The sequence below is a fragment of the Lathyrus oleraceus genome, chromosome 5, assembly GCF_024323335.1.
Source record: "Lathyrus oleraceus cultivar Zhongwan6 chromosome 5, CAAS_Psat_ZW6_1.0, whole genome shotgun sequence".
In the NCBI taxonomy this organism is placed as follows: domain Eukaryota; kingdom Viridiplantae; phylum Streptophyta; class Magnoliopsida; order Fabales; family Fabaceae; genus Lathyrus; species Lathyrus oleraceus.
Genome location: NC_066583.1, coordinates 377,768,179 through 377,840,267, shown reverse-complemented (window position 1 = coordinate 377,840,267; position 72,089 = coordinate 377,768,179). Strand labels below are relative to the sequence as shown.

At 39.1% G+C, this 72,089-nt stretch overlaps 1 protein-coding gene across 2 annotated transcripts; it reads right to left on the bottom strand.

Moving 5' to 3' along the window:
* Positions 1-61,079: 61,079 nt before the first annotated feature.
* Positions 61,080-66,788, bottom strand: LOC127084899 (uncharacterized). Of its 2 annotated transcripts, none has more exons than XM_051025420.1 (9): positions 66,174-66,788; positions 65,724-65,775; positions 65,481-65,559; positions 65,292-65,337; positions 65,104-65,202; positions 63,757-63,825; positions 63,344-63,662; positions 63,094-63,239; positions 61,080-62,994 (listed from the first exon to the last, which is right to left on the bottom strand). In XM_051025420.1, the coding sequence occupies exons 1-9, from the start codon at positions 66,525-66,527 to the stop codon at positions 61,624-61,626; spliced, it is 2,535 nt and encodes an 844-aa protein (XP_050881377.1). In that variant the 5' UTR covers positions 66,528-66,788; the 3' UTR covers positions 61,080-61,623. The 2 variants fall into 2 exon arrangements, with proteins under 2 accessions (XP_050881377.1, XP_050881379.1); XM_051025422.1 differs by having other exon boundaries at positions 65,481-65,550.
* Between the last annotated feature and the right edge of the window lie 5,301 nt (positions 66,789-72,089).

Sequence of the window (72,089 nt, the reverse complement as noted above, 5' to 3'; positions counted from 1 at the left end):
CTCTTTTCACCGGTTGTTTTTTGCAGTTGCGACACAGATCATGTCGAAAAGATTGTCAGAAGTCTACCAAAGAACTAGAGACTTATGGTCACTGAATTGAAACTATCAGAGGATCTGAACAACATAAGCCTGGAAGAACTCGTCAGCTCCCTCAGAAGTCACGAAATAGAACTTGAGGAAGATGAGCCCCAAAAGAAAAGCAAATCTATAGATTTGAAGTCTAGATCTGAGAGACACAAACTAGAAAGGAACAAAGCCCTCCAAGCTGAAGAAGAAGATAATGACGACTCTGACGATGAGGAAGAATTATCCCTTCTAACCAGAAGAGTAAAACAACTCTGGAGAAAAATGAATAACAACTTCAGAAGACCAAGACCCAAGGGAGATCGCTCAAAATCAACTTCCAGAGGCAAATCAAACAAAGAGGTAACATGCTATGAATGTAAAGAACCAGGTCACTACAGAAACGAATGCCCAAAGCTTAAGAAAGAAAGCTCCATAAGAGAAGGATTCAAGAAGAATTCCTTCAAAAATAAGAAGGGACTCATGGCCACCTGGGACGACTCTGAATCTAACGCCTCAGAATCAGACTCTGAAGAAGAACAGGCAAATATGGCATTCATGGCTACCACATCTGGAAACTCATCAGAGAGAGAATCTGATCCTGAAGAGGTATTTTCTGATCTTTCTCGCTCTGACCTTGAATCTTGCCTATCTGAATCACTAAACTCATATCAGAAACTTAAACAAAAATTTAAAGCATTAAAAAGGGTCCTTGAAGGAACCATTGAAGAATGTGATAAGCTTGAGATAACAGTTTCTGAATTAAAGGATGACATTCTAATTTTGAAAACAGAAAAAGAATCTACAAATAAACAATTTTTAAAACTTGAAGAAGCATTATCTCAAGCCCCACAAACTTCTAACACAATTATATACGAATATGAAAAGGCTTTTCAAAAGTTTATGAAAAATGGGATAGAAAGAAGCAGAATGGCCTATATGATTTATGGAGTCAGTCAGAATAAGAAAAAAGGAATAGGATATGATTCTAATGAAGACAAACACATATCTTATGCAGATGACAAACCTAAATCCCCATTTTCTTATCACTACACACATGCACAAACACAAAATTTTACTAATGCTAGAAAACCCAAAGTTTCAAGAAACTCTAGGAGAACTAATCACAAAGGATCCAAAAGATTCTGGGTACCAAAGGATAAGATAGTTTATGTTGCAAATATCCTATGCAGCAGAGTTAAGACACCAACCATGGTACCTAGACTCTGGGTGCTCGCGACACATGACAGGAAGAAAGCATATGTTCCAAAGCCTGGAACTTAAAGATGCTGGCTTTGTAGGATTCCGAGGAAATCGGAAAGGAAGAATCAGAGGATCCAGAACTATTGGTAATGGATCTCTTCCCTCTATATTTGATGTTCTCTATGTAGAAGGATTAATGCATAACCTGTTATCAATAAGCCAATTAAGTGATAACGGTTATGATATAATCTTCAATCAAAAAACATGTAAAGCAATTAATCAGAACAATGGAACAGTTCTATTCACTGACAAGAGGAAAAATAAAATTTACAAAATAAATCTAAAAGATCTAAAAGATCAAAATGTAAAATGTTTAATGTCTGTAAACAAAGAGCAATGGGTATGTCATAGACGCTTGGGCCACATTAGCATGAGGAGAATTTCTCAGCTAAATGAACTCGAGTTAGTCAGAGGTCTACCTAAACTAAAGTTTTCTTCAGATGCTCTGTATGAGGTATGTCAGAAAGGAAAATTTTCAAAAACATCTTTTAAAAAGAAAATTGTTGTTTCTACCTCTAAGCCTCTGGAACTTCTTCACGTTGACCTGTTTCGACCTGTTAAGACAACTTCAGTTAATGGAAAGAAGTATGGACTGGTCATTGTTGATGATTTTAGTCGCTGAACATGGGTAAAATTTCTAAAGCACAAGAATGAGTCTCACTTTGTATTCACTAGCTTCTGTTCTAAAGTGCAAAACGAATTTGACTCTAAAATCATCAGAGTCAGAAGTGATCATGGTGGCGAATTCGAAAATAAGTTCTTTGAGGAACTTTTTTATATGAATGGAATATCTCATGATTTCTCATGTCCTAGAACTCCACAACAAAATGGGGTTGTAGAAAGGAAGAATAGGACACTCCAAGAAATACCCAGAACCATGATTAACGAAACAAATGTGGCTAAGCACTTTTGGGCTGAAGCAGTATATACAGCGTGTTATATCCAGAATAGAATCTTTATAAGAGCCATTCTGGAGAAGACTCCTTATGAATTGTGTAAGGGAAGAAAACCCAACATTTCTTACTTCCATCCCTTTGGATGCTCCTGTTTTATTCTTAATACTAAAGAACATCTGAACAAGTTTGATTTGAAAGAACAAAAAGGTATTATGTTAAGATACTCAAAACACTCTAAAGGCTACAGAGTATACAACACAGAAACCAAAATTGTGGAAGAATCAATACATGTCAGATTTGATGATAAGCTTAACTCTGAAAAGTCAAAGCTAGTTGGAAAACTTGCAGATCTAGAGATAACTCCTGCAGGTTCTAACAAAAAGACTAAAGGATCAGAGGAAGCTGAAAAGCAAAATCCAGAAATAACTGAAATCTCAACTATCCAGAAAAGATCAAGAAATCGTCCAAAAATATCTGAAGAATAGATTCTGGGAAACAAGGATGAACTTGTCAGAACAAGGTCTACATTCAAAGTATCTGAAGAAACTCCTCTAGGATTAGTATCTTTGATTGATCCTACTTCCTGTGATGAGGCACTTCAAGACAATGATTGGATTCTGGCAATGAAAGAAGAACTTGATCAATTCACAAAGAATGACGTCTAGGATCTTGTCCCAAAGCTAAAAGGAACTCATATTATTGGAACAAGATGGGTATTCAGAAACAAACTAAACGAAAAGGGAGAAGTAGTCAGAAACAAAGCACGACTGGTAGCACAAGGTTACAGTCAACAAGAAGGCATTGACTACAACGAAACATTTGCTCCAGTCGCCAGGTTAGAATCTATTTGCTTACTTGTATCATTCGATGTAAATCATTCCATCAAATTATATCAGATGGATGTCAAGAGCGCATTTCTTAATGGTTATATCTCAGAAGAAGTGTATGTTCATCAACCTCCAGGTTTTGAAAACTCTAAATGTCCAGAACATGTTTTTAAACTGAAAAAATCCCTGTATGTTCTAAAACAAGCTCCTAGAGCTTGGTATGAAAGACTAAGCAACTTTCTTCTGGAACATGATTTTACTATAGGAAAGGTTGACTCTACACTTTTCTGTAAAAACATTAGAAATGATCTCATGATATGTCAGATATACGTTGATGATATAATTTTTGGTTCAGCTAACCCCTTTGTTTGTCAAGAATTCTCTGAGTTAATGCAGGCAGAATTTGAAATGAGTTTGATGCAAGAACTAAAATTCTTTCTGCGAATTCAAATTAATCAAGCTTCAGAAGCTACATATGTATATCAAAGTAAATACATAAAAGACATTATGAAGAAATTTGAAATGTCAAAATGCAAACCGGCAAAGACACCCATGCATCCAACCTGCATTCTGGAGAAAGAAGAAGTAAGTCAAAAGGTTTGTTAGAAGTTCTATCTTGGTATGATAGACTCTCTTCTCTATCTGACGGCTACACAGCCATATATTATTTTTAGTGTATGTCTCTGTTCCAGATTCCAATCAGATCCAAAGGAATCTAATTTAATAGCAGTTAAAAGAATCCTAAGGTATCTGAAAGGAACACCTAACCTTGGCCTGATGTATGAGAAAACATCAGAGTATAGGCTCTCTGGATATTGTGATGCAGATTATGCAGGAGATAGAATGGAACATAAAAGCACATTTGGAAACTGTCAGTTCTTGGGAAACAATCTTATATCCTGGGCCAGCAAAAGATAGTCAACCATTGCACTTTCTGCTGCAGAAGCATAATATATATCAGCTTTTTTATGCACTACTCAGATGCTCTGGATGAAGAATCAACTAGAAAATCTTCAGATATATGAGAGTAACGTTCCTATCTTCTGTGATAATACCGATGCCATTTGTTTAAGTAAGAACCCTATTCTGTATTCCAGAGCAAAGCACATAGAAATAAAATATCACTTTATCAGAGACTATGTTCAGAAAGGGGTAATCTCTTTAAAATTTATAGATACAGATCATCAATGGGCTGATATCTTCACAAAACCCCTCGCTGAAGATAGATTCTCATTCATTCTGAAACACTTGAAAATTGAAAATTGCCCAGAATGAATCAAACGTGATTCTCTGAAATGGAAAAATAAGGCTCTGAACGTAACATCTGGTATCTGGATCTGACTCTGATACTTCTACCAGTTATGAGTCATCTGAATCAGAAATCCTTAGGATCCAATCCCTTGGTATTCCTGAAGATCCGATAGATCAACATGTTGTTTCTCTTGCGTTTGACTTTGGATCTTCTAGACACCTGTCTAGTAGAAATCAAGAGACAGCCCCTTGAGATCTCCTCGAGCAGTATGCTGATTTTTTGATTAGACATCCATCATTAGCTGTAATCAATGTATCCCCTAGCGTGTCCACTCCTTTTGTGTGCCTTCATTAAATTTAACTATTCATTTTCCATTTAACGCTGTCGTTTTGCATGCCCCTTGTTTGTACTTATAGTTTTCACACTTCACACTTTCACACTTTTCACTCATATCCTACACAAACCTCTCTCTCTCTCTCTCTCTCAAGCATCCTCAAAGTTCTTCAATGTTCTTCAACAACTTCACCTTCTTCATGGATTCCCAGCAGCAATCTGTGTACAACTACTCTCAACAAATGGAATCAACGGAACATCCTCAAAGTTCTTCCCAACAAACCACTGCAACAACTGGTGTTATCTCCACTCCCATATACAAAGAACCCCACATTTTGGATCGTGAACCCCACATTAATCTTTCCACTCTGTTTGACTAGCTTGAAGTCTTGTGTGAATCCTTGGTTGATGTCGAAAACATGAAAAGAAATGGAATAGATATCACTGAAGAACTCATAAAGCAAGGGTGGGAAACTTACTTTCAAAGGCTTTATGGTCCCGTAAACACATATCTGGTCAATGAATTCTGGCGTTTTGCAGATTCAGATGGTCACTATATTGTATCCTACGTTCTGGGGACGAAGATCGTCATCACCGAGAAATCAATTCCTTCCCTTCTGAACATGGAGAAGACATGGGGAAGACGTATTTACAACATCAACCCTAGGGAAAAATACATGTCCCAGGAAATTGGCCCAATAATTTTCAAACAGAATGCTAAGGGTAACTCATCTAAAAATAAGGAACTTCATCAGAACCTCAGAGTCTGACTGAAGATCATTTTGGGGATAATTCATCATCGTCCAGCGTCCAACTCTTCAGTCTATATCAACACTGATCAGAAGTGTATACTCTAATGCCTCCACAAAGGGCTCAAGTTGAATCTACCAGCCTTGTTGTTCAAGTACTTGAGGGACTTTGTACGAGACACCAGGAACAACATGAAGCCCAAAACCTACATCCCTCTGGGAAGGATGATATATGAAGTTCTGATAGAGAGCGGCTTGGTGGATCATCTGATCCATCACAATCTGATGGAGGATGTAACTATTGACACTGGGAAGCCTCTAACTACACAAAATCTGAAGAGTATGGGGGTAATTGAGCAGATTCGGGTAAAGCCCTCGTTGGACACCTCCTGGGAAGCCCTGAAAGACCAGAGGAAAATTCCCAATAGCCTCTACCTCTTCTCAAAAATTGATCCTCTAGAGGTTGTTACGCATTATCTACAGGATCTGGCCAACCAAGGAGTTGATATCTCAGATTTCTCTGTGGACTGGTTTCCTGAGCATCCACCGGATTTCATGAAGAGGATGCGAGAACCTTATGAGAAGTCGAAGAAGGCTAAGAAAGAAAAGTTGGGGGAACCTTCTGTCTCAAGACCTCTTATCCCTCTGATCTCCTCCTCTGAATCTCCAAGTAAGTCTCTGCCTCCTAACTCTCAATCTCTTCATTTAAAGCAACTTGCTTCTTCCCTTCCTCAAACCTCACCTATCTACACACACTCTGAACCTTCACCTTCCACTACCAAACCCTCTGAAACACCTACCTCTAACCCACCATCACCCCCTCTTCGAAAATTCAACCTCACCACCACAACCTTACCCATCTCTGAAGCTGAAATGTTCAATGAACAAATATCACCACCCTCTTCAACACCTTCATCCCCATCTTACTACACCATCTCCGATGACTCGGAGCCCTCTGACCCCCAATCTCCCACCTTGGCTCAGCTTCAGGCTCGTGCGCTTTCCACACACCACCAATCTGAACCAGAAGCCAACATTCCATCACCATCTGAACAACCAACAACACCACCATCTGAACCTCCCATCGAAACACCCTCTGAAAACCTTATCATCCATAACTCTGAACCTCCCGTTGAAACCACCCCCACACCACCAGCATCTCCATCTCCTACCCCTGAATCAGAACTTACCTTCCCCACCCTGGAAGAAGCAATTACTTTATTTGCTAAGTCTTTAATGGAGAAGATTATATCATTATTTGAGAACTCTGGTATCAGTGATGATCCCTCTGCAGTAAGGATTCACTAGAACAGAGTGATCAGATGGATGACCTCTAAGGCTTTCAAGCTGAAAGGCCTCTCTGAACAAGTCTGAAAGGAATTTATCAGAGAAGTTGGAGAGAGGCTGCAGGCACGTCTGGTTAGAGAGGCAGAAGAGAAGGCCAAAAGAGAAGCAGAAGAGAAGGCTCATCTGGAAGAAGAGCAAAGGGACAGAGAAGGCTGCTGCTAAGGCTGCTACTGCTACAGAAGAGCTACAGAAGGAGCAAAAGATAGTGAGAGCAAGACTGGACCAACAGGACTCCGTCAACAACAACATTCAGAACATGCTGACTCAGTTGCTCCAAAGTATGCCTCCGCCTCCGAACCCTTAGGCACTTAGGCTTTGCTTGCTGCTTTCCTTACTTATCTGGTATGTATTTTGTGTTTTCTCTCTATTTTGAATAGCTGTTTATTTGTACTTCTCTTTCTCATATATGAATCCTATTTTGACTACTCTCTTTTGTGCTAAGTCTTTTTTAGTCTGACAAAAAGGGGGAGAATAAAAACAGCTCTGATGAAATAATATCTAAGCCCCCTGCTGCACTGCGCACATTTAAAAACGCCTATGATAATTCTAAGATATGCAGGAAATAACTAAGGTAAAAACTAGCTGATATGCAAGGATGATCTGGTAAGAACGTCTGAAATTTTCTTTATCTATCTCAGGGGGAGTCGTCACTTATCTGACTCTGGGATATTTCTTTAAATACTGGTTAAAGTATCACTATTTCATCATCTCTCTGAGTGTTTTTATCTTCATCAAAAAGGGGGAGATTGTAAGAACAAGACTTTGTATCTACAATTCATCTCTAAGGTTTTGATGATAACAAAGGATGAAACAAATTGGTACCCTAACATAATTTATCTAAGTGTGTAGAGCTCCAATCCAAAAAGGGTCAGATAGACATATATCTGATATACACGCAAGTCCAAGATGATCACTTAGAAGCAATTAAATCAGAAGTTATGACTCTGAATATAGGAAGCGTATAAAGCCCAACAAAGAAAGAGGTATCAGACGCTCTGAATCTGAAGAGCACACTCTAGGGTCTGATGCTTTTACCCTCTGATGTAATCACTATCAGTAAGACATCAAGAACCTCTGAAGTCAATCAGCTTTCAGCAACTATCTGAAGATGCACACATTGAACAGAAAATCTAATCTCTGCACACTCTGAATTAGAAACTGTCATACCCCAAAATTTGCCCGTTAATCTTGCAAGCCATTTTTCAAGGCACTCCAACTCATTTTTCAAGACATTGATCTTAAAAGAACAAAGACCCAGCACACAGGTGGCCAAATCCAGTAAATGACTTAAAATGGCTTTCTCGCTAGGCGAGCAAAATCCTTCGCCTAGCGAACTCTTCGCTGCACCACTCGCCTAGCGAAGCTTGCGAATACCAGAAATTTTGGGCTTCATTCTGAGCCCATCAGGTCACAAAAAAAACTATTATAAATACCAAGACCTCATTCAGAAAAGAGAAAAAAAAGGAGGTAAACAGAGGACAGACGGACAGAAACCCTAGCAAGAAAATACAAACACAGACAGAAAACCCTAGAGGCTAACCAAGAGAATTCAGAGCAACCCTAAAGGAAACCCTGAAGGAAACTCATCTGCACAAAGGTTACCTCCGCCCAACTCAACCCGACACCAACCCTAAGAGTGATCTGCCAGTTCAACGTTGCAATTCAATTGCAAACAGGTTTGCACTACCACTACCGCTTTATGCTCCCAATTTACATGTGACATTATGGTTGAATTTATAAATATATCTTAGGTTTTGCATGTGGATTTAAGTATGCATGGATGTCTTGAATGTTTAACCACGTAATTTCTGTAATGGATGCCATAGGTTTTGGAGCTTGCTGAAATCGTACTGTTATTAGACTCAAAACCCGCAGCCGTTCGCTAGCACATCGCTAAGCGAACATGTAGCGAGTGTTCGCCAAGCCTTCGCCAGGCGAGGCAGTAGCGAACATGACAGTCGCTGATTTTTGTTCTGTTCTGTTCTGTGCTTATCTGACATGTTCTATCATAGTTGTGTATTATTTGCCTGACATTATTACTGCTGCGATTCCTTTGTTCGGGGCAACTATTGATCGCACCCCATTTAGTTTTCTGACCTGTTTGCTGAATTTTGTGAGGGTTCACATACTCCCGAAGAACCTAGCTTGCTAGGTATTCCACTTTATTTGTGGGATACCCTTGTGGAGATTCATCCTAATTACCTAACTGATTATAAATTGTTGCCTTTGAATATATGATCTTGGCCCTCTCTTTGTTGCCTTACGGTATTACGGTCATGTCCCGCGAATGTGGGGATACACTTAGCAAAGACCCTTCGGTTAAATCATCATGTCCCTATAAGATAAATCATAGTCCCTCGGATGTCGCCTGCAAATATATGATTTTGTCCCTCGATGACCCTTCGTTGTAGCCTACGAGTTAATGATGATTGTCCCTTTGAATGCTAAGGTATCCTTACAAATGTTGCCTCCAATGACCAATCGATGACCCTACGATGCCCCTTTACATCCAAAGGATAAGACTACTTATTTCTCAATAGTAAGGACAGTCTTACCCTCCTAAGGATAGGAAATACCTATAAAGACCTTGGTTAGGTATAACTCTTAAATGCTGACTCACCACTTACAATACTTTTCACACCTCACACTTTACAAAACATCTATTAGAAAATCACCATTTGGTATACATTCGTACTAGAATCATTGCCAAGTTATATTTTTCTAAACAGCTTTCAAAATTAAACGAGATAAATACTTTGTATACATTCGTACAAGAATCATTACAAAGTTAAACTCTTTTTTCAAAACATTTTCTAAACAGCTCTCAAACACTTTTTCAGATAAGAAAAACATAAGTGATCAAGCAATTAAGAGTACATGGATAACCATGGATACAAAGGGTGCTAACACCTTCCCTTTGTATAATGTACCTCCCGAACCCAAAATCTAATCAAGGTCTTTCCTGTTCTTTTCCGACTTTCCTTATGGGATAAAAGAAAAGTCGGTGGCGACTCTTGCTATCCGTGACATTTGCTTTCCAAAGCAAAAACACACAAAGTCAGTTCACCGTATGACAGAACTGGCGACTCTGCTGGGGACTAACTTAAAAAGAGAGGTTGCCTTAAAAAAAAAAAAAAAAAACAAGATCACTTATTTGAATTGTCTGATTTACTTTTAAGGGATTGCTTGGGTATTTTATGCTTGAGTGAAAGATCCTACACCCGGATCTAGTGTACCTTAGGTAAGTAGCAAGAGATCATCGCGACTATCCGGCGTATACTGGAATGGTTAAAATGATGGCTACGGTTAATGTGACACTTTGGATGTCCTGATGTTCCTCATGTTTACTTGAGGAGAAATTTGGCGTCTGCGTGGTGTCATCAAAGCATTAACCAGACCTTTAGAACCCTAATTGACTCATCCTAGCCATTAGAAAGTAGTGAGATAACTGACTTCGGTTCCGACTGGGGTTGGTTGAGACTCGATACTACACTCTTTGAGATTGGACTTTAGGGAAGCTTTGGTCAACCACTTGGTGTTGCACTGAAGTGGACTTAAGGGAAGGTCAATGATTGGAGATCCTTTTAGAACCCGGTTACTATTCTAAGACAGGTTGAACCAACCAAACTTCAGTGGGGAGGGTACTTACCTATGGAACTCATGCAAGCCTTAAAACTTAGGAATGATTGTTGTGTGACTTGCTTGTGCTTGTTATTTACATAACATCATAACATCATAACATCATAACATCATGGCATTGTACTAACCATTTCAAGGACTTAGGGATTTAACTTTGCTCTGTTACAAGGCTATGGCTTCCAGGAAGACTATCCGGATCAATTTCGTAGCGACCTCTCCTCAACTCAAGGATTTAGTGTCAGAACTTCCCGATCATGCTCAGTTCATCAAGAAACATGGTTCTCTCCTCAATTTAGTTACCACTGGTTTCAAAGAAGATATGATGAGAGTTCTATTCCAGTTCTTCGATCCTAAACATCATTCACCTTCCCAGATTATCAGTTGGTACCCACATTAGAAGAATTCTCCAGGATGCTTGGGATACCTATCCTTGATCAAACACCTTTCAGCGGTTTAGAAAAGAGTCCAAAGTCCGAAAAAGTTGCCGCAGCTTTACACATGACAAAGTCCGACATTGAAACCAATTGGGTAACAAGAAGTGGAATTAAGGGTTTACTTGCCAAATTTCTGATAAATAAGGCCCGAGAATTCTTAAAGGTTATGGATGTCCATGCTTTCGAAGATGTCCTAGCATTACTAATCTATGGTTTGGTGTTATTTCCTAATCCAGACCAATTCATAGACATGAATACTATTAAGATATTTCTCACTCATAACCTTGTGCCTACCTTGCTTGGAGACATTTTGCATTCCCTTCACACCCGTACTGTGAAAAGGCAAGGGACTCTCATGTGCTGCATACCTTTATTATCTAGGTGGTTTATTTCGCACCTTCCTCGATCAGTCTTGAAGAATGAGCAAAATTTGAAATGGTCTCAAAGGATAATGTCGCTCTCCCATTCAGACATCCATTGGTGTCCTCAACCCAAAGAAAATGTTATCATCATTGACCGTTGTGGAGAATTCTCTAACGTACGACTCCTGGGGATAAGAGGAGGTATTACTTATAATCCTGCTTTAGCCCTACGTCAGTTCGGTTGTGCTCGAAGAGATGGTCCACATGAAATAATTATCCAAGGAACTGTGTTTGACTATGACAACGATTCCCAAGGTCTCCGTCAAAGATTTGTACGAGCTTGGGGCATGGTGAAAAGAAGCACTTTAGGACAGAAAAACTCTATTCCTATGGAACCTTATCTCAGATGGGTACGCGCAAGAGCTCGTGAACTTGTCATGCCATATCTTGCAGTCGGACCGCTGATTGTTGAACCAGAAGTTGAAGGAGGTGCCCCTCAGATCATTCCTTATCCAGATATGCCTACCAATGTTGAAGAATTGAAGAAATCCTGGATCCAGTTGAGAGAGGAAAGGGATACTTTTGAAACTTAGTTCGGTGCTGAAAGGAAGAAAGTGTTAGAGCTCACCAGCCAGCTTAATGAGGAACGAAGACTCAATGCATATCTCCGCCCAAAAAGAGGCCGTCCCTGGGAGACTTAATCTTTCATTGTATTTTTTTTATTTATTTTTTGTAATAAACATTGATTAAAGAAATTATTAATAAAAGTTCCCCTTTTTGGTGGTTTACGCAAAGTTAAATTCCAAAAGTCCTTGAAAACATTTCATACATTGCATAGCATAACATAACATTGCATAACAGGTATTCTAAAGGATCAATGTTCTCACGGTCTTCCTTCTAAACAGAACAGATGGCTCTCGAACAAACTGTCAAAGATCTCCAGGCTCAGAATGCTCAATTCCAGGAGATGATCTTGAACTTATCCAAGGGGCAGGATGAGCTGAAGGCTCTCTTGCTCGAGAAGAAGAAAGACAAGAAAGCTGTGAGTTACATCAACCCGGGAAGAAGACTTAAAGGACAAGCCGCAGGAGTCAAGATTAGAATTCCGAAAGATCAAGAAGAGGAGACAAAAAATGATTCGGAAGAGGAAAATGGTGACCCCTTCAGCCCTGAGGACGACGATGAAGATTATGAAAATGAACAGTACTCTCCAAAAGATGATAAATATAAGTTGCTGGAAGAACGCATGCTAGCTATGGAGGGTCAGAAGGCGCTCGGTCTGGATTTCGAAGGCTTAGGTCTGGTCTCTGATGTGGTCATTCCCCGCAAATTCAAGGTCCCCGCTTTCAATAAGTATGATGGTGCGTCTTTTCCTCAGATGCATCTGAGAGCTTATGTGAGAAAGATTCAGCCGTATACCACTGATAGAAAGCTATGGATCCATTTCTTCCAAGAGAGTCTGTCTGGCACACAGTTAGAGTGGTATTATCAGCTCGAGAGCTCTAACATCCGCACCTGGACTGATTTAGTGACAGCTTTCTACAAGCACTACCAGTATAATTCCGAATTAGCGCCTACTCGGCTACAATTGCAGAATATGACTGTGGGCTCTAAAGAAGGCTTCAAAGAATATGCTCAAAAGTGGAGAGATTTGGTTGGCCGAGTCAAACCCCCTATGACTGATCGAGAATTAGTGGACATGTTCATGAGTACACTGACTGGCCCATTCTACAGCTATCTATTGGGGAGTTCCTCATCGGGTTTCACTGAACTTATATTGACGGGCGAACGTGTTGAAAGCGGCATTCGAAGTGGAAAGATACAGGTGGCTACCTCTGCAAGCACCAAAAAGTCCTACCAGGGGAGGAACGAGTCAAATGCTGTGTACGGTCAAAGGGGTTATAACAAGAAAAATCGTGACCATACTATTGGAGCAGTTACGATTGCAGCACCGCCATCTCAAAACTTCCAGCACAGACAAGACAGGCCAAGAAGGCAGTTTACCAAGATCAATATGACTTTAGCACAAGCACTGCAGGGTATGCTAAAAGCAAATTTGATCACCCTCAGAGATCCTCCTGCAAATCCCAACACTACTTCTCCTCGTTATAATCCCAATGCCAGGTGTGCATATCACTCCGATAGCCCCGGGCATGATACAAACGATTGTAGGTTGTTGAAGAATAAGATTCAGGATATGATCGACGCTGGAGAAATTGAATTTGATCCTCCAGAGACTCCTAATGTCATCACTGCTCCTATGCCTAATCATGACAAGACTATTAATGCTGTGAATGACAATTCTCACATTTCTAATGTAGCTGACTTAGCATCTCCTCTCCTGACCATCAAGAAGAAGTTGTTGCAGGCTGGTTTATTTCCAGGTTGTGCTGAAAATTGCGATCTTTGTATACTCCAACCGAATGATTGCTTGAAGTTGAGGAAGGGTATTCAACGGCTGATGGATGATCGTATAATTCTCTTCGAAAAGATTCCTAAGGTGGAAAACCCTATTGAAGAAATATCTGTGATTGCTAGGTCCAAAGTTCCAGTGAAGATTACCGCTACTAGAGTGCCCGTGAAGATTACTGCTGAGCCCAAGGTAGCTCCCCTAATTATTACTGCACCTGGCCCAATACCGTATTCCTCAAGCAAAGCCATTCCATGGAATTATGGAGGTGATGTTTACATCCACGGCATAAAGCAAGTTGATAATTCTGCTAATCCTAATGACATTGTTGGGACTAGTAAAATTACTCGAAGTGGAAGGATCTTCTCTCCATAAATCTCACCTCCCGCCCCTGAAACTCGAGGAAAGGAACCAGTAACCAATCCTTCTCAGTCAAGGACACCGGTCGAAGTTACTACCGAAGATGTTGCCAAACGGGAAATGGAAGAAATGTTGAAAATCATCCGCAAGAGTGATTTTGATGTGGTAGAACAGTTGGGGCATACTCCGTCTAAAATTTCGATGTTATCCTTGTTGTTATCTTCTGAATCTCATGCCAATGCATTGATAAAATTCCTGAAGACCGCTCATGTACCTCAGGAGACATCTGTCGATCAGTTCGAAAACTATGTTGCTAACCTGACTGTTGACAATGGCCTAGGCTTTTCCGATGCTGACCTGACACCAGCAGGAAAGAGTCATAACAAAGCTCTGCACATCTCCATTGAGTGTAAGGGGATTACCTTGGCTCATGTGTTGATCGATAATGGCTCTTCTTTGAATGTGCTACCGAAAGCTGTACTCGATAAGCTTGACTGTAAAAGCATTGAACTGAAGCCTAGTGACGTTGTGGTGCGTGCTTACGATGGTGCGAAGAGTGTTGTCCATGGTGAAGTGGTTCTCTCTATCAAGATAGGACCTCAGGTTTTCAACACTCTCTTTCACGTAATGAACATTCGTCCTGCCTATTCCTGCTTGCTGGGACGCCCTTGGATTCACGGGGCAAGTGCTGTAGCTTCGTCTCTCCATCAAAAGCTGAGATATCCAATAGAGGGTAAGATCGTCACTGTGTGTGGGGAAGAAGAGTATATTGTCAGTAGTGTGCATACCTTCAGATACGTCGAGATGGATGGTGAGTTCTTTGAGACTCCTTCTCAGTCATTCGAAGTAGTTCCTCCGACTAGTCCTGTCCTTAAGCCAACTTCCCGTGTGCCCAAGGTTATTCGTGCTCCTCCTGCTATGATTTCTCTGAAAGATGCTCAAGCCGTGGTTGAAGATGGTGGTCGTATTGGCTGGGGTCAACTGATCAATGTACCGTACAAGTCTGATAGATTTGGCCTGGGGTTTAGCTCTGAAAACATAGTCAAAGATCAGATTAATGCTGTAGAAGATGTTGATAGCGATTGCGACCTGGATAGCTGGATTTTCCCAACAATTGGTGACGGACTCAATAATTGGAAGGCTGAAGACACTATCCCGATTTCCTTTAGTCAGGAGTAATTGTTATTGTCTATTTTAGTGTTGAAATTTTTTTAATTTTTACGATTGAACTTCTTCAAGCATTGTGTCTATGCCCGGGGCACAATAGCTAATTTGTTAAGGGTTTTGTCATTTTCATAAGCATATTCACATTCAATGAATCAATAGACTTTTTGCATTCAAATATTGCGCTCTTTATCTTTCCTGTCATATTTTAAACAAGCTATGCTTTCTTACACACACTCACGTAACAAATTGCAGATCCATATCCACTCTGGATCCTGTTGATAATAATTCTGCTACTGTTCATTATGACTTTGAAAATCCGATCTACCAAGCCGAGGATGGAAGTGAGGAAGATTGTGAAGTACCTGGAGAGCTTGCCAGACTGTTACTGCAAGAGGAAAAGACTATACAGCCGCATGAGGAATCAATTGAAACTGTAAATCTGGGTACTGAAGTAGACAAGAAAGAGGTCAAAATAGGAGCAGGCTTGGGAAACAGTGTCAAAGAAAGATTGATTCAGATGTTACATGACTATATAGAGATTTTTGCTTGGTCTTATGAAGACATGCCAGGACTGGGTACTGACATAGTAGTGCATCGTTTGCCAATGAAGGAAGGTTGTCGTCCTGTTAAGCAAAAGGTTCGTCGCATGCGTCCTGAAATGTCTGAGAAAATCAAAGTCGAGGTTATGAAACAATTTGATGCAGGTTTTCTGGCTGTTACTTCTTATCCTCAATGGGTTGCTAATGTGGTACCAGTGCCAAAGAAGGATGGTAAGGTGTGAATTACAGAGATTTGAATAAAGCGAGTCCCAAAGATGACTTTCCACTTCCGCACATTGATGTTCTGGTAGATAACACCGCTCAACACAAGGTATTCTCATTCATGGATGGATTCTCAGGTTATAACCAGATTAAGATGGCACCTGAGGACATGGAGAAAACTACGTTTGTGACGCAATGGGGCACTTTCTGTTACCAAGTAATGCCCTTCGGTTTAAAGAATGCAGGGGCAACGTACCAGCGTGCTATGGTGGTTTTGTTCCATGATATGATCCATCATGAAATAGAGGTATATGTGGATGACATGATAGCCAGATCTCATACTGAAGAAGAACATCTCGATCATTTATACAAACTGTTTGAGAGGTTGAAGAAATACAAGTTGAGATTGAACCCGAACAAATGCACCTTTGGAGTAAGATCCGGTAAACTCTTGGGCTTTATTGTCAGTGGTAAAGGAATTGAGGTTGACTCGGCTAAGGTGAGAGCTATTCAAGAAATGCCAGTTCCCCGTACAGATAAAGAAGTCAGAGGTTTCTTGGGACGCTTGAATTACATTGCCCGATTTATCTCCCATTTGACTGCTACCTGCAAACCCATCTTCAAATTACTGAGGAAAAATCAAGAGATGATATGGAATGATGAATGTCAAGAAGCTTTTGATAAAATCAAGAAGTATCTCCAAGAACCTCCAATTCTGATACCACCAGTTGAAGGAAGACCTTTAATCATGTATTTGACCGTGTTAGAAAATTCAATGGGGTGTGTGTTGGGGCAACATGACGAGTCTGGTCGAAAAGAGCATGCCATATATTACCTTAGCAAAAAGTTTACCGACTGTGAAACAAGATACTCATTGCTCGAGAAAACTTGATGTGCTTTGGCTTGGGCTGCTCGCCGACTAAGACAGTATATGTTGAATCATACCACTTTATTGATTTCTAAGATGGATCCTATCAAATATATGTTTGAGAAACCTGCCCTCTCCGGAAGAATAGCAAGATGGCAGATGATTTTAACAGAGTATGATATCCAATATACTACTCAGAAAGCAATCAAAGGAAGTGTGTTAGCTGATCATTTGGCTCATCAAGCAGTTGATGATTACCAATCTATGAATTTTGAGTTCCCAGATGAGGATGTCATGCTTGTTACTGATTATGAAGAACCTGGACCGGATGAAGGACCCGAACTGGGATCCCGATGGACTATGGTTTTTGACGGATCTTCTAATGCATTGGGCAATGGTGTTGGTGTTGTAATCATTTACCCCGAGGGTTTCCATACGCCTTTCACTGCTAGACTATGTTTTGATTGTACCAATAATATGGCTGAGTATGAAGCATGTATTTTGGGACTCAGAGCTGCTATAGACCTAAGAATCAAGTTTTTGAGTGTGTACGGAGACTCAGCCTTAGTAATCAGTCAGATCAAAGGAGAATGGGATACTAAACATCTGAATCTCATCCCTTATCGAGAGCGGGTGTTGACGTTAACCCCATACTTTGAAAAGATTACATTCGAACATATTCCACGAGAAGAGAATCAGTTGGCAGACGCATTGGCTACCATGTCATCTATGTTCAGGGTCAGATGGGATAATGAAGCTCCCATGATCACCATTGAGCGATTAGATGAACCAGCATATTGTTATGAACTTAACGCTGATGAAGTAGAAGAGAAACCTTGGTTCCACGAAGTAAAAAGATATTTAAAAACTCAGGAATACCCTGAAGGGGCATCCATTAATGACAGAAAATTTCTGAGGAAGTTCTCCGCTAAATTCTTTTTGAGTAATGGAGTATTATACAAACGTAATCATGATTCGACCTTGCTTCGCTGTGTGGATAAAAAGGAAGCGGAAAAGATTATGGAAGACATACATGATGGTATTTTTGGGACTCATTCTAGTGGACATACGATGGCCAAGACGATTCTGAGATCAGGGTATTATTGGTCTACTATGGAAGTTGATTGCCACCATCACTCCAGAACCTGTCACAAGTGCTAGATCTATGCGGATAAAGTAAGTGTGCCTCCTGCTCCATTAAACGTGTTGACAGCCCCTTGGCCCTTTGCAATGTGGGGCATTGATATGATTGGAGAGATTAAACCTAATGCTTCTAATGGACATCGTTTCATTCTTGTTGCTATTGATTATTTTATGAAGTGGATAGAGGCAGCCTCATTCGCTTCTGTCACCAAGAATGTGGTGGCACGGTTCATCAAGAATAGTCTTATTTGTCGATATGGCATCCCCGAAAGAGTTATCACTGATAATGGTACTAATTTGAACAACAAGATGATTACTGAACTCTGCACGCAGTTCAAAATAAAACACCATAACTCTTCTCCGTACCGGCCAAAGATGAATGGCGCCGTGGAAGCTGCTAATAAGAATATTAAGAAGATCATACAAAAAATGACAGTAACATACAAAGACTGGCATGAGATGTTACCATTTGCTTTTCATGGTTATCGCACTTCAGTACGAACCTCGACAGGGGAAACTCCTTTCTCTTTAGTCTACGGAATGGAAGTCGTCTTACCGGTGGAAGTTCAGATTCCCTCTCTAAGAATCATGAAAGAGGCAGGTTTAGACGAGGATGAATGGGTTCAGACTCGACTCGATCAGATAAATTTGATTGATGAAAAGAGACTTGTGGCTGTTTATCATGGGCAGATATATCAGAAGCGCATGACCCGGGCATTTAGCAAAAAGGTCAAGAGATAGGTGTATCAAATTGGCGACTTGGTGATCAAGCGTATCATTCTACTGTCGCATCACGCGAAAAACCGGCGGGAAAACAAGAACAACAGAGCCGCCACCGTGCGTTATTTATCCCAAAAGAGGGAAAGGAAATGCTCAGAGTAAACCTGGAAAAGACATGGTCTCGCGACCAAAGAGAATGGGTTCGGGAGTCGGTTATGCGAAGGGAAGGTATTAGCACCCCTACGCATCCGTCATACTCGACGGGATCCACGCACAATAGAAAGGAAAATGGTTGCTAAAATGCTGCTCAAACACACACACACTGGCTGAAAGAGACACAAGAAAACAGACAAGGCTGACTCGGCAGGACATCGTATCCTGGGCCTACTTAGTCTATCAGGCATAGACATCAGAGTCGAAGTAGTTCGGACTGGGGAAACGACACATGCTCGCTAGGATATCGCATCCTATGCATACGTATCTCCTTGGACGAAGGAGAATCAGAGCATTCGTAGCTCGGCTGACACGCACACAAACAAACACAGGCAAAGGCAAACATGGAGCCTGAATGCCAATCACTGGACTTACATCAGCATCCGAACCAGAACACACACAAGAAGGCAAACATAGAGCCCAAATGCCAATCACTGGACTTACATCAGCATCCGAACCAAACACACGCACACTGGAACCTAACTGCCACTCGATGGACTTACATCAGCTTCCAAGCACACAACAAGACAAAACAAAGACACAGGCGCCCGGAGAGATCAGCTCATCTCCTGCCTACGTACCTCATCTGGTATGAGGATCAGGGCGACGTAGTTCCCCTACGGAGGGATACAGGACTAGCCTAACCAGATAACAGAGGGAGACACAACTAGGGAGACTACGACTCGAGCCTAGATGTTGTCATGCAAACTCATCCCTAAGTTAAGGTTTCTAGCTAACTGGCACAGGGAGCCAGCCTATCCTAATCATGACTTGCACAGGAAGCAAGCCACACACACACTTAACTTGCACAGGAAGCAAGCCAAGCAAAACCTAACTTGCACAGGAAGCAAGTCTAAACTAACCCTAACTTGCACAGGAAGCAAGTCAAACAAACATACAAGTACAGGTAGCACACACTATACACAAGCAAGGGGCTCACACAAGGGTTAGGTTTTAGTCGAGGGGTCATGTCAACCTCAACAAACAAACCTCTGGAACTGGGTAGGGTTAGCTCTTAACCTTGCCATTGAGGGGCTAAGGTGAAGCAGATGATAGGTGAGTGAAGATAAGACTTCACAGCTCTTATCCCTGGCCTGGGAGAGCATTTGACAAGAATGTGTGGGTTCAGAAAGTGGGAACCCTTCTACACATTTGAAACTGACTCAACTGTACAATCGTACAAGATCTTGGGTTTGTATCTGCAATGCATCAACACAGTGGTGTGAGCAAAGCAGATGACACACAGAATAGCAGGGGATAGGTTGCTTATCCCTTGGGTTCTGCCAATTGCCTCTTCACTTAGGAGGACTTTGGATATGTACAGGGACAAATGTAAACAGTCACAAACATTGCCTCTTAAGGAGGACTTCAGACAGTTGCCTGGCCAAGTAACAGGCCAGGTCTTCCAGACTACATGAAGAAAAAGGAATTATACCTCAAGCAAGTTGCTAAATAGCAAAGCAAAGCAAGTTCAAAGAACTTAAGCAACTAATGGTACCTGAAATGGTCAAACAGATCAGTACACAGTTCAACAGTCAAAGCAAAAGGAATTGGGAAACAACAGTCAACACAGAGGGACCAATGTGCAAAGCACAAGACTCAAACCATATGAGTCAAGCCACCTACAAAACCAAGAGGTTAGACAATGATATTCAAACAAGCTTAATCAAAAGAAATTGATCTCATTGGTCATTTGGTATTCAACCTGAAAACATAAGCTCAACAGTAAGTAACTGGACCACTAGGACAAGCCTAGGGTCAAAAAGGAATGAGAAAGTCAAAACAGCAAATGAAAGTCAACCAAAACCAAGTTCAAACATTTAAGAAGCAAGCTCAATTGGTCTCAAGTTTATATCATGCATCATCATCAATTCACAAGCAAAAGAAGTCAAAGCATGGCAAGGGAGGGCTCAAAGAAGTCAACAGAATGACTTGCATCAAAAGTCAACTCAAACATTTCCAAAAATCAGCAAATAAATTATGATCAATCCTAACACCTAGCATGGTAAGCATGTAAAATTTCATCACATTTGGACAAGTGGAAGGCAGTCAATGAAAATCATAAAGTCAAAGCAAATTTGAACATGCTTAATGAAGTCAACAGCAAGACTTAGCTCAAAACCAAACATAATCCATTCCAAAAATCACCAAATAATTCATGCTCAATCAAAAACCATAACATGACATGCATATAAAATTTCAGCTCAATTGGATCATGGGAAGGTGGTCAATTAAAATCAGAAAGTCAAAACAATTTCAATCATGCTCAAAGAAGTCAAACAAACATGTATCAACTTCAAAATATCATAACTCAATGACAACAGATGAGAAATGAATGGGATCAACACCATGGCAAAGCTTAAGATGTCTAGTATGCACATGTAAAAATTCATGATCATCCAATAAAGTATGAGAATTTCCCAAATGGAATGGCAACATGTATCACACAAAGTCAATATTTGACTAGACAGGGGAGAAAAATCTCAAACAAATAGGAAATGGCACAATTAATTCTAAGAAAATTCACATGTGAACTAGACACATAAGAGAAGGTTCAGGCAAAATTTCACATCAATTGGAGGTCAGGAAGCATGTCATCAAAATTCATGAAATTGCATATCAATGGTGTGACACAAGTTGTCACACCCTACTTCAAAAATTCACAACTCTCAAACCACATAAGATAAAATCAGGATCTTTACACCAAAATAAACATGAATGAGTGTAGATTGAGCACAAAAAATTCAGGGTCATTGGATATATCCTCATCATTTCACAATGGTTTTGGCAAGATGTACAATATTTGGTCACATTCTACAAACCCTAATGCCATTTAAAATTCACTGATCAAAAAAATCTGGAAAAATAATGACAAAAAACTAGACAATCATATGAACATGATGCAAAAATTCCCACTGGATTTGGATTTGAAATGAATACAATATGAATTTTGCAAGATTGATGATCAAATGAAATAATTATTGAAAATTAAATGGATTAAATTGAATTAAGTGGACCGAGAATGGCATTTGTGTAAATTTGGACTTCACTAAATGGGACGGCGTCGTTATGGGGCAGCCAGGGAAATGTTTTCATTGGCCAGTTCCCATGGGACAGTAAAATGCACATGCATGTACGTTGAAATGAAAATCTGGAAAACATATTTTAGGGTTTATGGCTACAGTGGTTCATCATCTTCCTCCCCAAATCGTGCCAAAAACAAATCACCCAGAAAATGAAATTAATCACACCAATCAACTCAGCAAACCAAACACAAACCAAATCTAACCTTAATTTCCATGGAATCAAGCTAACAAGAAAAATCAGAGCACAAACATGTTCATATGTCAAACTTTAAGACAACATAACTTTTGAAATACTCGATCATTTTTCATGGTTTAAAGTTCAGAACAATCAGCATAACAAGATCTATTTAAAACATGGCATGGTTTAGAAAAACAAGTGAATCGAAAACTGACCAACTTGGAAGTGAAGTGATGAAATGGATGTTGTTTGGTCGTTTTGGGATGAAACAGTTGAAGCTTCAGCTGTGCTTTGATGAATGGCTAAAAGAGTTCGACCCAAGAAGGCTCAGAATGGCTTTAGACAACATCTTCCATGGAAGGATTCTTTGAAAACAGTGCTAGAAAGTGAGCTCCCAGTTGGTGAATGGTGCTGCAAATAACCTCCAAATGATGGCCAGATGATAGAACAACAAAGGAATCCTCGAGTTCTTTGGAAGTTTTTGGTAAAAAAGCAAAGTGAGAAAAATGAGATTTGAGAGAAAGTGAAGAATTCTGTGATGCACACTGACTGCTACTAGGGTTTTTCTCAGCAGAAAAAGAGATGAATATATATGTTGTTTACTGGTGCTGATGAATGCTAATCATGGTTCATGAAAATGTGGAGTAGAGTTGGTAAAAGTGTACTTTCTTTCCAATTTTCAAGCAAGTTGGCATGGGTGTATGTACTGCACGAATTTGGGCTTTCAAACATGACACAAACCACATTTCTGAACTATTTCAATTGGCCAAATGGTTTAAAAAAGATTATTTTGAAAAGTCAAAATTCAACTCACTTGAAATTAATTAAGGCAAGTTCAAAAAGGCCATTTTGCATGGTGATGTTTTGGTGCATGAGGATGACATATTTGGAAAGATGAGGTCAAATGTGACTTGTTGGAAAAAACCCCACCAAATTTGGCCAAATGGTTTGAGAGATATGGCCTTTTGAAGTTCAAGAATTTTTGAAAATGAATTGATCATAACTTGCCAACCATACATGGGAATTGAGTGTTCTTGGACTTTTTGGAAATGGGAGAACAAGATCTTCAACTTTTATGTTGGGAAAAAATTCATTTGAAGCTTGTATCATGATGTAAGTTTGAGGATCAAGACTTTCCATTTTGGGCAAGTTTCAATTACAGGTCCAGTTTCCATTTTTGGAAATTTCTGATCTGGCTTCAAATTCTTCCATGATGGTGTTTGACATGATATATGAAGACTATATGGACATGAATGAGACCTCTCAAACCAAATCCAACCATCAAAACCATAAAATCAGACACAGTTGACCAAGTTTGACTTTTTAGGGTTTCTGACTGACTGTGCATTGACTGATGACTTCTGAACATCCAATCTTTGACCTAAACACTTCAAATGGATCCCCCAAGTCATGTGAACATGTTGGACCAACCCTAGGGCCTTAGCTCCTTGAGAAATGCACTTGCTTGCTTGATTGACTGATCTCCTGATCAATTTGACCTAATTCTCTTGACTGGCTTGCACTTGAGGCAAAAGGGACAATGAAATGCTATGCAGTGGACCATGTTATGTTATGACCTAATATGAGAATGTATGTACAATGATAGGTGCAAATTTGAGGTGCTACAGCTGCCCCTATTCAATCAGCTGGGAACCCGAACGGATGATAGCAATGGCTGTCAGACTTTCAGGGTAAACAGGGATTGAATACCAAAGAACCGTAGAAATTTGCACTCTGCCGGATATGATACAAGAAGAACCACGTCATTTACCGATGACGCCTGCAATTGACAACTTCAGAAAAGCGAAACCATTCACCGATGGTTAGAAACTGGTAACTTGATATTTACCGATATCAACTTCAGCAAGACCATTTACCGATGGCTGTTGGGAAACAACTTCTGATGTAAAAGGAAGCAAAACCATTTACCGATGGTGGCTTCAAAGAAACTTGACATTTACCGATATCAACTTCAACTCGACCATTTACCGATAGCTACTGCAACTGGGGATCCGATATTTACCGATATCGAAGCATACGGGGCCATTTACCGATGGCGGATAAAACTGGGCATTCAATATTTACCGATATCGAAGCATACAGGGCCATTTACCGATGGCGTCTCCACTTGGGGAGGAACAAAATCTTTGTGGTGTAATCAGACAAGACGTTTACCGACGACTTCTGGGGATCTTGATTTTATCAACAAGGAAACAAAGCATGACCAGACATTTACCGATGACTGGGATGAGACTCGACGTTTACCGACATCGAAAGATGATGTTTACCGACATCAAAACAAACGACCAGACATTTACCGATGACCGGGGAACACTTCACTAAGGGAAAAAACAAATGTTTGCAACTGGAAACCAGATAGGACATTTACCGATGACTCTACTGGGGATCTCTAGCTGGGGATTATCAGACATTTTACCGATGTCTGCAGAAAAGACTCGATGTTTACCGACATTGAAAGATGATGTTTACCGACATCAAAAAATGACCAGACATTTACCGATGACTGGGGAGAAAACCCGATGTTTACAGACACCGAAACAATGGTGTTTACCGACACCAAAAATGATGACCAGACATTTACTGATGACTGGGGAGAATACCCGATGTTTACAGACACCGAAACAATGGTGTTTACCGACACCAAAAATGATGACCAGACACTTACCGATGACTGGGGAGAATACCCGATGTTTACAGACACCGAAACAATGGTGTTTACTGACACCAAAAATGATGACCAGACATTTACTGATGACTGGGGAGAAAACCCGATGTTCTCAGACACCGAAACAATGGTGTTTACCGACACCAAAAAGAAACACACGCGGGTGCTGGTATGACACTTACCGGTATCACAAGAACGACTTTTTAGATATGTCAAGGCAAGGTTGACCACTTGCTGGGGATCTCACTGGGGAGAAACAAACTTTCTGTCACCAACGGGTGAGGTAATAAACTTCTGTGGGGATATCAATCCTGAATGCTGTCAAGAGCAACTGTAGCAGACTTGCTGTGCTGATGTTGAATGAAATGATCCGCCTCTGCCGGGGATACGGTCTGGTTGGGTTAACACATGAATGCATATGTTTGAATTTTTCTATGGCGTAATGCTCCATATTGAATGGGAATGCTACGCAGTTTGAGGATGCAATGATCACTAAAAATGCAAAAAAATGCAAAAATGATGAAAAACTCCGGCTGGGGAGCCAAAACTGATCAGGTACTCCAACTATGCGGGGAGACTCTGCAGGGAGAGCAACGACTTCTCACTCATGTTGGAGGATAGCACTGCTGCTGGGGGAAGGTAAACTCCGCTGGGGATATCCTTCAGTCCATAGCTAGGATAAATGTTGGAGATAAATTTCAATGAACCTGCCTCACTCGGGGAGGAAATCGGCAAATACAGGCCTGCTGGGGATAGGCAATCCTTAGATCTGTTGGGGAATAGAAGGCACTATCCACAGACGTCTCCGCAGGGGAACATAGCTCTGATAGCTTCCAAACTTGCTTGGGGAAAATATCTGTTGAGGAAACGTCCTCACAGATGCCAACCTGAAAAACAGCACAACAAAATGCCCCCAGGGGATACATGGACAAGATACGCTCAAGTGTCCTCAACATTCAAAATGATTTTCAAATGTTTCATCTTTTTGCACGTTATTGTGTAGCCTTCATGTTCTTATATGCAATGCTTATCAAAAATTCGGACATTTTGCAAACAAAACAGTAAAAATAAAAACAAAAGAGCCATTTATCTGAATAACGACTTTTATTGATTGAAAATGTGCCTGAAGAGGCAAATACATTGGGGAGCAATTCCTAGGAAGAGGTAATTGCGCACAAAAGGAAAAAATCTATCCTAATGGCAATGTGAACACGGCATCCACTATTTCCCAATTCTGTTATAACTCACAGATCATCAGTTTTCCTCCCAACTCCTTGCTTTCTGAGAAGAATGACTGGACGGATCACATCTTTCGAGATGGCAGATGACAAAGCTTGATGAAGTACAGACAACTCAGACTGTAGTCTTCGCTTTAATCCCTCTTTTGGCTGGATCGCCCTTTCGGGTTTTCAATCCACCGGGATACCCATTTTTGCCTAAGTCGCCCTTGCGGGTTTTCGACTTACCGGGTGTACAAATTCTTTTCATTTTTATCCCTAATTTTTGCCCGAACCTTTCTTTCTGTTTTTTGGTTCGCCGGGATGCCCATTTTTTGCCTGGACTCTTTTTTTCTTTTTGTCCAGCGGGTCAATTTATGCGAAGTATTTTTTTACTACATCTGAGTTAACAGGAGACGGAAAGTCTTCACCATCCATAGTTGTAAGCATCAAGGCTCCACCGGAGAATACCTTTTTCACAACATATGGACCTTCATAATTAGGAGTCCACTTGCCCCTGTTATCTGCGCCGGGAGGGAGGATCCTCTTCAAAACTAGATCACCGATCTGATAGCTTCGAGGACGCACTTTCTGATCAAAGGCTCGCTTCATCCTTCTCTGATACAACTGTCCATGGCATACAGTTGCTAGCCGTCTCTCCTCGATAAGGCTCAACTCGTTAAACCTTGTTCGAATCCACTCGGCTTCGTCCAACTTGACATCCAATAAAACTCTCAGAGAAGGAATCTCCACTTCAACAGGTAGGACAGCTTCCATACCATACACAAGGGAGTAAGGGGTTTCCCCGGTCGACGTACGTACTGAGGTACGGTACCCATGCAAAGCGAAAGGCAACATCTCATGCCAATCCTTGTACGTAACGACCATCTTCTGTACAATCTTCTTGATATTCTTGTTTGCCGCTTCTACAGCACCATTCATCTTCGGTCTGTAAGGAGAAGAATTGTGATGTTCAATCTTGAAATCTTTACACAGCTCTTTCATCATCTTGTTATTGAGATTCGAACCATTGTCAGTGATGATTCTCTCAGGAACTCCATAACGACATATGATTTCTTTCTTGATGAACCGGGTAACCACTTGTTTGGTAACGTTAGCATAGGAAGCTGCTTCCACCCATTTGGTGAAATAGTCAATCGCAACCAAGATGAAGCGATGTCCATTCGAAGCAGTAGGCTCAATCTTCCCAATCATATCAATGCCCCACATGGCAAACGGCCAAGGCGAATTCATGACATTCAGAGGGTTTGGTGGTACATGCACCTTATCAGCATAAATCTGACACTTATGGCACTTCCGAGCATACTTGAAACAATCGGATTCCATAGTCATCCAGTAATAACCCGCTCTCAACAACTTCTTAGCCATTGCATGTCCGCCGGCATGAGTACCGAAGGAACCTTCATGAACTTCTTGCATTAACATGTCCGCCTCGGGTCTGTCCACGCATCTGAGCAAGACCATGTCAAAGTTTCTCTTATATAACACATCATCCTGATTCAAATAGAAGCTTCCAGCTAGCCTTCTCAGGGTTTTCTTGTCATTCTTCGATGCACCTTCAGGATACTCCTGAGTCTTGAGGAAGTTCTTGATGTCATAATACCACGGCTTCTCATCACCCACAACAGACTCGGCTGCAAACACATACGCAGGCCTCTCGAGCCGATTCACCGCAACATGTGGCACATGATTCCACCAATGAACTTTGATCATAGACGACAAAGTAGCCAAGGCATCAGCCATTTGATTCTCATCCCGGGGGACATGGTACAACTTCACCTTCTTGAAGAACGTCAGTATTCTTCTGGTGTAATCTCTATACGGAATCAAATGTGGCTGATTCGTATTCCAATCTCCATTGACTTGATTGACCACTAGAGCGGAATCTCCAAATATATCAAGCATTTTGATCCTCAGATCAATGGCTTCTTCTATCCCCATGATACAAGCCTCATACTCAACTTCGTTGTTGGTGACGTCAAACGTCAATCTGGCAGAAAAAGGTATATGAGCACCTTTAGGATTGATCAGCACCGCACCCACACCGTTACCGTTCATATTCACAGCCCCATCAAACATCAGTGTCCATTTGTCATCCGGATCCGGTCCTTCCTCGACAAGAGGCTCTTCGCAATCTTTCATCTTAAGATACATGATGTCTTCGTCAGGGAATTCAAACATCATAGGCTGATAATCTTCAATCGGTTGCTCGGCGAGGTAGTCTGACAGAATACTACCTTTGATGGCCTTTTGTGACGTGTACTGAATATCATATTCTGTTAGAATCATCTGCCAACGAGCAACGCGCCCGGTGAGAGCCGGTTTCTCAAAGATGTACTTCACTGGATCCATCTTAGAAATCAATAAGGTAGTATGGTTCAACATATACTGCCTCAGTCGGCGAGCAGCCCAGGCCAAAGCACAGCAAGTTTTCTCGAGCAGTGAATATCTTGTTTCACAGTCGGTAAACTTTTTGCTAAGGTAGTATATGGCATGCTCTTTTCGACCAGACTCGTCATGTTGTCCCAATACACACCCCATCGAGTTCTCAGTCACTGACAGGTACATTATCAGAGGTCTCCCTGGAACTGGAGGTATAAGGATTGGAGGTTTCTGTAAATACTCTTTAATCTTGTCAAAAGCCTTCTGACAATCATCATTCCACTTGATCGCCTGATTCTTTCTGAGCAGTTTGAAAATTGGTTCACATGTGGCTGTTAGATGAGATATGAACCTTGCAATGTAGTTCAATCTCCCTAAAAACCCACGGACTTGCTTCTCCGTTTTTGGTTCAGGCATCTCTTGAATAGCTTTGACTTTTGCTGGATCAACCTCAATCCCTTTCTCACTGACAATGAAGCCTAAAAGCTTCCCTGATCTCACCCCAAACGTACACTTGTTCGGATTCAACCTCAGCTTGAACTTTCTCAACCGATCAAACAGCTTCTGCAAATTAACCAAGTGCTCCTCTTCTGTCTGCGACTTCGCAATCATATCATCCACGTACACTTCAATTTCTTTGTGCATCATGTCATGAAAGAGAGTCGTCATTGCCCTCTGATAGGTAGCACCAGCATTCTTTAGCCCAAATGGCATCACCTTATAGCAGAACGTGCCCCAAGGTGTAATGAATGTCGTCTTTTCCATGTCCTCTGGCGCCATCTTGATCTGATTATATCCGGAGAAACCATCCATGAAAGAGAATACCGAGGATTGAGCCGTATTATCAACCAATACATCAATGTGAGGTAATGGGAAATCATCTTTCGGACTCGCTCTATTCAAATCCCGGTAATCGACACACATTCTGACTTTACCATCCTTCTTCGGCACAGGAACGATGTTGGCCACCCATGGGGGATAACTCGTAACAGCCAAAAAACCCGCATCCCACTGCTTCTGAACCTCTTCCTTGATCTTAGTTGCCATGTCAGGACTCGTTCTACGAAGCTTCTGCTTGACCGAAGGACATCCTTCTCTAAGAGGTAATCGATGCACCACAATGTCTGTATCTAACCCAGGCATATCTTGATATGACCAGGCGAATATCTCCACATATTCTCTCAGCATCTCAATCAGCCTCCTCTTGACAGAGTCCTCTAAAGCAGCCCCAATCTTGATTTCTCTTTTGGCGTCCTCAGTACCCAAATTAACAACCTCCAACTCCTCCTGATGAGGTTGGATGACCCTTTCCTCCTGCTTCAGCAATCTGACCAATTCTGCAGGAAGTTCACAGTCTTCCTCACTCTCCTCTTCAGCTTGGTAGATGGGATTGTCGAAATCATACTGAGCCATAACAGAACTGTTCATAGTGAATGCTATAAGATCGCTTCTGCATGTTTAATGCTTTGTTTTAGAAAAAGAGTTCAATAAAGTCACAAAAAACAAAAACATTGCCATTTTTATTGTTTTGAAAAAAAATGAAAACAAAAAATAGAAAGACAGGGATCACAAAGTTTGATTTCAAAAAATGTCCTTCATTAATGATAACCATTAAAACATGATGAGGCCCTACAATGAATCACTACGCCTTGGGCAGATCGTAGGATTTTTATGCAAAATGACAAAACAACGGAAAATTACTCTGTCAGAAGAGTAACTTGAACCACTTCTTCAGCCGTCCAGTTGTTGATAGACCCCCCTGGTGCACACGGGCGAACCCAGTTGTCCAGATCACAATCATTGTCACAGTCTTCACTACCGGTTGCAGAGACGTCGCCATGATTCATCAGCCCAGCGCTGGTAAAAGTACTCGGACCCGCTTGACCATTCTGCTCTGCTTGGAGAGGCTCGTAACCAACGCCAAATTTGTCTTCTTTAACAGGCAAGTCCACCATCTTGCCCCAGCCTTCAGCTTTGCCAGAATCAACAACCTCCTTAGCCTGCTTGTAAGAAGTAATTGAAGCACCTGGCTTCCTCTGCTCAGCGTACGCCACTTTCTCAAGAGCCACAGTCTCAAACGCCTGGCATAAGGTTTCGTGGATCTCGCCATCCACCTCAACATATTTGAACGAGGATAGATGACTCACCAGAATCTCTTCTTCACCGCACACAGTCACAATCTGACCGTTCCAGACATACTTGAGTTTTTGATGGAGAGTCGACGAGACTGCCCCTGCTGCATGAATCCATGGACGCCCCAATAAACAACTATAGGCGGGCTGGATGTCCATAACATAGAAGATGATATCGAATACCTCAGGACCTATCTTCACAGGCAAGGTAACTTCCCCACACACAGAACGTTTGGATCCGTCGAAAGCACGAACGATCAGGTCACTGGGAGTAAGCACAAACCCTTCCACATCAATCTTCTTCAGAATCTGCTTAGGCAGCACATTCAGCGACGACCCGGTGTCTACCAATACGTGAGACAACACTGCCCCCTTGCACTCCATGGTGATGTGCAAGGCTTTGTTATGGTTACGCCCTTCAGGCGGTAAGTCCAGGTTGGTGAATCCTACACCATGCCTGGTGCTCACATTGGCCATCACGCCCTCCAGTTGATTGACAGAAATCTCCTGAGGCACGTAAGCCAGATTCAACATCTTCAGCAAGGCATTACGGTGTGCCTCAGAGCACATCAACAGTGAAAGTATAGAAATCTTGGACGGAGTTTGATTCAACTGATCTACAATCTTGTAGTCACTCTTCTTGATTATCTTCATAAACTCCTCCACGTCTTTCTCAAATGACCCCTCGGGCGCTTCCTTCTGGACAGGTTCTTCCTCAACCACAGCTTGCTTACCCTTTGCTTTGGCGAGAGCCTCAGCATTATTGTCCCTCAAAGGCTGCGGTGCGAACAGACGACCGCTTCTGGTAAAACCTCCAGGACCCCCTACATTATCCACAGCCGGACCAACAGTTGCAGGAACTCTATTCGGTAAACCAATTGTCACTGGAGTTTGATTCACTGGTCTCGTCTGACTTCCAGCCCTTCTGTTACTGCGATAAGCATTATCATACTTCCACGGCACGGCTCTACTATTCTCAACAGCCCTTCTTCCAGACGCGGCGATAGTAGTCGGAGCACTGATGGTTACAGGCACGGAAATGGTAACTGGGGTACCATTTGTTGCAGGTGCACTAACGACCCTTTGTCCACGTCCTTCAGACGGTTTAAAGTAAATGGTGATAGTTGACACTGTTCCACGATCTTTTACAACCCTACTGAATTGCAAATAACCCTCATCCATCATACCCTGGATACCGGCCCTTAACTGGTCGCAACCATTCTCAGATTCTGCACAGCCCAAACAATCCTCATCACAGCCCGAGTAGATACCCCCATTCAGCAGACGGCCCTTCACAACTAGCAGAGAAGTCTGAACATCATCAACATTAACAACCAGATCTTCAGCTTCCTTCCCCTCAATATTGTTCACTCTATGCCCACCATGCTGAGGCATAGGGTTGTTGACGACGTTAGGCACTGGAGCGAAGTTGATTGCTTTGGCATCGATCAAATCTTGGACCTTGTGCTGGAGAGCCCGACACTTTTCAGTATGATGCCCTGGTGCCCCAGAGTGAAAGTCACAACGGACGTTGGCGTCGTACCCAGGAGGCAATACTGTAGGCGGAGCCATTGTACGCAACTCAACCATCCCCAACCTGAGTAGTTCAGGCAGCAGTTCGGCGTACGACATGGGTAGCGAATCAAAACGTCGATCAGGCATCCTTTGTCTGGGCTGATACGGACGTTGCTGTTGTTGTTGTTGTTGCGGTTGTTGAACTCTTTGTTGTTGTTGTTGACGAGGTTGAGGTGCCGGAATGGTCACTGCAGCAGCTTGACGGTATTCACTCCTGTTCTGATCTCTGCGGTGTTGAACCGCATTAGTTTCACCCTCTCTTCGACGAGGTGCCCCAGCAAACGGCTTCTTAGAAGAAGAGGAACCAGCATCTTGGATCTTCCCAGTTTTAATCAAGCTCTCAGTCCTCTCTCCACAAATGACAACATCAGAAAAACTACCGAATGGGCAGCTCCCCATCCGGTCCATAAACACACCCTGAAGAGTACCGATAAACATGTCTGTCAACTCCCTCTCCAGCATAGGGGGTTGAACTCTAGCAGCCAGTTCACGCCACCTCTGGGCGTACTCCTTGAAGCTCTCATTGGATTTCTGACAAAGACTCTGCAGCTGAGTCCGGCTCGGTGCCATGTCCATGTTGTGTTTGTATTGCCTCAAAAAGGCCTCACCCAGATCCCTCCAACAGCGGATAGAATCTCTCTTCAATTCCATGTACCAGTCCAAAGAAGCCCCAGATAGACTATCTTGGAAAAAATACATCCACATCTTTTCATCATCGGTATACGCAGAGATTTTTCGATAATAAGCCTGCACATGGGTGCGAGGGCAAGAAGTACCGTTGTATTTATCGAAGGACGGTGCTTTGAACTTGTAAGGGATTCTCAAACCTTCCACCAACCCCATATTGGTAACATCAAAACCAAGAGAATTCTGACATTCCATAGCCCGGATTTTCTCAGCAAGGGCATCAACTTTACGATCCCTCTCATCAACCCTTCCCGGAACGTCTTCGTCTTCACTGATCAGAGTGAACATATCCTCTTGTCTGTCAACAATCGGAGCAGGATTACGGGCCGGGGCACGGACTGCTCTGGCATTAGCGGTATCTGGAGCAATAGGTTGACCGTTGATTCGAATACCCCCCAACTCATCACCTACAGCATAGTTGTTGATGGGTACAGCAACAGCAACATTGTTATCATTGACCGGGCCTCCCTCTGGCGGAGCATGGTTGACCGGTGGAATTGCAGCCTCTTGTCTCTGAACCATGGCTCGAAGTTCTTCTTGACCTTGCGCAACCCCTTGCATCATATTCATAAACTGGGCCATGTTAGCCTTCATCTCAGCCAACTCTGCTTGAACTTGATCCATACCTCTCTGTTGATTCAGTCTTGTTGAGTAGCGGTGCGGACGTTGATCAGCTATCCTGCCTGAACAGGAACCAAGAGTGAGAAGTCACGACCAAGAACACCTGTTATGCAAAATGATATGAGTATGGTGCTAATGATACGTATGATGCACATGATATGTTCATTCCTCAGGCATTCAAAGAGCCTGAGTCATCCTCAAAAGATGGCAACCTGCAGCAAGAACAACATAGAAGCACAGAAACAACATACACAAGAGTGATGAGTACAAGGTGAAACCAACAACCTCATCTATATGAGTAACAGGATCATACAACAAAGTCGACAAAGAAAATCCAAACAATCGGAGTACAACAATGAATCCCATCCAACAAGCCTGGAGGTGATTCTCAACATACATATCAAAGATACAAGCTAAGACAAACGGCCTCCCGGAATGAGAGTCTTCAAGTACTGACACTGGTCTATCAACAGGTCACATTCTGAACATTCTGGCAAAAGAGTGATCTTCTCCTTCAGTTGTCGTCTAAGCTCTACCACTTCTCCTCCAAGGTGGTTCTCTGATGCCTGTCTCGAGTCTACTTCTTTCTTCAACTGGATGTCTTTATCTCTGAGTTGCTTCTCCAAGTCTCTGATCTTCTTCTGATAGCTGGCCTCAACCCTCTGCAGCCTCAAGCACTCCCGGTGTTCTGCATCTAACATGCTTTCCATCTCCTCGTAGGATCTCTTCTTGCTTCTCAGTCTGCTAGCATCTTCTTCTCGCACTCCTCTGAGTTGATGAGCCAAGTTCAACCTATCAGCTTTGGCTTTGTACAGCTCCATCTGGGTATCTTGCTCCTTCTCTCTCAAACGGCGATTCTCCATCAGGGCTTGCTTGTAGTGCTCCGCAGGCACACTCTCAGCAAGGATCAAAGGTGGTTGCTCCTGCAACGGCTCCATCCTATCGTAGGGTAACAACAAAGTTTCTACTCTCTCCTTGACCCAATCAGTGTAATCGGGCATAGCAACGGCAAACTTCTTCCCTAAGACAGATCCATCCTTCACACCAATAGACTTCCAAGCTCTCCCTATCTGCTCCAATCTAGCCGGGTCACTCTGCTTCTCAAAATACACACTTTCAGCTACCTCAGCCTCAAGTGGTCTTCCCTTCATCACAAACCCCAACTGACGAAGAGAAAGAACCGGGTTGTAATTGATGCAACCCCTAGTCCCTATGAGTGGCACATTACGGAATCCTCCACAGCTCATAATGACGTTACGCACATCCATCCGGTAAGATTGCCATCTGATATCATAGGAAGTAAGAGACATAACCCTCTGAGTCCACTTATGCGTGCTCTGAGCATCCACAAAAGGTCCACTGACTGGCAGAAGAGACAAGAACCATCTGAGCAAAAGTGGGAGACAACACCTGATAGCCCCACCCTTACCATGCCTACTGTGAATAGCATAGTAAGTGTCAGCCAATAGGGTAGGAACTGGATTTCCTCCAATGAAAATACTGACTGCAGCATAGTCAACAAAATTGGGCATACTCGGAAACAGGACGATCCCATAGATCATGACGGCCAACTGAGCATGAAAGGCTTCCTAACTTCCCTTCTCTGCTTCTTCTCTAGCTACCCTTAACAGAAACTTCAAAGGCAATCCTACAACATCCCCACTGGACTTCCAACTATCGCTGACTTCCTTGATACCCAAATGGAGAGCTCTGGCAACAACTCTGAAATCAACCTCCTTGGGCACATCCAAGAAAGGAACCTGATACCGGACCGGGACACTCAGCAGAATGGAGTACTCCTCAAGAGTAGGCGCCAACTGATAATCTTGAAAGGTGTAACAATGAAGCTCTGGGTCGTAGAACTGTAGAAGAGTCTGCAACGGCACTGGATCGACTACCATCTTCAACAGTGTCAGAATATCTCCATACTGGTCAACAAACCCCTTCTGGATACCACTGGTCATAAGGTTGCTCAACTCAATCAGAGACGTCAAAGGTTCACGGTGAAAGCTGTAGGAACAAGTCTTCCGCTTCAACTCTGGGACTGTTGCCATCTCTATCAGTGAACAAGCTCTGGAATGTACCTGAGAAATGATATGCATGCAGGGATTAGTTTTTTTTCTTTTCCTTTTCCCCTTTTTTTTTTTTTTTTTATTGCGTATTTTTTTTGAAAATAAACATGCTATGATGCAAATGATGCAGACACGACTGGTTGGCTGTGTCTCTCAGAACACAGGATCAAAGCTTCGGCTTGAACTCGGAACCACAAATTCATCTGAAACCCAAAGTCATCTGAGACCCCAAACTTCTGGACCAATAGTCACCAACAGGATCACAAGTCACCAACAAGTCACCAACTGTACCTGTAATAATGATCATTCCCTCCCCACTCACGGGTGTCATCTAGGCCAGGGTAAGGTCGAGAGAAACGCAGCATAAATAACCTTTCGCAGAATATCATCATATACACACCCGAAGTATGTAACGATAATATCCCACCAGGGTCTGAACTGCTCGTGATATCAATGTTCCGCTAAGTGGCGCAATACCACCCGCTTCCCATGAATCACTCTATTCCTAAGTATCCTAGATTTCACTCATGGCCTGGGTATTGGGCCTTTTACCTCATGTAACTCCCACCCCAACAGAGAGAAACAGACAACCAGCCAGGTGAACAGATGAATAAATACAAACATTAATGCAAACAATAAATGCAAACGATAAATGCACATATATACAAATGAACGCAATAAATAACAGCCAATAGCAACCAAAACCCTAACCTAGAGAGCGCTAGGAGAGACTCGCTCAGGGAAGATGGACCAGCAGAGGTCAACTTCTCTCTACTCCCCAGCAGAGTCGCCAGCTGTCGCATCACGCGAAAAACCGGCGGGAAAACAAGAACAACAGAGCCGCCACCGTGCGTTATTTATCCCAAAAGAGGGAAAGGAAATGCTCAGAGTAAACCTGGAAAAGACATGGTCTCGCGACCAAAGAGAATGGGTTCGGGAGTCGGTTATGCGAAGGGAAGGTATTAGCACCCCTACGCATCTGTCGTACTCGACGGGATCCACGCACAATAGAAAGGAAAATGGTTGCTAAAACGCTGCTCAAACACACACACACTGGCTGAAAGAGACACAAGAAAACAGACAAGGCTGACTCGGCAGGACATCGTATCCTGGGCCTACTTAGTCTATCAGGCATAGACATCAGAGTCGAAGTAGTTCGGACTGGGGAAACGACACATGCTCGCTAGGATATCGCATCCTATGCATACGTATCTCCTTGGACGAAGGAGAATCAGAGCATTCGTAGCTCGGCTGACACGCACACAAACAAACACAGGCAAAGGCAAACATGGAGCCTGAATGCCAATCACTGGACTTACATCAGCATCCGAACCAGAACACACACAAGAAGGCAAACATAGAGCCCAAATGCCAATCACTGGACTTACATCAGCATCCGAACCAAACACACGCACACTGGAACCTAACTGCCACTCGATGGACTTACATCAGCTTCCAAGCACACAACAAGACAAAACAAAGACACAGGCGCCCGGAGAGATCAGCTCATCTCCTGCCTACGTACCTCATCTGGTATGAGGATCAGGGCGACGTAGTTCCCCTACGGAGGGATACAGGACTAGCCTAACCAGATAACAGAGGGAGACACAACTAGGGAGACTACGACTCGAGCCTAGATGTTGTCATGCAAACTCATCCCTAAGTTAAGGTTTCTAGCTAACTGGCACAGGGAGCCAGCCTATCCTAATCATGACTTGCATAGGAAGCAAGCCACACACACACTTAACTTGCACAGGAAGCAAGTCTAAACTAACCCTAACTTGCACAGGAAGCAAGTCAAACAAACATACAAGTACAGGTAGCACACACTATACACAAGCAAGGGGCTCACACAAGGGTTAGGTTTTAGTCGAGGGGTCATGTCAACCTCAACAAACAAACCTCTGGAACTGGGTAGGGTTAGCTCTTAACCTTGCCATTGAGGGGCTAAGGTGAAGCAGATGATAGGTGAGTGAAGATAAGACTTCACAGCTCTTATCCCTGGCCTGGGAGAGCATTTGACAAGAATGTGTGGGTTCAGAAAGTGGGAACCCTTCTACACATTTGAAACTGACTCAACTGTACAATCGTACAAGATCTTGGGTTTGTATCTGCAATGCATCAACACAGTGGTGTGAGCAAAGCAGATGACACACAGAATAGCAGGGGATAGGTTGCTTATCCCTTGGGTTCTGCCAATTGCCTCTTCACTTAGGAGGACTTTGGATATGTACAGGGACAAATGTAAACAGTCACAAACATTGCCTCTTAAGGAGGACTTCAGACAGTTGCCTGGCCAAGTAACAGGCCAGGTCTTCCAGACTACATGAAGAAAAAGGAATTATACCTCAAGCAAGTTGCTAAATAGCAAAGCAAAGAAAGTTCAAAGAACTTAAGCAACTAATGGTACCTGAAATGGTCAAACAGATCAGTACACAGTTCAACAGTCAAAGCAAAAGGAATTGGGAAACAACAGTCAACACAGAGGGACCAATGTGCAAAGCACAAGACTCAAACCATATGAGTCAAGCCACCTACAAAACCAAGAGGTTAGACAATGATATTCAAACAAGCTTAATCAAAAGAAATTGATCTCATTGGTCATTTGGTATTCAACCTGAAAACATAAGCTCAACAGTAAGTAACTGGACCACTAGGACAAGCCTAGGGTCAAAAAGGAATGAGAAAGTCAAAACAGCAAATGAAAGTCAACCAAAACCAAGTTCAAACATTTAAGAAGCAAGCTCAATTGGTCTCAAGTTTATATCATGCATCATCATCAATTCACAAGCAAAAGAAGTCAAAGCATGGCAAGGGAGGGCTCAAAGAAGTCAACAGAATGACTTGCATCAAAAGTCAACTCAAACATTTCCAAAAATCAGCAAATAAATTATGATCAATCCTAACACCTAGCATGGTAAGCATGTAAAATTTCATCACATTTGGACAAGTGGAAGGCAGTCAATGAAAATCATAAAGTCAAAGCAAATTTGAACATGCTTAATGAAGTCAACAGCAAGACTTAGCTCAAAACCAAACATAATCCATTCCAAAAATCACCAAATAATTCATGCTCAATCAAAAACCATAACATGACATGCATATAAAATTTCAGCTCAATTGGATCATGGGAAGGTGGTCAATTAAAATCAGAAAGTCAAAACAATTTCAATCATGCTCAAAGAAGTCAAACAAACATGTATCAACTTCAAAATATCATAACTCAATGACAACAGATGAGAAATGAATGGGATCAACACCATGGCAAAGCTTAAGATGTCTAGTATGCACATGTAAAAATTCATGATCATCCAATAAAGTATGAGAATTTCCCAAATGGAATGGCAACATGTATCACACAAAGTCAATATTTGACTAGACAGGGGAGAAAAATCTCAAACAAATAGGAAATGGCACAATTAATTCTAAGAAAATTCACATGTGAACTAGACACATAAGAGAAGGTTCAGGCAAAATTTCACATCAATTGGAGGTCAGGAAGCATGTCATCAAAATTCATGAAATTGCATATCAATGGTGTGACACAAGTTGTCACACCCTACTTCAAAAATTCACAACTCTCAAACCACATAAGATAAAATCAGGATCTTTACACCAAAATAAACATGAATGAGTGTAGATTGAGCACAAAAAAATTCAGGGTCATTGGATATATCCTCATCATTTCACAATGGTTTTGGCAAGATGTACAATATTTGGTCACATTCTACAAACCCTAATGCCATTTAAAATTCACTGATCAAAAAAATCTGGAAAAATAATGACAAAAAACTAGACAATCATATGAACGTGATGCAAAAATTCCCACTGGATTTGGATTTGAAATGAATACAATATGAATTTTGCAAGATTGATGATCAAATGAAATAATTATTGAAAATTAAATGGATTAAATTGAATTAAGTGGACCGAGAATGGCATTTGTGTAAATTTGGACTTCACTAAATGGGACGGCGTCGTTTTGGGGCAGCCAGGGAAATGTTTTCATTGGCCAGTTCCCATGGGACAGTAAAATGCACATGCATGTACGTTGAAATGAAAATCTGGAAAACATATTTTAGGGTTTATGGCTACAGTGGTTCATCATCTTCCTCCCCAAATCGTGCCAAAAACAAATCACCCAGAAAATGAAATTAATCACACCAATCAACTCAGCAAACCAAACACAAACCAAATCTAACCTTAATTTCCATGGAATCAAGCTAACAAGAAAAATCAGAGCACAAACATGTTCATATGTCAAACTTTAAGACAACATAACTTTTGAAATACTCGATCATTTTTCATGGTTTAAAGTTCAGAACAATCAGCATAACAAGATCTATTTAAAACATGGCATGGTTTAGAAAAACAAGTGAATCGAAAACTGACCAACTTGGAAGTGCAGTGATGAAATGGATGTTGTTTGGTCGTTTTGGGATGAAACAGTTGAAGCTTCAGCTGTGCTTTGATGAATGGCTAAAAGAGTTCGACCCAAGAAGGCTCAGAATGGCTTTAGACAACATCTGCCATGGAAGGATTCTTTGAAAACAGTGCTAGAAAGTGAGCTCCCAGTTGGTGAATGGTGCTGCAAATAACCTCCAAATGATGGCCAGATGATAGAACAACAAAGGAATCCTCGAGTTCTTTGGAAGTTTTTGGTAAAAAAGCAAAGTGAGAAAAATGAGATTTGAGAGAAAGTGAAGAATTCTGTGATGCACACTGACTGCTACTAGGGTTTTTCTCAGCAGAAAAAGAGATGAATATATATGTTGTTTACTGGTGCTGATGAATGCTAATCATGGTTCATGAAAATGTGGAGTAGAGTTGGTAAAAGTGTACTTTCTTTCCAATTTTCAAGCAAGTTGGCATGGGTGTATGTACTGCACGAATTTGGGCTTTCAAACATGACACAAACCACATTTCTGAACTATTTCAATTGGCCAAATGGTTTAAAAAAGATTATTTTGAAAAGTCAAAATTCAACTCACTTGAAATTAATTAAGGCAAGTTCAAAAAGGCCATTTTGCATGGTGATGTTTTGGTGCATGAGGATGACATATTTGGAAAGATGAGGTCAAATGTGACTTGTTGGAAAAAACCCCACCAAATTTGGCCAAATGGTTTGAGAGATATGGCCTTTTGAAGTTCAAGAATTTTTGAAAATGAATTGATCATAACTTGCCAACCATACATGGGAATTGAGTGTTCTTGGACTTTTTGGAAATGGGAGAACAAGATCTTCAACTTTTATGTTGGGCAAAAATTCATTTGAAGCTTGTATCATGATGTAAGTTTGAGGATCAAGACTTTCCATTTTGGGCAGGTTTCAATTACAGGTCCAGTTTCCATTTTTGGAAATTTCTGATCTGGCTTCAAATTCTTCCATGATGGTGTTTGACATGATATATGAAGACTATATGGACATGAATGAGACCTCTCAAACCAAATCCAACCATCAAAACCATAAAATCAGACACAGTTGACCAAGTTTGACTTTTTAGGGTTTCTGACTGACTGTGCATTGACTGATGACTTCTGAACATCCAATCTTTGACCTAAACACTTCAAATGGATCCCCCAAGTCATGTGAACATGTTGGACCAACCCTAGGGCCTTAGCTCCTTGAGAAATGCACTTGCTTGCTTGACTGACTGATCTCCTGATCAGTTTGACCTAATTCTCTTGACTGGCTTGCACTTGAGGCAAAAGGGACAATGCAATGCTATGCAGTGGACCATGTTATGTTATGACCTAATATGAGAATGTATGTACAATGATAGGTGCAAATTTGAGGTGCTACATCTACCACAAGGTGATCCCAGAGGCAAATGGACTCCCACATACGAAGGGCCATTTGTAGTTAAGAAGGTATTCTTTGGTGGAGCCATGATACTTGCTACAATGGATGGCGAAGACTTCCCACATCCCGTGAACGCAGACATAGTTAAAAGATACTACGCATAAAAGAGACCCGCTAGGTCGACGTATCTAGGCAAAAGTAAGGGCATCCCGGCGAACCAAAAGGGTTCGAGCAAAAATTAGGGATAAACATATAAAAATGTACACCCGGCAAGTCGAAAACCTGAAAAGGCGGCTTGGGCAAAAAAGGGTATCCTGGTGGACTGAAAACCTAAAAAGGCGGTCCAGGCAAAAATTAGGGATAAAAGCGTATGACTATGTCCCGTTCTCATTCAGCTTCACCCAAGTCAAAGGGACTGAACAAGCCAATCACTTTTATCCGACAGCAGGAGATGAGAGGCTTGAAGATATAATGACAGTAGTGGAATTAAAATCGATGGGACTTTTTCTGCATAGCTTTCTCTTTGTTTTCTTGACAATTTCCTCTTACTAGGATTTCTGTCTCCTTGTACACAAATTGCCTGTTTATAGGCCCTCTGTCAAAATCGATACAATTTTATTTCCAAAAAGATGCTTTTGTTTTACTTTCTCTGTTTTGTTTGCATAAACGTCGATTGATTTGATTCGAATGAGTATATGCGTTTGAACATGATTGATGTTTACCGAAAATACATGCATAAAATAGCAATAGCAGTTACTAAAAGACTTTAGGGTCGAGGATAAGGTCTAACCATGCTTTCCAACAAGTCCGGTTACAAATCCTTTCCCCAACAAAACTAGTCATTTTCCAGAAGAAATTGGCATTACTAGACAGACTGGTCATCTCTTCTATCCCCCAGCCAGGTCCTGTTGAATATTTCTATCATCAGACAGAAATCAAGTATCCCCAGCTAATAAAGGATCATCAATACAAATATCTCCAACCAGAATATTGGGATTTATTTTCCCCTGGAAAAACTTTTCAGACGCATAATTCATTCATTACATCATTTCACAGCATACGCATGCATACAATGTTCGCATTTATTTTTGAAAGCATAAAACATCTCATGCATCATGACATGGCATAAAGCTAACTTTATTTTTCAGGTTAATTATCCTCCTGATACAGTCAAAATAAAGATCCATTCAGACAGACATCTTTATCGATTACATTCAAGATTCAAATACATCTTTCAGATATAATCCATATAAACATTCATTCGGATAAGTACTCTGATATCCTCCTATTGGTGGCATCTTTAAGCCCATCCCAGACATTTATTGCAAATACAACATATACAAATATTATCAGATATAGCCTAACGTACGGTTCATTCTGATTCAGCCCAACATATGATTCCTTCAACTAGTCCAACACGGTCTAGCGTACGACCCATTTGGAATGTTCATTTCCTCAGATACTACCTAGCGTACGGTACATTCCGAGGTGTAGTCTAGCGTACGACTACTTTTTGTCAGATACAACCTAACGTACGGCTCATTCTGCAACTCAGATACGATCTAACGTACAATCCATTCTGATCTTCATTCCTCAGATACTACCTAACGTACGGTACATCCCGAGGTGTAGTCTAGCATACGACTACTTTTTGTCAGATACAGCCTAATGGACGGCTTATTCTGCAACTCAGATACGATCTAGCATATGATCCGGTCTGATCTTTCATCCCCAGCGAAGTCACCCGCCTAATGGACAACTCATTCTGCTACTCAGATACGATCTAACATACGATCCATTCTGATCTTTACCTCTCCAGATGCAGCCTAACGGACGGCTCATTCTGCTACTCAGATACGATCTAGCGTACGATCCATTCTGATCTTTACCTCTCCAGATGCAGCCTAACGGACGGTTCATTCTGCGATTCAGATACGATCTAGCGTATGGTCCATTCTGATCCTTTATCCCCAGCAGCGTATGATGCATTCTGATCTTTCATCATCAAACTTCCTGGATGGCATCTTTAAGCCCATCTCCATCAAGAGTAACTTTTAATTAACAAGCGCAAATTTTTGGGGCATTCTAAGTGTTCAATAATCTTCCACCTCCAGATCACGAATGGCATACATACCATTCTAACTCTCTCGGTTCAAGAATATTGAACAGGGGCAGCTGTCATACCCCAAAATTTGCCCGTTAATCTTGCAAGCCATTTTTCAAGGCACTCCAACTCATTTTTCAAGACATTGATCTTAAAAGAACAAAGACCCAGCACACAGGTGGCCAAATCCAGTAAATGACTTAAAATGGCTTTCTCGCTAGGCGAGCAAAATCCTTCGCCTAGCGAACTCTTCGCTGCACCACTCGCCTTGCGAAGCTTGCGAATACCAGAAATTTTGGGCTTCATTCTGAGCCCATCAGGTCACAAAAAAAACTATTATAAATACCAAGACCTCATTCAGAAAAGAGAAAAAAAAGGAGGTAGACAGAGGACAGACGGACAGAAACCCTAGCAAGAAAATACAAACACAGACAGAAAACCCTGGAGGCTAACCAAGAGAATTCAGAGCAACCCTAAAGGAAACCCTGAAGGAAACTCATCTGCACAAAGGTTACCTCCGCCCAACTCAACCCGACACCAACCCTAAGAGTGATCTGCCAGTTCAACGTTGCAATTCAATTGCAAACAGGTTTGCACTACCACTACCGCTTTATGCTCCCAATTTACATGTGACATTACGGTTGAATTTATAAATATATCTTAGGTTTTGCATGTGGATTTAAGTATGCATGGATGTCTTGAATGTTTAACCGCGTAATTTCTGTAATGGATGCCATAGGTTTTGGAGCTTGCTGAAATCGTACTGTTATTAGACTCAAAACCCGCAGCCGTTCGCTAGCACATCGCTAAGCGAACATGTAGTGAGTGTTCGCCAAGCCTTCGCTAGGCGAGGCAGTAGCGAACATGACAGTCGCTGATTTTTTTTCTGTTCTGTTCTGTGCTTATCTGACATGTTCTATCATAGCTGTGTATTATTTGCCTGACATTATTACTGTTGCGATTCCTTTGTTCGGAGCAACTATTGATCGCACCCCATTTAGTTTTCTGACCTGTTTGCTGAATTTTGTGAGGGCTTACATACTCCCGAAGAACCTAGCTTGCTAGGTATTCCACTTTATTTATGGGATACCCTTGTGGAGATTCATCCTAATTACCTAACTGATTATAAATTGTTGCCTTTGAATATATGATCTTGGCCCTCTCTTTGTTGCCTTACGGTATTACGGTCATGTCCCGCGAATGTGGGGATATACTTAGCAAAGACCCTTCGGTTAAATCATCATGTCCCTATAAGATAAATCATAGTCCCTCAGATGTCGCCTGCGAATATATGATTTTGTCCCTCGATGAGCCTTCGTTGTAGCCTACGAGTTAATGATGATTGTCCCTTCGAATGCTAAGGTATCCTTACAAATGTTGCCTCCAATGACCAATCGATGACCCTACGATGCCCCTTTACATCCAAAGGATAAGACTACTTATTTCTCAATAGTAAGGACAGTCTTACCCTCCTAAGGATAGGAAATACCTATAAAGACCTTGGTTAGGTATAACTCTTAAATGCTGACTCACCACTTACAATACTTTTCACACCACACACTTTGCAAAACATCTATTAGAAAATCACCATTTGGTATACATTCGTACTAGAATCATTGCCAAGTTATATTTTTCTAAACAGCTTTCAAAATTAAACGAGATAAATACTTTGTATACATTCGTACAAGAATCATTACAAAGTTAAACTCTTTTTTCAAAACATTTTCTAAACAGCTCTCAAACACTTTTTCAGATAAAAAAAACATAAGTGATCAAGCAATTAAGAGCCCATGGATAACCATGGATACAAAGGGTACTAACACCCTCCCTTTGTATAATGTACCTCCCGAACCCAAAATCTAATCAAGGTCTTTCCTGTTCTTTTCCGCCTTTCCTTATGGGATAAAAGAAAAGTCGGTGGCGACTCTTGCTATCCACGACATTTGCTTTCCAAAGCAAAAACACACAAAGTCAGTTCACCGTATGACAGAAACGATCAAGAAGAATTAGTTGTGAAGTCTTCCGCTTTTGGCAAAAATCTATATTTGGAAGAAAGTTAACGCGCGCCAAACTGCTATGGAAAGAACAAAGAGATTAATTACATTAAACGTCCATCATTGCCAAGATCTTTTCTTCTAACGGCCTCTTAATCAAATCCGTGTATATATATATATATATATATATATATATATATATATATATATATATATATATATATATATATATATATATATATATATATATATATATATATATATATATATATATATATATATATATATATATATATATATATATATATATATATATATATATATATATAGGATGGATCATCTTCATAACAATCAACGAAGCACACAAGCATACTGCAAACAATATTCTAATCTCTTTTCTTGCTCACACGAGTTGTTGCTCTAAGTGTGGACTATTCTTCTGTTCTTATATTGTGTAATTTCTGCTTACTTAGAAGCACTAAGCACATAACTGTATTTTTCATTAACTGCCGAATATTTCTCAAGCGACTTGTGAAGTCTGTAAACTTGAGAGGGCTAAGAGATCTTTATCCTCTTAGACGCTCAGTATTGTAATCTTTCAAGATTAGTGGATTAAGTCCTTGTTGAAGGCAAAATCACCTTGGCCGGGTGGACTATAGTAGCTTCGAATTTCAAGCGAACCAGAATAAACTTCTGTGTTGATAGCTTTACTTTTTTGCGTGTCTTCTATTTGCAAAAGTGTTTATTATTCGTTAAAATAATTCAAATCCCCCTTTCTTGTTTTTCTCAACCTTCAAAGGTCAACCGGAATCAAAATATATTCATAAGGATGTAATCAGCCACTTTGCAACATATTAACACCAACAACCATTCACATAAAATGAAGTTAATGTAAGAGAAAATAATCATAAATAAGACACGAAACTAGAAAAAGAAATTTAGTACACTACATACCCAAATTTGTTCAACATAAGTTCCAAGACATATAAACTAAACACAATAACATGCAAACATGAAGAAGATGAAATGAACTACATGGACAAAAGCTAAATGAAGCAATCTTCTGAGTTCTTCTCTCCCGTGATGGGTCATTTCTGCTTCTATAAACAGAAAGGTGACGTGGAGGTCTGTCTTGTTCATAGAGGTCAGTGAATTCAATGAAGTTTCGGTTAAGAGTATTGAAGATCTGGTGAGAGAGCGATGATTAGAACTCATAGCATCAATCTGTTGCGTGATTATGGAGGCAAATGAATTAAAATTATCACTTTGGGTTTGAATCTGACCCCTTAAGGCTAAGTGTCGTTCCTCTTAGAGAGTTGCAAAAGAGGCAAAGTTGTCACTTTGAATATGAAGTTGATCCTGCAAAGCCGTAAATCTCTCCTCTTGAAGTGTGGAGAAATTTTGCTAATGAATTTGCATATTTCTCAACAGTTCCATTACTTCAGAATTACCAGATTAAGAAGGAGGTGGATGCATATAGGAAGATCGTTGGCTGGTCCAACTGGTGTGTTGCCACTCTCCCCAGCCTTGGTTATCAGATGGATTTTGTCCAGGTGTAGCACCTAGCCAATCCCCATGGTCATCAACTTATTAATCATCCTCCATGGGGTGAGTATCATCATCATCATCATCATTATTTTCTTCATTTTCATCTGCTTCATCATCATCATCATCATCATCATCATCGTCTTCCAAATGTTTGTAGCGGGGTATTCGTTACCATTAGAGATATTGACTAAATCCAAGGTAAATCATACAAAGTCGAGTCGCCATCGCACTTCTATTTATCCAAAGGAATGGTTAGAAAGCGAACAAAAACCTAATAGTTTTAACAAAAACTAGTTTATGATCCAAGAATTCAACCAGATGAAGTTGAATTTTGGATCTGAAAAAAATTGAAGAAAATGCAATTGCTTCTTTAGTGATGGCTATGGAAAGAATTCTGCAGCATTTCAGGTTGAATTAGACGTGTGAAATGAGTGGAATGAAGTCTCTATTTATAGAGGAAGTGGCAAGGAGAATGTGAAATGATCTGTGTGCATGGCATGTGAAGCTTCATTGCATGGGCTTGCATGATCATGCACAAGGCCCAAAAACAATGCCAAATGAATTCTGAGCATCAGCCAAATGGAATTGGATGTGTGACTTTGCAAGGCAATTGCTTATGCACCAAGTTTTCAAGTGAATTCCTCATTTGTACCTAAACAATCATCTCTCCGAAAATACCATTTAGAAAATCCAAACATAGGCATATGGGTAATGGTTGGAAAGGTCTTTGTATAAGGAACAAATGTTATGTTGGACAAAAACTCATTTGAAGTGTGGAAATTTATGAAATTTGAGTTTAAAGTGCAAGGTGCAAGATATGTCAAGGCAAGGTTTCTAAAATTGGCCAACTTTCAAGCCCTTCTGTTTTGATGATGCAAGCCTCAAATAGAAAAACCTCCAACATCAAAGTTGTATATCTTTGCAAGACAATCAAAATGAACTCAAATTTTGCATCATTTGGATTTTTTATGAAAGAGTTATGGGCACTTGAAGTTGGACTTTTTTGACTTTTAATGCATTTGGTCAAAAAGGACCTATAATGTCTTGCATTATCACATGTATTTCCTTTGAGATTTTGAAATTTTGTTCAACATTACATTTGAAGTAGACATCTTAATATTTCCAATGCATTTGATCCCACCTCAAAATCATAAAAAATGAATGAGCTATGTCCTTGGGAAGTTGACCCACAATTAGGGTTTCAATCAAAATGACCTATAATGTATTGGAATGGCAGATGGCCTTCCAAGCTTCAAATCAATTTTTGATGATCATGAAAGTTGTTCATATTGTCCTTAAGAACATTTTTGCTTTTGGAACCATCTCCATTTGACCAACAAAAGTTAGGTCTCAATGCATTTCAAAATAGTCAGATGAATTGACTAATCAACTTCTCAAGTCCATGCCTCATATCTTGATGAATTGATGATTGAGGACACTCAAATAAGTTCAAATATGCATGGAATGATGAATTGAAGAACTTCCCTTAATTGTATTTGATCATGGGCTGAGGTTGCTTCATGAGCAAGGCATTGTGATGCACAGATGACTTAGGGTTTTTCTGAAGAACAAACCTTAAACCCTTTGTCTTGCTTTGATCAAAATGATGCATTGAGGTACTAGGGAGGCATATTTGATGGATGAGAGCTTTGGGAACCATTGCCATGCTTGCTATCATCTCCTCTTGACCATGTCTTTGTACTAATGATCTCCTTGAAGCTTTGGACCTTGTGATTGCTCAAGCTACAAAACAAAAGATGTTAGTGACATATTTTTGTGCTTTTGGTTAGTAAACAAAATGAGAAAAGCAATGATATACAATTCAAGCATGCTTGGTGATCTCAAACCACTCACAAGAGATCCCACCCAAAGGCAAAGGGAACCAAGATGCTGAAGATCCTTGAGGCCATGCAAATGCAATGTTATGATTCCATGAGGGATCTTAGGGCCTAAAATTGGGGTCTTACAATGTTGAATGATGGAACTTGAAGCTTGAGTACGGACCTTGTATACTCGCGCTATAGGATCCCAAATATAGACCATTAAACTTAGTGATTTTTGACAGAATTCTTGATTAGTAGACACATAGGTGTATTAAATTCCTGCAACAAAAACTTCAGCCCGATTGAGAATACTTTGAATAAATGAAGGATAGCAAAGAGCGGTGTCTCAACCTGACTCCTTTAGGGAAAAAACACATGCTCGCAATGTAGTGTGGCCAATTAACCTTTAGCTTATGTTTCAACACATAAATCAAGTGTACTTCCGCCTTGTCAACTCTGGATTAACCTCCCTTCTTAGGGCGGATAACATGCATAACAACCCAATGTAACATCCTGCCGACAAGCTTTAAAAGTCCAATAGTCACATTAGTAGGGAACAAGTTACTCGCGACAACATTGTCAGAATAAGGTATCTTCAGCATTGAGTTTAAGGCAGACCTGAACTCATAGTTTGGAGCGAATATAGTATCGGTTATCTTAAGATCATTAGGAGACGACAATGGAGAAATTTCAAACAGGGATTTCCAAACATCATCATTAACCTCAAGAACCCTATTACCGATATTATATTTGAACTCATAACCCTCGAATTTTCCAACAACATGTGTATAAAATAGTTTGACCAAATCTTCATTATACTTAGTAGTACACTCTAAGAATAAGTCAATTCTTTGAACATTTAACCGCTCAACAACATCTAGGATGCGCATACATTCATCCACTAATGGAGAGTATACATACTGCTTAACAATTGTTCTCTTTTTGAACTTCTTTTCAAAAGATTCAGTAAGACCATCAGAGAGTAAAGAGAGCAGTTACCAACATATCTGAGCAAGGTTGTGCAATATCAGTATGAGAAGAGGTTCCCCTTGCAGTTCTTCTTCCATAAGTTCTTGATGAGGCCATTTAAGTTTTGTTTTCAGTGGGGTTGTGTAATACCAATATGTGAAGAGGTTCCCCTTGCGGTTCTTCTTCCTGAACCAAATACTTATGACCCTAACACATATTCACCTCCACTACCTCAATTCAACCTCCACACAACATCCATCCCCATATCTAAAGCCATAATGCTCAACGAACCCATATCACCCCCTTCCTCTAACCCCAGTTCCCCTCCATACTATGACCTAACATCCAACACTGAACACTTTGACCCCACCTCTCCAACTTATATAGAACTTCAGGCCATAGTTGACTCTGAAAAGACTCAGTTTGTACCAGAACCTTCTGAAACCATTCCAGCTCCCTTTGAACCCATTTTTGAACCATCTGGACCCATACACAAACCTTCTGAACCCACTTATCAACCCTCTGAACTTGACCTCACTCTTCCTACCCTTGATGAGGCATTTGTTAAGTTCTTAGAGAACTCTGCTTCAAGACTCAGGCAATTATCTGACGAATCCAGGGTCAGTGACAATCCTTCTAAAGCAAGGACTCACTGGAACGGGTTCATCAGGTGAATGACTTTTGAAGTCTTCAAGATGAAGGGACTTTCTGAACAAGTCAGAAATAACTATATCAAAAGTGTTAAGGAAAAGCTGGAGGCTCGTCTGGTTCAGGAGGCTGCTGAAAGGGCAAAGAGAGAAGCTGAAGAAAAAGTTGTTGCTGAAGCTGATGCCAGGGAGGCAGCTGAGAAAGTTGTTGTAGAGGCTACAGTTAGGGCAAAAGCTGAAGCTGAAGCATTGATTGCTGAAGCTGCTCAAAAAGCTTTTGAAGACACTGAGAAGACAACTTAGGTTGCTCTGACCCGAGGTGAGTCATCAACAGCTGACCTAGCTCCTCTAGTCATCAAGACTCTGGAAGTGTTGCAAAAAGAACAGCAACTAGTCAGAGCCAGACTCGACAAGCAGGATCAAGTCAACTCCAGGATCTAGAATCTTCTAGCTCAGCTTCTTCAGAGGATGCCTCCTCCTCCAAACCCTTAGGCCCTCTAGGAATTTTTTTGTGTAATTTTTCTAAGAGTTTTTTCCTCTGAGGCCTTTTCTTCTGCTTCCTTCTGTTTTGTAACTCTCTCTTATTAATTAAGTTTTTTGTTCTTTTTGTGAATTTAAAACTTGTGCATTTACTATCTTTTTGAGTATGACAAAAAGGGGGAGAAATAAATAGAATTCTTTTGATGAAATAATTTATCTAACTCTCAGAATGCACTACTTACATTCTGACATTAAAAATTGTGCAGTCTAAGTCTTTTTACAGGATCTATCTGAACAAAGAAAATATAAATCTCTATCTGAGAAACAAATAAATCAAGGCAAGCAACCTAAGAAGATCTGGTAAGAAATTCTCTACCCCATAAACCCTCTGCTGATACTAATGTCTTAAAAAATATATCTAAGTATCAGACTTAGAGGAGATTGCTAATCTCAGGGGGAGTCATTCTCTATCTGACTCTAGTTTATTTAAATCTGTTTATATGAAAGTACTTATTGTTTCATCAAAATTCTGAGTTTTTGTCATCATCAAAAAGGGGGAGTTTGTTAGAACAAGATTTTGATTCTGCAATACATCTCTAAGTTTTGATGATAACAAAAATGAAACAATTTGGTACCCTAATATTTTTCTTAAGTGTGCAGGTTTCTAAGTTAAAATGACTCTAAGGAAACAAAGATCTGACATCCATACTGCCCAGATAAGCTGAACAAGCACAAAGAGAAATCAGATTTGACTCCAAACAGAATGCATCTGAGGAGAAATTCCTGAAGAATTTAGCGTTGAAGTTCAACTCTGATATCTGAAGATTATTCAAGAGAACATCTGAAGACTATTTAAGAAAATATCTAAAGAATATCTGAAGTCTGCAAGAATATCTGAAGATTACAAGAATATTTGAACTCTACAAGAGAATATCTGAAGAATAGAAAAGAATATATAAAGACTACAAAAGATATTCGGACTCTAGCTCAAAGACTCTGATCATGATCACTTTGATACATGCGCAACCCATCACTTGATCAGAAACTTACTCTGGAAGTATTCTAATTTTAGCATAATTCCTTCTAAGGAAACTATGGATTATGTTCCAAGACTGCTATGGAAAGGATAATTAACTTAATACCTTTAACTCCCGTAGCTGGCAAGAAATCTCCATTAATTTCCCTCCAACGGTATCATCACAAAGTGCTATATAAAGGCCTCCTCACAACTTGTTGAAAAGATGAACTTGATACAACGAAAAAACTTTGCTACAACAAAATTCTCATACTTCAAATATTCCTACTATCATTATTGTAAGAAATACTTTCATACAAGATTTGTTGCTCATATTGTGTTGTTGTGTTTCATAGTTCCTTAAAGTGTGCTTATCCTGCTTATCTATAAGCATCTAGTCAAACATTGGTATTCCTGAAACTCTTTGTAATTCCTCAAGTGACTTGTTTAGGTCTGTAGACTTAAGAGGGCTAAGAGGTTGTTAAAATCTTAAACGTTTTTGTAATCTGTTGAGATTATTGGATTAAGTCCTTATTGAAGGTGAAATCACCTTGGCCGAGTGGATTGGAGTAGCTTTGAATTTCAAGCGAACCAGGATAAACTCTTTGTGTTGTTTGTATTTATTTTGTATGTGTGGTGTTGCAAAAGTTTTTAACTATTGTGAAAATAATTCAACCCTCCCCCCCCCCCCCCCCCCTTCTTGTTTTTCTTTACCTTCAACTAACTTCTCGAGGCATGACCTAACCTGGTTGCTTGAGGATTACAATCAAAATTGTAATAATAGTTTTTGTGTTTACAGATGCTTCTCAAGCAAATGCACAAGTTTACAATCAAGTTGTAAACTTAACAAGAATATACAATGATCTTTGCTTTAAGTGTATAAGTGTAAGCAACACTTCTTATATGTCTCAGAGTTTGAGCCTTGATGCAGTTTTGTGCACTTCAAATTTGTTTGTATGTTCGCCACCTTTTTCAATATTCAATGTCCACTTTAAATAGATGAAAAATAGATCTGTTGGAGGGGAAGATGAAAATATCCTCTAAGTATCCGTTGGAGAAGATCACTTCAAATGAAACACTAGAGTGGCATTGTAACCTGTAGTTGGTGAAGATGATTGGACGCGGAAGACTTCTTTAACACAGAGTATAGTACTTTGTGGAAAAAGTATATTTGATTTTGTACGTCTGTCACATCAAATCTTTTGTTGACTTTTGGACAACTTCCATTTAGAGGCTTCTGATAATTGTTATTGAAGCTTGAGTAATGTTTTCACGGTTTGTCTTTATAATCTTTTAGTGAGACTTCATAGTCTTTGGATGTTGGGTTCTAAGACTTCAAAAGCAGATAGTCATAGCTATATATATCAGAGTCATTCTTGAGAAGTTCCGTTCAAAATTTTGACTTTGATAGATCAGAGTTGACTTGTTTGAACACTTATTTTCTTTGGTTCAGAATCTAGACATCTTTTAGAGTCAGGATTTTTTCCAAATTTTATGCACACTCAAAAAAATGGTCAGAGTAAAAAATTATTCTCTTACATTTTGTTATCATCAAAATTTCAGGATATTTGTAGAACCAAACTTGTTCTAACAATCTCCCTCGTTTTGATGATGAAAAATCTATGTATTTTGTTGAGAAAACAAATTATTCAATAAATAATCAAATGTTATAAAATTTCAGAGATAGGTTTGTAAGCTTTCTCTTAGTTTTATACTTTAAAAATTATTTCTTCATCTTAAATCTACAAAGTGAGATTTGCAAGCTCCCCCTGAGTTTAAGACTCAAAATAATTTTGGTTTCATTAAGATCTCAAATCTGATAGGCATACTAAGATTTAGAGTTAGGTTAGTAAGTTCCCCCTGAGTTTTAGACTTCAAAAAAATTCTTAGCTTGATTGTTCAGAGCTAGGTTTGCAAGCTCTCTACTGACATCTAAAGTTCAGAGTTAGATTTGTAATCTCCCTTTGAATTCTAGACTAGCAAAATTTTCTAGGCTTAACAGTTATTCTTAGTTTTAAATTTCAGAGTTAGATTTGTAATCTCCCCCTGAATTTAAGACTCGGAATCTCATAACAGAAGAAACAAATACATATAATAAAACAAACACAATAAGATACAAAACATAACAAAACATATTCATCAAACGAAATAAAAACAAAACAAAAAATAAAAACCAAAACCACAAATAAATTAGAAGGAAATTTCGTTCATTCGATGTAACATCGAAATTACAAAGAAATTTCATCCAGATTTATCGATGTTCGAGATTGATCATTGGATAAAAATGATCAAAATCAAACCCCTACTACTCCCTGGACACTGGACCTAAGACCTAAACTCAAGACTCAACCCATTTCTCCCCATTTGTCATCAATCAAAAAATGACAAGAAAAGGACAGAGATACATGGAAAACGAAAAAAGAAGGGGAAAAACAAGAAAAGACTTGTAAAAGCCAAAAAACGAGTGAATCAATTGCATCGCACAACTGATTGGCTATGACAACATCTCCTACTAAGCTTCTTCGTCATCTTGTTTTAAAAACTTCTTCAAAATAAAAGATTCTGGTTTTGAGAGACATTGGTCAAGAAGTTGTAGGATCTGGAAAGGAATGAGGGGTTTGAAAACTTGAGGAGTTGATAAAAAATGAAGAGTTGATCAAATATAAGAGAAAAGTTATGTTTAAAAAGAGTGAGAAGACAGAGGTTTTGAGGAATAAAATATAATTATGATAGGACAATTGAAAAGTTATACAGCATTACACATTATGCAATGATGAAAAAACTAGACAACTTTGGAAACATGAAAGACATGGGGAGTATTAAAGTCAAATTGTGTTTTACCCAATAAAGATTTTTCCCAATGATTATCTAAGCAAGCAAAAAATAAAACATTTAAAAAAATTGCTTAACAAAACATTGATATGTAACAGAGTCCCAAAGACAAAGAAATCCAGAAGGATTCTGACCTAGACCTTCTGAGTCAGAAAGCCGTCTAACTATCAGAAGGCTTACTATTTCAGAGTTAAACAGAAAACACACAAAGTCTTAGATTCTCATCTTTACTCCCTTAGAGTTCTCACATATGAGATTTAATCAGGACAACTTTCCATTTTCAAATTCCTCAAAATAAAAACAAATTTGTCCTCGGCAAGGGGTTTAGAAAAGATATCAGCACATTGATGGTCGGTATCAATAAATTTTAAGCTTAGAATACCCTTCTGAACATAATCTCTGATAAAATGATGTTTGATCTCAATATGCTTCACTTAGCTAATAATCTTCTAGTTGACTTTTCATCCAGAGGATATGTATGCTACATTCAAAGGCTGCAATTTATTCATCTTTTGCTGTTGATAATGTAATTCTTGATTGTCACTTGTTGTACCATTAGATTATATTTTCACCCACAAATTGACAACTTCCATTGTGCTTTTTCTTTCAAATATATCTCTAGCATAATCAGCATCACATAAACCTATTAACTTGTAATCTTTTGATTTCTTATAAAGCAAACCAAGGTTAGTAGTTCCTCTCAAATATCTAAAGATTCTCTTAACAACAGTTAAATGAGATTCTTTAGGATCTAATTGAAATCTAGCACATAAGCATACACTGAGTAGAATATCATGTCTAGTAGTAGTTAAGTAAAGGAGAGATCTAATCATACCTATGTATACATTTTGATCTACCTTCCTGCTTTCCTCATATTTTCCAAGAGTGCAAGTGGAATGCATTGGAGTTTTAGCAATCTTACATTCAGTCAAATCAAACTTCTTCAGAAGTTCTTTTGTATATTTTCTCTTATGAATGTATGATCCTTATGAGTATTAATTAACTTTAATTCCCATAAAGAATTTCAATTCTCCCATCATGCTCATCTCAAATTCTGATTGCATGGACTTGGAAAACTCTTGGCAGAGAAGGGCATTTAATAGAACCAAAAATGATATCATCAACATATATTTGAACTATTAAAATATCATTTTTTTAAGGTTTTACAGAACAAGGTTGTATCCATTTTTCCTCTTGAGAAATTATTTTCCAACAGAAAATTGTTGAGTCCTTCATACGAAGCTCTTGGAGCTTATTTCAGACCATACAATGATTTCTTAATTTTATAAACAATATTAAGATTTTTATGATTTTTAAAACCAAGAGATTGATGGACATAAACTTCTTCAGTTATGTAACCATTCAGAAATGAGCTATTAATACTCATTTGATATAAGATAATACTATGATTAACACCAAATGAAATTAAAAGACGTAGGTTGATGGTCATAAACTTCTTCAATTATGTAACCATTCATAAATGAGCTTTTAATATCCATTTGATATAAGATAGTACTATGATTAACACCAAATGAAATTAAAAGACGTTTAGATTCTAACCTGGAAACTGGTGCAAAAGTCACAGTATAGTCAATTCCTTCTTGTTGACTCATGCCTTGAGCAACCAGTCTGGCCTTGTCCCTTAACACTTCTCTTTGCTCATTCAGCTTGTTCTTGGAGACTCATTTGGTTCCAATGACATGTTTTCCTTTTGGTTTTGGTGTTAGATCTCACACATCATGTCTAGAAAATTGATTGAGTTCTTCTTGCATTGTCAAAATCCATTCAGACTCCAGAAGAGCCTCATTAATGGATGTTGGGTTTATGATAGACATTAATCCTATAAGACTTTATTCATCTTGCCTGAATGAAGATCTAGTTCTGAGAGGTTCTGACTTGTCACCAAGAATAAGTTATTTAGAGTGAGAGAGAGTATTTGCTTAGGCTTCTTCTGAGGTGTTGGTGTGTCAACATCATCTGAAATGTCAGCAACATCTGATGCTGATTATTTTGTTTCAGGTTGAACACCCTCAGAGTTTGAGTATGTGATCTTCATATCTACAAATTTTCCATTTGGCTTTGACTTTAAAGGGCCAAGCTTATCATTAAACTTAACATGAATTGATTCCTCAATAATATTGGTTTTAGTATTATACACCAAATAGCCTTTTGAGCGTTTATAGTATCCTAACATGATACACTTTTGAGCTTTTAGAACCAAACATGCTCAGGAAATCCCTTTGATTGCCTCTGAAACCTTTAGTGCTTGCAAGCTTAAGTTCCAGACTTGGGAACATATGTTTTCTTCCCATTATGTACCGTAAGTATCTAGAGTCCATGTACCATGACTGGTGTTTCAACTGTGCTGCTAAATATGTTTACAACATAGATTATTTTAACTTTTGGTACCCACATCCTTTTGGGTCTTTTGTGGCCACTTTTCCTAGAGGTTTTACATCCCAGGGTTTGTGTGCTAAATCAGTGTTGTGTGTATATGTGACTGTAAGTGAAATGAGAGTACTTTTGATTTTATCACCATTTGCTTAGCTTTAGGTTTGACCCTAGAAGGCTTAGGTGGCTCATAACCAAGACCTATTTTCCCATTTTTGTTTACTTCGTAGATTATTGAAGCCATTTGCTTCTATCTATGTTTTGTGCAAGGAATTTATGAAAAATCATGTCATAGTTCTTTATGACATCAACAGATTCCATATGAGCTTCTGAAAGAATTTCCTTTTCAAGTTCTTTACTCTTGCTTTTTACAGCAAAGATATTTTTTTCAAGAACAGAAAACTTCTCTTTCAGATTATAATTTTCTTTCTTAAGCTCACTAAGGACTTCAGAGTCATCTACATAGATTCTTTTCAAATCCTTATAATTGTACTGAAGATTCTAAAACTTTTCATGAATTTCAGTGAGAAAAACTCAACTTCAGAACATATTAGATTATATAATATCTCATTGGAGTCTGAATCTGATTCTGATCTATAATAAGATGCTTATGAGCTAGCCATCAGTGTCGCGTGCGCCTGTTCTTCTTCAAGATCATCTTCTGAACTTTCTGAGTCATCCCAGGTAGCCATTAGAACCTTCTTTTTTTCTGTAGATTTTCTTCACGGGCATGAGTTTGGGACACTCATTTATGTAATGCCCAGGTTGTTGGCATTCGTAACAAGTGACATCTTGATCGGCATCAGACTTTCTCTGCCCCGAAGTTGACTCAACATGTCCACTTGTTCTTCTGTGGCTTCTAAATTTTATCTATATTTTCTTCCATAGACGATTGACCTTTCTGGAGATAATAGATAGTTCATTTTCTTCTTTTGAGCTTCCTTCATACTTTTCTTCTTTAGCTTGAAGAACTTTGGTCCTCTCAGATTTTTCTTTGAACTGTAAAGCCACACACTTGACATTTTTTTAAGGTTCATCTTTCATGAGTTCAATTTCATGACTTCTCAGAGAACTTATAAGTTCCTTTAGGGTAGTCTTGTTAAGATCTTTTGACACCTTTAGTGTTGTCACCATTGGTATCCATTTCTTAGGTAGACTTTTGATGGTTTTCTTTACATGTTCTGCAGTGGTATAGAATTTATTTAGGACTTTAAATCTAACCACAAGAGTTTGAAATCTTGAGAACAGTTCCTCAACCATTTCATCCTCTTCCAGGTTGAAGGATCCATATTTCTGGATTAAGGTCGGGGCTTTTGTTTCTTTAACTTGCTCATTTCCTTCATAAGTCATTTTCAAAAAATCAAATATAGACTTAGCAGAGTCTTTATTTATTATCTTCTCATACTCAGTGTAGGAAATGGCATTCAACAATATAGTTATGGATCTATGTTTATTCTTCTGATCCTTCTTTTGATGATCGCTTATTTTGTTTCTTTCAATATGAGTACCGCTATCATCTACAAGATGTGTGTAACCATCTAACATTATATCCCATTAGTCACATCATACCCAAGAAAGAAACTTCCAATTCTATCCTTCCAGTAATCAAACTTTTCTCCACCAAAAATTTGAGATTTCGCAGAATAGTGATCATTGTTGTTTGTATATGACTTCTCACCAGTTGTAGATGTAATTTGTGTTTCAATAAAAAGTTGGAACTTTATCTGACACGATTAAGTGTTTTAACACAAAAGTTGTCAATACCAAAACCAGAGCTCTGGTGTCAATTGAATGTTCAAGAAACACAAGAAAGGGGGTTTAATTTGAGTTCCACGAATGATTCGCAACCCAAAATAACAACAATAAATAATGAGCAAAACGATAAAGAACACAAGAATTTTTATCTTTTTCGTCGTTAACAAGGTTATCTCCAGTCCACCCACCTGAGTGATTTACCTTCGACAAAGACTTAATTCAATAATCACATCTAATTACAAATACAATGACAATCTGTCTCGACTTTCTTCAGGATCTGACCCAACTGGTCTCTTAAGAAAATTGAAGGTCACTGACTCCTCAAGACCTAAACTACATGGTCGCTTAAGAAGATTTCTCAATAACAACCTGTTACTGACTTCTCGAGACCTGGCCTAATCTGGTCACTTGAGAATTACAATAAAAAAAATTTAATAACAGTTTTTGTGTTAACAGATGCTTCTCAAAAGCAGATACAAAAATTTACAATCAAGTTCTACACTTAATAAGAATATACAATGATCTTTGTTTTAAGTGTATAAGTGTAAGCAACACTTCTTATTTATTTCTGAGTGTGAGCGTTAATGCAGTTTTATGCGTTTCAAATTTGTTTGTATGCGTGTCACCTTTTTCAATCTTCAATGTCCTCTTTAAATATATGCAAAATAGATATGTTGGAGGTGAAGATGAAAATATCCTCCAAGTATCTGTTGGAGAATATTACTTCAAACGAAACACTAGAGTGGCATTGTAACCTGTAGTTGGTGAAGATGATTGGACGCGGAAGACTTCTTTTACACAAAGTACACTACTTTATGGAAAAAATAGATTTGCTTCTCTTTCACATCAAATCTTTTATTGAATTTTGGACAACTTCCATTCAGAGGCTTCTTATAATTGATATTGAAGCTTGAGTAGTGATACCAAGGTCTGTCTTCTGAATCTTTTTGTAAGACTTCATAGTCTTTGGATATTGGGTTCTAAGACTTCAAAAGAAGATAGTAAGAGCTATATATTACGGTCGTTCTTGAGAAATTCCGTTCAGAATGTTGACTTTAATAGACCATAGTTGACTTGTTTGAACGCTTATTTTCTTTGATTCAGAGTCTAGATATCTTTCAGAGTCAGAATTTATTCTAATTTTTTTTGCATACTCAACAAACTAGTTAGAGTACAAAATTGTTCTCTTACGTTTTATTATCGGACCCTCTACAATCAATAGCAGCTATCTTCCTTCCAGTTGGAAAGGAAATCATCTTAACTCAATCCCTTTGTTTCAAAGAATTCAAATAATTGGTACAAGAAGAAATCAAGTTCAGAGGCTTCCCTGAAGCCAAAAAAACAAAAACAAAAAATTTAAGTGTGTAATTACTCATATAATTGAGCTGTCACTCAAAATATAATCAAATACCAGATGAATGTGTAGCTATTGGTTCATATACACTTCTTTAAGCTTCCTCAACTCCACACTACCATGCCAGCTCAACTTGTTTCATGGCAACTACTATTGTATGTGACAAGTTGTCAACAAAAACAAGACGTGTTTTGATTCCTGTCACGCGGACAGTATCTGCAATCTTTGACCAATAAAACTATTTCTAATATTTTCTTATGTTACTCGTTTCCCACTACATAATAAAATGTGTGTTTATGTTCATATCTCACATACATATATAATCGATCATCATGAATTCAGATTCAGCAAAGCCACTTTGTTTTGCTTTCTCTTGCAATAATGACTTTGTTTTTCTTTTGTTGCTTCTCTGAATCCTCTGAACCCAAAGACTTTGTATGTCATGGTGATGTCTGTATGCTAAGAGATCGAAAGAAGTACCAAGCAAAAAAGTCCAAGAGCAAACAATAGTGAAAGGTTTATCTAAGGATATATATAGATTTTTCCACATAATGTTTGAATTTGCACTGAGTTTGACAAAATCATGGTAAGCTATGTCGCCGTAATTTGCCACATGTTGAAGTTTTAACATAAAGGAGGTGGACGAAGTTTTTTTTTGTTTAATTCCACTTCTTTACCCGAATTCTCGTGTTTATGTAGGAAACAGCCTGGAAAGATTAGATGAAAACTGATTCATACTTTGTACTTCATTTATATCATTATATATGTTTGTGTCAAGAAGTGTTTGCATAAACAATATAATTAACCTCTTGCTGGTATGCTATTCTGAAAAGAACTTGATCATTATTTGAATAGAACTTAGCCATAATTTGTTTATTGAAGCTACCCAAAAGAGTTAAATTAGACACAGGAAGCAAGCAATGGTTTTCCATTAGTAACAAGTAAATCAAATGTACAAATTAATAACATAATTATGATGCACTACCACCAATTCTAATACAGATGTAGCAGTAGTACAAAGTACTAATCATCAAATGAAAGAAATATCTAGGCAACCCAATTTCATCAATTAGTATACAATATACAAGGCATCAACAACATTTTTTAGCCTTCTACCTGCTGATCTTAATCAATTGACAGACAGCTTTTGCTACGGGTTAATCTCCGGGGAGTGGCCACGGATATTGCTGCCCAGAGTCGGTGATTTGGAAAAGATGGCATGTCGTTAGGTTATTTTTATACATGTCCACCAAGGTCTTCTGAAGTTTCAAACTCACTTTGCTTCAGGACCATCTTGTTCTAAATCCCAACTCAGGCAAAATATATGCTTTCTCGCATTTAATCAAGCCTTTTAGGATCAAAATTCAGCATCCGGTAACAAGAGATGCAAATCCCACTAGTCCAATTCCAATCGAAACATCCAAACCATGATACAAACGACTCCTCATAATTGCAAAGCTAGGTCTGGTTGCTGTGAATCAACGACACCAGAAGATTGTTTTGCAGGTGACCCTGGAGATTGACAATCAATATTCAAGTCAGGAGGAAGAGTTTCCTGTTTCTGCCTTGGTTGGCTTTGAGGACTGAGACCTTGCCAAGAGGTCTGCATTTGAAATCTAGATTGGTCCACGGATGTTGATTGAGGGAAAACCATAGGTCGGTTGGGAAACTGTGAAATGGCACCTACCTGACTAGGTTGAGGTCTAGTTGAATGAAATGGAAAATTGTTTTTATTAGACTGGAGAGACATTCCACCAGAAGGAAACTCTCCCTGAATTCTTGAAATATGCTGATGGAACTCTCTTGTTGAGTTGTGAAGAGAATCTGCAGAAATCTGATTTTTGGATGAACCAGATTTCTCAGTTTCTAGTTTAAAGCCTCCTGCCCCTGCAGACATCCATGTCTGAGCAGCTGCTGCTGAAGCATTGCCTGAGGCATCTCTTTGTGCAGATGGAGCTGATGGTATTTGTGGAAGAGTATCAGCTGGAGAATGATGAGAAGTCTGCGGCTTTTGAGCCTCTTCTGTGAACATTCTCATTGACTTAACTGGGTCACTGGAACCCTGCTCCTGCCCACGGAAAAGAAAAGGAGCTGCTCTGATTGTTTGGTTTGAGGTAGTATCTGATGATGGATGAGTTGACCGATTATTCAAGCTTGTATTCATGACTTTTCCATCAGGCAATTCTCCACTGACAACTTCATTAGTATCTGGCTGCTTGAAATTTGTTGATGGCAAAGTATTCAAGTTCCTAGGCGCCATCTCTTTGGTCTTAGACTCCGTTGTAGGAGTATTACTTCCAAACTTAGCAACTAGACTGGAATTATTTTGATTACTCGAGGGTAAAGATTTTGGCTCCTCCTTTTCCAAACTCTTGTTCTCAGGTATGCCTACGTTCCTACAATGGGAATTCTGCTGATTACGGATGTTGGGAGGAGAAGCATTGGGCTTCACTCCAGCAGAACCAATAGAAGGATTTCCTTCAAATACAGGCCCACTGCCAGGACAATCTGAAAAACGTTTTCCCTCAACCATCAATCCATTAACAGGAGGTTCAGTTTTGGGTTCCAAGTCCTTACAATTTTTGTCACTATGCAACTTTGTAATCAAACTAGTTTCCTTCTGTAGATGATTAGTGAGCATAAATATTGGGGTTGGAATCGGTTCATACTCTCCAACCCAGCCACGGCCAAATTTACAGTCGGCGGGAAGTGCCTGTTGAATCCTGTGGGAAGCAATATTCCAAACAATGGGTCCTAGAGATGCACTAAAACGAGCCAAACTCCTAGTATAGGAACACTCAGCATGGACGCCAACCTGTATGTATCCAAAAAATACAGTTATAATGTGTTAACATTACAAGTAGAACAAATCCGAACTACTCAAGAATTAAAATTGTATCCTTTTGATACATACAGTAACCAGCTGTCTCATTCCACTCTCAAAGGTCATACATGTTGAATCTGGTCTAGTGATTAGTTGATTAGACATGTTATAAGATCCACGACGATTCTCGTCAAGCACAAATGACTTCCTTCCCATCTTAGAGAGAATATTCTTTCCTGGAACAAGGAAAAAAATAATCAAAATGGAATAACCAGATCCTAACATCAGTATCATACAGGAAAGGTGTATTACAGCATGTTCACTTCTTTGAGATAGATACCTGATAAAACATCTTCAGCTTTATCTTGATTTGCATCAATAAAGAAAGCATTCGCCTCCACAATACCATCAATGGTGCCAGGCCTCTCACAGCTACCACCTTGCATTGGATAGGAAGTTGGTTGTAGTTGTACTTCTCCATAGGATAAATCAAAGCTAACCGATTCTTGTGAGGCCCAACCTGGTGGCTTTTTCAATGACTTCTTAACTGAAGAATTAGACTGTGTTTTCTGTTCTGATTTTAGCTCAACCTGAGTACGTTCGAATTTAATCCTTAACTTTTCAAACTTCTTTCGGCCAAGTTCTTGTATTGTTCGTGCCTGTAGCAAATATAAGGGTAAAGAAACAAAGCATGGCAAAATGGCTGGCCATATTTGTTCGTAAGAGAACACAGAGAAGCATTGAGCTTTATACCTGTCTGTGGTATACAGTCTCCGGTGCATTGTATTGCATTGCGTTTGAGCAAATTAAAAATATATCACTCTGCATTCAATAAGTTCATTTACAAGTCAGTTTGTATGGAAGTAATTCACAATTTAGAGAGGAACAAAAAAACAACATAAAGAAAGTAAAAATTTGGAATTTTATGCAATAGTGGAATCTAAGTAGAGATGCAAGTTGATTCCTACGTTTCTGGAATACCATTCTCACAGTTGTCATTGATCAAAAAGCATTAGTAAATTGTCAGTATGAAGAAAAGCCATACTAGTTAGTGAGAAACATGCTGCCTTAATGCCTAATAAAAATCATTATAAATCATAATACTTCATGAAGCCTAAACCGTGTTATCAGGGAACTCCTCAAAGGCTTAATTACAATATTTTAGAACCAACTAATAATAAGATTTTCATTACAAAGACACTGCCCCTCATTCATAGGCAATCAATGTTTACAACCCAGGATCAAGTATATCATATCTTTCAGGCATTATCACCTGAGTAACACCTACGAAGAACAGGAAGCCAAAAACAAAAAACTACACCCAAAATATTGTTTGCATTTTAGAGTTTTGACAACGGATATCTTGTATCTACATGGACGGTAATATACAATTAGACTTTTGACAACAGATATCTTGTATCTACATGGACGGCAATATACAAATAAATAGACAATGATGCCAATAACAATTCGACATCATTTGTTACTAGAAAATGTTTCGGGATCTCATGCTCATAAGATAATTTAAGTAAAATCGCAATGCATGGATAAAATTGTTTTAAGGTCCTACATCCCTAAGAACTTAATGCAATATTAATACCAAGCTAGATAGTCACAATTCATTGCTAGTCAAGAAACAATCAAATATGAAACAGAAATTCTTTCTTCCACTTTTTGTGTCAAGATAAAGTAAATCATGTTATTAATACAACCATTGCTCAAATCCAATATATCAGTGTTGAAAACACAAGTATCTCAAGTCTAAAATACAATCATATAAAGCACTAAATCCCACAAATGATTCTATTCATATTACACTCCTCTAGGCATTCAGTTTGGAAACCCTCAAAAGTACATGAAGGGTTACAATGTATCTGTTAGATATACCCTGTAATTTAATTTCCGGTTCCTATCATCAGTATCATGTCATTTTAATGTTTTGTCTGCATAACAAGTATTTAACTATACATGGCCAAGCTGTTGCTAAGAAGTTCATGTAATGTCTCTAAATAAAAGCACAATCAACATCAATTCCATTGCAAAATAACAAAAATCTCAAAGAGGAAAAAAAAACTACCACTCATTAACAGCTGTGTATACCTCAAATTGTTCTAACGTAGGATAAGATCCATTCGCCAACTTCTTCCTCGCCGTTGCGAAATCCATGGGATTCTCAATCACATCGTGATAATCAGGAAGCTGCATGTTAAAACAGAATTTGAACTTCCAACTCAAAGGAGTCTTCCAAAAGCAAGATTACCAAGTCACATGAAAAAAATTCCACACACCTCTTCCGGATCAACAGGCTCCGCAAACACGCCATATATGTCCTTCCTGCCAATCATTCAAAACCCAAACAGTAGCGAATCATCAGGACAAAAAAACAGTACCCTAAAACACACCATTATGCAATCACTCACATAATCATAAACACCAAACAAAACAAAAATCGAGAATCACAAACCCAAAACACATACTTCTGAAGCTTGTCAAGGATCAACTCCAATATCTTCCTATCGGGCAACGGTATCCCATGTGGATAATTGACTGGAGTTCCTACCAATAAAAGATTAAACACACATAGTAAAGTTTCAGAAACACAAAGGATAATGCAAAAACGGAACTTTCAACACCCTTTCAGTACATATCACTTTTCCTTTTTCAACCTTTTAAAATTGAAAATACAAATTTGCACCCTTAATCAGTAAAATCATACAAACCTGAAACAGAAATTGAGTGGAGCCCTTCTGAATCCACTTTTGTTCCCTTTATCTGTCATCATTATAACCAAAATCCACACAATACACAATTAATTACATCCAAAATCCCAAAATTGCACTTGCATATACACATATATAGAAAACAAAAAAGCTGATACAACCACAAAACATAGACTTGGATAATTACCACCAAAAAAAAATCATAGACTCAGATAAAAACAGTGCCCTAGGAATTTTATTTTATTGTATAAATAAATGAATAATAAATAATCTATATCTATATATCTATATAGAGAGAGATATAGAGAGAGAAGAGATCAGAATCGGTAGAAGATAGTTTTGACAGTTGAGATGTTAGTTACATTTTCTCTCTCCTAAATTTCTAGAGAGAGAAAACAGAAATAGAGTATTTGAGTGACACTAACAAAAAGTGAAATTAAGCACTATTACCACACCGTCTACTTCATGCTTTTCTTTTTCTTCTTCATCTTCATTCTCAACTTCTCCTTCGATTTCATCGCACTCTTCTTCTTCTTCCATTGGTGTGTGATCTTCCGATTCTGGCTCTTGTTCTCCTTGGTGTAGCTTCGTCATCAATTTGAGCTTCTTCTTCTCTCTCCTCCTCTCATCTTCTTCATCATCGATGTAATCACCGTCGTAGTCGATTATGTTGTACCTTACGTTCTTGCGGCGGAGGCTACGGCGGGAATCTGATTCCGTCGCGGAGGCTTGAGCTTCGGCGGCCCGGCGAGCTAGATCCGCCTTCGACGGTCTTCCTTTCTTCCGTTTAGCGACTTGAACCATTTTCTCTCTCTAGAAATTGAGCAGTTTCTCTCTCTAGATAAAGAATTGGTTTCTTTCTGCTTTGGTTTTTTCTCTCTCTAGAAAGAGGTGATTTTCTCTCTCTTGCTTTGGTTATTGTTTTGGTGTGGAGAAGGTTCGGATTATTCCGGAGCTGAGGTTCGGTTATACGAACGTGAGGTTCGGTTCGGGCAAGTGGGGGTAAAACCTAACCATAGTGATTGCTTTTAGTAGTATTTGTTGTCGTTAGAGAAAAATAAAATACTCAGAAAAAAAAAAGAGTTTGTATTGCACTCGCGTAATCATTTTTGTTGTTTTTTTTAATAAGGAATTAGTAAATTAAGCTCTCGGAAACAATATCTAGTTCCAGTTTTACATTACTTTCACACCCGTGAATATTTGAATATTAGATGCATTTTCAATGTAAATTAGTATAATAGAATTATAATGTTATTTTATCTCATATCAATAAATGTATAATTTGATAGGATATATATATGGTATAAATTTTTTTATTTTTTTTTTACATTTCTCTTTACTTTTTTTTAGTCGAAAGGATATTTGAATATTTCTATCAATAATCTTTTAATTTAATTTAAATATTTTAATTTAAAATTAGACCCCATATAAAAAGTCTAGAAATTTATTTCACCTGATTGTAGATTGCATGACCTTATTTATAAAATTCATAATAGAACTTTTAGAGAGATTAAAGTGATCAGTGATAATAAATGAAAGTTAACCTTTTATTCTAATAATAACTTACTCTTAATATAGCCAGCATTAAAAGTATAACAGTGTTTTTCTTTAAGGTAAGAAAATAAGTAGCAAATTTATTTGGGCCTTCAATTTTCAGAATAGTGCAAAAAGATATTGCAATAGTTTGAGGGTAATTTTTGAAAGAATTTTTTTTTTTTGGAATATCTTTAATTACGCAATTTGATAATCAGACGTTTCAGCTGCTAATGAGTATCATCAGCAAACATCACATCACATGGGATATAGAAGGTTCATTAAAACAAACTTTGAGAGTCTTCCCCATGCATTATCTTCAACTATATGAAGGATGCAAAGGTCGAGTTTTTCATAACAATCACAAATAAAAGATAAAGAGGCATAGGATTTCCTTGTAGGAGACCAGGAATGACGTAAAAATATAAGAGGGTTAACCGTATCAATTAATGTTGATTTTGGAAGAAGAAATGCAAGTCATAATAATATTAATTATTTAAGATAGTAGAGAGATAAGACAGTATTCTTTTATAAAAGTTCATTTCAATTTATCATATGCTTTGACAATATCTAACTTAATCACCATAAAAAAAAATTCTTTGGTAAATTAGATGGTATGAATAATTTCTTGCAAGATAGTAGCATTTTCAATAGTACTTCTACAAACTATAAAGCTATTTTGATTGAAAAAAAGATAATATTATGTGTCACTTTATTTAATATATTAGAGATAACTTGTGTTACAATCTTATAGATCAAGCATAGGTCGGAATTCATAAGTTTTTGAAGGCTTAGTGCCTTTGGAAATAAGAGTGAATCGAAAGTTGTGAACATTTGTAACAATCTTTGAACTAAAAAAAGATCTCCTTGGTAAAATTAAAGATTGGAGAAACAAAAACATGCCAATTTTTCTTTAAGAAAAGAGGGTGAAAATTATCTGAAATTGTAGCTTTAAAGCTACCCCTAGAAAACAAATTGTTTTTCACTTCCTCGATTGAAAAATATTTTTCTAACATACTCAAATCATCTATGGAAATGATCAATGTTTGATTGACAATATTGTTGAAAAAAATAAGTGTGAGTTGGAAATGATCAGAATCAAATGTGAGGTGAAAGTCCCACATTGATAAGAAAAGTGGAGATTGAACACTTTATAAATGAGAGAACTCGTACACCTATCACCTTAAGATTTTGATTGAGTATGTGATGTGTCTCTCACAAAGTGTGTTGCTTATAAAAAATGCATATGTGGCGTCAAGGTCTCTTGGATCCTGGGCATTTAGACCATTGACACTTTTGGCGCTCCCCGGACTCCGCAACAAGTGGTATCAAAGCCTGGTTGGCTTGGTGGAGAAGTGAAAGTGGATCCTAGTGTGGATCAAGGCTGGTGATGTGGTGACTCATGTAACACCCCTTTTTATACCCCAAAATACTTAACATATAATCAGAGTGAATAAGCACGCATATAAACAAAAGGGCGTCACATCGAAGTTTCCAAAAATTAAAAGCTTTCAAAAACCAAACATCATTCATCATCAATATACAATACACCTGGTCATTTAAAATCACACACTTCAAATATCATGAGTCATCAAGAATATGCGTTCGCAGCGGAAAATAATGAATACTCATGTATTTCATAAAATGATCCATGTCTCATACCATGATCATCTCTCAATGATCTCCTCAAGATAAAATAAAACCATATCCAGAATATTTGGCACTATGGTCTCTCAAACAGCAACTTGCAGATAAACATGTTCACAAGTAATAACATAATACATATCCAAATAGGACATGAGTTCAATACTACTAATTTACCCCGTGTTACATGACCAGAGCATTGACTCACTACCTAGTCTCTAAACCAAAACACGAAAACTCTCCGGCTAAATCTCGAGTGAGCTGCCTTCCACTTACTTCAGCAATACTACTCTTGAATATCTGCACGATGCCCATGTAAAGGCAACATTCAAACAGAAGGGTGAGAATTCAAATCATTATGAAGAAGTATAATAAAGCATAATGATTAAATCAACAATTAACGGAATTCATCACACCTTATATAACCATGTAAATAATACTAACCAACATTTCTTTCACATGTTTCAAACATCCATCAAAACTCAAGGAGTATAATATTAAAATCCAATACTATATTCCCAAATATACACATAACTACAATTATCACATAATCACATATTTTGCCAAGTTATGTATCCAAACATCACCAAATTCAATTACCATATCTCATACACACATCACAATCACATCAATGCATACATTCAATTATCACATAACTCTAATGTGACTCAATGCAAGACATGTGACTCTATGCATGCGGTACCGCAATGTGAACCCAACGTTTCACCGCTTTTCGATTCAACATCTAGAATCCAAGTCACGCTTCCGATCCGGACAAGATCAAAGCCACTACGACTATTTCCAATTAAGGATCAACGTCTGCTACGCCTATTTCCATTTAAGGATCGACGTCTATTACCATGTGAACCCACAGTTTCACCGTTTTCCGATTCAATATCTAGAATCCAAGCCACTACGTCTATTTCCAATTAAGGATCAACGTCTGCTACGTCTATTTCCAATTAAGGCCTAACGTCTATTACCATGTGAACCCACAGTTTCACCGCTTTCACCATAAAGCCGACCATGCCATGAATGAATGTACAAATACCAACAACATATGCAATTAAGATCATCTCTACCATCTTAACATTCCACATACCACCATAATTCAACTCTATGAATTATCCACCAATGGTACATATACACATTCATAACAAATATACTATTCACATATATAAGTTAATTATCAAATACGCACACTTAGATTTCATTTCAAAATGATTACAGCATTTAAAATCCTCAATTTTCCCTTTTTCAACAGCAAGTAACCGGTTAACGTATTTTGGGTAACCCGTTACTCAGTTTAACAGAATTCAATTCCTAGGCAGATTTTTAATTAAGTAACCCGTTAACGTATTTGGGGTAACCGGTTATCCTGAAAATAGAATACAATTCTGGGCAGATTTTTAAGTAAGTAACCGGTTAACGCTTTTAGAGTAACCCGTTACTCAGTTTACAGAATTCAATATTGGGCAGATTTTCAACATGGTAACCGGTTAACGCTTTTAGAGTAACCGGTTACTCAGTAAACAGAATTAAATTCATGGCTCATGTTTCACGTGTAATCGGTTAACACCTTTGGGGTAACCGGTTACTCAGCCTAAAACTGGAATTTTTCTTAACGTTACCTGTATGTAATGGAATTTAATAAAATAAGTGGCTTCTCAATCTATCACTCAATTCCATCCATATATCCATTCCAAACACAATTAATCATCACAAATCAAAGATTACTCATCAAAACCTAACAATTTCAAAACCATAAAAATTAGGGATTTTAACCTAAACATATTTCTACCCATTGACCCAATTATACTAACCCATAATAATAAGGATTCTCCCCCTTACCTCTTCAATTTTCTGGAAACCTTAGCTTCTCTCTTGTTCTTCCCCTCTTCTCCTTACTTTTCCTCTTTTCTTTCTCTGTTACCGTCAAATGACCAAATGAATCCTACTTCTCACTCTCCTCACCTCTTACTATTCTAGTATTATATTTGGGCTTAAAGAATGATACCTCTAATTTAATTATTAGGCCCAATAAGACATAGTATTATAATATCTCTATTTAGTTCAAATAAATTCAACCAACACAATATACACACCAAGTTAATTAATATAATCAATTATTATACTACCTAACAACCAATTAATTAATTAACACTCCAAATAAATAAAATAAAATATAATAATAATATAAGAAATAAATACTAAAATTGGGTTGTTATAACTCACACTTGCAAGGGGGGATTGTTGTGTTTCAAGCGTGAAAGTGCTAAGGTCCCACATCGACTAAGAATGGAGGAAAGGTTTGGTTTATAAGCGAGGTTACACATACCCTCATTGCCTTAAGGTTTTTGGTGGATATTTTTCTTGCTAAAAAACACTAAAAGGTTGACTTCCTTGTGTTCAGTCAAGGAGAACCTAAAACGATTGGTCGGAGTGTTTGTTATGCATTTCTTGTCTCGTACTTGCTTGCCCTCTTTTACCCTCCAAGCAGTCTCCTATTTATAGGTTGCAATCTTCTACTCCTTCTCTTTGTTTTACTCTTCATATCATTTCATAAATACATATTCTAGTCATGTCCACCGTCTATAATTGTTATGTAATATCCGCCTCTTCAATAATTATAACTCTTATATCATAATACATCATTTTGTAGCCATCTTTTGTGACCCTTCAAGTGATATTTTAGCCTTGTCATCGGACCCGGTTTGTATGAGCAAGGTCGTTGTCAACTTATTTTAATATTCCTAACTGGTCTCCGATTTATGGATATGACTATCCGACTTGTTAGCATCATCGTACTTGGATGTCACGCAAACTCGGCTTCAGAGAACTCATGTGCATAATAGGCTTCGTCGATCTTATACCTCGACTGGTCGAACTAATTTTCTAGGATGTACATAAGTCCCCCGAGCATGAGATCTGAAAGGTTGAAATGTTCGGACAAAGAAATCCCAGAAATTTCCTTTCTATTTTGAGTTGAAGCTTTCCTCGATCTTCTTATGTTGTGATACTCAATTTTAATGATGTGTCACAATCATGGTAGACGTGAGAGCATGTCTTCATCAGATTCTCTCTTTCTTTATTAATGATGACTTTTAATCGGAATTTGATCCCCTTCAACGTTCTGAAACGCTTCGTATTTTTTTAGCCCTTAAGAAGGTTTCCTCTTGATTAAAGTCA

Bases quoted from the DNA above. Each gene is read 5' to 3' on its own strand.
- LOC127084899 (XM_051025420.1), bottom strand. From the start codon at position 66,527: ATGGTTCAAGTCGCTAAACGGAAGAAAGGAAGACCGTCGAAGGCGGAT. The intron at 63,663-63,756 runs GTATAAAGCTCA...TATTTGCTACAG, and splicing joins AGACTGTATACCACAGACAG to GCACGAACAATACAAGAACT. The intron at 62,995-63,093 runs GTATGTATCAAA...GGATACATACAG, and splicing joins GAATGAGACAGCTGGTTACT to GTTGGCGTCCATGCTGAGTG.